Raw genomic sequence first — 72,089 nt, 5'->3', positions numbered from 1 at the left:
GGCCGAAATTTCAAAGGCCAAAGGATTATCCCTTGCAAAAATGTGGAACTTTTGTTGGGATTGATATGAAGTTTGGAGGCAGCAGCAAAAAGGTGAAGAGAATTTTTTTGGTTGATAACATTAAAAATTGAGGTAGCTCCAAGGACAAGAAGATCATCCGCATACATCAAATGATTAATTTAAACCCCTTTGCAGGTTATGCTTGAGAAATAAGGGGCTGGAGACAATAGGAGAGACTATCCATGGAAATATAGAACAACAGGGGGGAGAGGGGGCAACCTTGACGGAGACCAGAAGAAGACTTGAAAAAACCTTAGAGGGAGCCATTGATGCATATAAAAAAAACATCAGAAATGCAGCCATTGATCCATTTTATGAATAACTCAGGGAAACCTTTTTGCCTTAGTCTGTTTAAGATAAAAACTCTTGAAACAGAATCAAACGCCTTCCTGATATTCAATTTAGCACAAAACAAGTTTTCCCAACTTTAAATTCTTTAAGAATTTTTGAAGCCAGAAACATGTTATTCGTGGAACACCTTTTAGAGATAAACCCTGCTTAACTATCATGAATGATATAAGGCAAGGATAATTTTAACTTGTTTGCAAACAACTTAGCCACTATCTTATAAAAGACATTGCATAATGATATGAGTCTAAAATCAGGAATATCAAAAGCATGAGAGTTCTTAGGAATTTTGGTGATAGCAGTGACTTTAGCACCTCTAGGGATGTAACCAATAGAGAAGAAACTCTTAACAGCATTACAAGCTTGCAAGCCAATGAAATGCCAAGAGTGTTTATAGAAATCAAAAGAAAACCCATCAGGGCCGGGGGCCGAGGCGGCCTTACCAGTAAAAACAATTTTCTTAATCTCTTCATTAGTAACCGGAGCTAGAAGGGGGGAGTGAAGATTTAAAGGAACCAAATTTCCAACAAGTATAAATATATCATCTACAAGAATGGGTTTAGGAGCGTTGAAGATATCCTTGAAGTGGGCGATAATTGTTGAAGCAACCTCCGGAGGAGAGGAGAAGTGACTATGGGATGTGGTAATTTCTTTGATGACATTTTTGTTTTTTCTGGCTCTGTGTTTAGCATAAAGGAAGTCCATATCGTCTTCACCGTTAGAAAGCAAACTAGCTTTAGCTCTTTGGGAGATCCATGAAGACTAAGCTAATTGTAAGGAGGTCAGATGCTCATTAACTTTTGTAAGCAAGGAGTTTAAACCATGGTCTAAAGGCTGATTTTGAAGCTCAATGAGATATTTGTGTTGTAAGCTTTTTTAACTGAAGGATAGAATTTGAAAGGAAATTGGATGAAGCACATTTCATGCCTTTAAGAGATCTTTTGAGAAATTGAATATAGTGATAAAATGCAGCTACCAGACTATACGAAATAGGTCTAGCAAAAGTAGTGAATACAACATCCAAGAATTCATTCATATGCACCTAGAAGTTTTTTAACATTAATCTAGTAGCAGGATTCTTGATGGTTGATACCAAGAAGAGAAGGGAAGAGTGGTCAGAGCCAGAAGGGGGAACCACTTTATAAAAAGTCGATTGATAGTTATCAAGCAAAGTAAAGCAAAGTTAACCAAAATTCGGTCCAATTTAATGTGGATAGGAAGATTCACCCTTTAATTGAACCAAGTGTAGAATAGGCTATCAGAGCAAGGTCCTGAACACCATAGTCAAATATAATCTTGTTAAGTTCCTTTAGTATGACATAATGAAGCATGGTTTCTCCATATTTATCAAAATCATATTTGCAACCGTTGAAGTCCCTTAGAATGATCCACCGGTGATCTGAAGCAAGAATCGGATCTCTCAAATTATTCCAAATTTCCCTCCTATCATTACCTGTGTTGGCGGCATAAAAAAAAAGAAAGAAGAACAGGGGGTGATTATCCAGCCAAAAGAGTGTCATGAATGATTTGAGAGGAAGAGAAGGTAAGGGAGAAAGAGATGTGAGAAGCATCCCATTTAAGTCATATTCTACCGGGATAGAAAAACTAAAGCTCTTGAATCTAGCTTCATTATCGAAAAGCATATGTGTATTAATGAACCACATGTCTAAAGTGATCTGAAGTTGAACTTTAGCTTCAAGGATACAAAGAAGCTTTAAAGTATAAAACTTAAGAAGGTCTCTAAAGATACGAATTTTTTCGGGGCTGTTAAACCCTCTCACATTCCAGCTTGCAAAAGGTGGAAGGGACATTAATACCTTGAGGATTTTGCCTTCTTGGCGGTTTTGGGCATAGCTTTCTTAGATGTGAGGGGGGGACTTAGCTTTTTGGGTATCAAGTTTAGGGGATGAAGAAGGATCCTCATCTGAATAATTAGCTTCCTCAGTAGAAGATGAAACTGAATTGTTGTCACCAATATGATTTTTAGAAGAGGGAAGAGAATGTTCATCTATTTACAAGGAAGCAAACATATTAGAAAGAGGGACTTTAGGAGAGGGATTTAAAGATTGAAGAGAGGCTTGCTCCGAGGAGGAGGAAACCTCAGTTGGTAAATTAAGGTTAGGTCGAATGGGGTCTTTATCTAGGGTTTCATTATTAGGGGGAGTGGGGCCATCTTTGACATCAATAAGAGGGGATGAGGGGTTAACAGTGTCCTGAGGTTGGGATAATCTCAGATTGACATGAGGAGGTGGAGGTTTTGATGCATAAAAAGGAATTCTATTATTAGGGTTCCTACTAGTACTTCTCCCTCTGGGCAGAGAGGGAGGTGGGTAAATGATAGGCTTGGGATTTGAGTTGGAAGGGCATAAAGAGAAAGGATGAATAAACGACCCACAACCTTCACAGGGGAAAGGTTTCCAATCATAAACAACATTGAGCATCAAATCCTCCCCATCAATCTGAATCGAAATTTTTTTCGGAAGAACAAAATCCTTGGAAATTTGGACACATACCCGGGTGAAGGTAAGACGAGTTCTTTTGGCGGTAAGGGAGTTAATAGTTAAAGGAATTCCAATGTAACTGGCAATCCTAGAGATTTCGGTCGGAGTCCATAAAGCCAACGGAAGGTCAATGATTTTCACCCAATGGGGAATGGGGCTGATTCATCCCAGACCGGCTTAAACTTTGGAGACCACCATTGCAAGATGAAAGGTTTTCCCAAAAGGAATCAGGGACCACCCGTCCAAATCATCTCTAAATCTTCTGAAGACATAAACTTCAACAAGAAATAATCATCCGCAAGAGAAAGTAGAGAAAGCGAACCTTTAAGATTCCAAAGTTTTTTCATAGTAGCAAGTAGTCGTTCATAGTAAGGTCGTTGACCTATTGAGTAGCCCATAAGAGAAAGTGCCCAATGAGAGGTACCTTCCATTAGATCATCGGCCAAAAAGGAGAGCTTCTGGCTCGAAGAGACATAAGACATTGGAAAGTCTTGAGGTTTTGAAGCAGGAGCCGACAAATTATCGGCATAAAAGGGTTAATCTCCATCAGGGGAGGTGGGGACCCTCCCTGACGGGGGGAGCGAAGAAGAGAACAACGGCGGGAGAAAAAGTGCCATAGCAGAGCGGCTTCTATTACTTCTCTTTTTGTAAGTAGTGCTTCTTACCTCCTCGAGGGCTATTATGGTCGTGTTGGAGCTTTAATTTTGGATTGGTCTATTTTGCTGAGTATTTAGACGATGTAATCTTATTTCTAGAAAAGGGTTAATTCATTGCTTGACCTAAATATGGATAAAATTGAATTATCATCATTATTGATTTTAATCTTCACAAATAAATAAATAAATAAAACAATGAGATTTCTGTTTTGAATTGATTCAAATATTTAAATGTTTATATTTTTATGGTGATATAATTTGGCAGCTTAACATCATCACAACTCTTTAAACTCAACAAAAATAACTAAATTTATTTAAGATATATCAAACAATTTTAGTGGAACATGATAACCATAACTTCACTAAAGAATTGAAAAATGAGTAGCTTATGCTTATATGCTATTTTTTAATTATCTTATGAGATAATACTTGTTTTATCAAAACCAAAATGCATATATTAATCATTTGTTTAAACTAAAAAAACATGATCTTATATTGGGTTTAGTTACATATTAGGGTTGACTTGAGATGATTAAATATCAGGACGAGCATGCTTATTCTTTTATTTTAGATAATGAAAGTTTTTTAACTGGTCAAAATTTAGATGAAAATATTTTTTTAAAAGATTTACTTGTTTTTATTCAACCACATTGCCTAATCAAAACTAAGAATTTGAGCTATCTTTTAACCTAACCACCCGCCTAAAGCTTTGTGCAACCTTATGAAAGCTTATGAAAATCATAAGTATCCTCTTGAGTTCTGAATGTTCAAGGCATATTTGTTATATCAACTAATTCTGATAATTATATATGGTTTTTAAAATAAACCAATAATTGTTCAATTTTTTAAATGTAATTTGAAATAAATTCAAGTTGTTTTGAAGTTAACTTTTTTTTTTTTTTTTTTTTTATTTTTGAAGTGAACTTGATATATGATAGGAATATATCCCTATTATATATAAAGCAATGGGTAAATTTGAATTCACAGCCCTCATAATAGGGATATTCATAGCAATATACCTTTATATTTTTATTTGGCTAAATATCACCTAATTTAAGATCACATAAATTTTGCTTATAATGAAAACAAATTTTTTATTCAAATCTTCTTGACACACAATGTAACATTTCCTATCATTGACATTGCTGATTTTTTTATTGTTTTAAGATATTTTTTCTTAGAGCATCATAAAAAAGATGACGAAGCTATGGTTGAACGAAGTGGCTTAATAAGGCGTCAAGTAGCTATGAGTTAATATTTTAACGTTAAATAATGTTATGGCATATGATTAAAGTGATTTATTAATAAATGATAAAAATCACATTTTATAATGAGGAAGAAAATCTTTTAAAATTGTGTTCAATTTGGCAGATCTTGAATGCACAATAAAATAAAGCCTTTTAATAAGGTTTGAACAAAGTTTGATCAACCATGAAAAAAGATTTGAAACTTATTTGATTAGATTGGAATTTGATTTGAACAAGGTTCAAATAGGTTCCAATCATATTTGAATTATTTTTTTTATTGTTGCTTAAAAATGATCCAAACATTGTTCGAAAATGTTTGAACATGACATGAATTAGATTTTGATTTGAATAAGTGTTTGACCTTTACTTGAACATAATTTAAATCTTAATCTTTATTTTTATAGAAATTTTTCTCGTAGTGGATTGAATTATATAAATAAGACAACAAAGTTGGTTGGACTTTTAATGGACAATTTAATAGTTGTAATGATCCCAATGAGTATTATCCTAGTGGAACTTATTTATCTTCTATACATGGTAATAGAAAAGAATATGAATCAATGAAGCTTGAAGTTAGAGGTGATGTATTATTTTAGTGAAGCACTGTCCACCATATTAATTCCTTTGAAAGAAATAACAATGTAAGATAATCTTGCATTCTTCATCATGTAGCTACAACATGTCATTGAGATGTTTTTCGACATAGTAGACACAGATGATGAAGAATGCAATATTATCTTACATTACTATTTCAAACATAGGAGTTTGATGGTGGTGCTTGGACAAGTCTAAATTGAAGTCAATTAAAATCCTCAACATAAGCTATGTTTGCTTTAGCATATCAAAGAAATTTGTACATGCATGCTGCCACACAAAACAAAAGCAAACCAATCTGATTCATTCTCTCAAGCCATATTAACAGAAATGTTGGTCATTGATTCCAATATCAAACAGGCAATCGTGAAAATTTTCTCCACTAAAATGTCAAATACAAGAAAATATGCCGTGTGCCAGTAGCAATATTGAGAGAACTAAGATTGATGAATTCTGTCCCTCTCTGAACTCAATTGAATGGAAGTTGCAGGTGAAAATAATCCCTAATCAAGAGAAATGCGTCTTATTTTGCATACAAGGTGTGCTGTGGGGAGATCAAGTTGATTTGAACTATCAGGTTTAAGTAGATTTCGGATTTCATCCCTCGAAGTTGAGACAAAAGTGTGAAATGTAGAAAGAAATGGTGGAATCGGCATTGAGAGGGCAGAAAGCACATTGCTAAGGTACTCAATGTCAGCTGATAACTGCTGCGCCCCACGCTCTGTGATGTAATGGATTCCTCGCAGCTGTTCCATGAAGAGAGCAGTGGCACCCTCTGCAACCTATACACAATCACAACAAAAGATAAAATCAGCAAATAAACTTGATTTAATTGGCGAAGAAAAATGATTATGTTATCTGTCTTTTGACAAAAATTCTAAAGCTAGAGGGCTATTCTCATATTCTCTAAGAAAGGATTCTGCTAGCAGAGAAAGAATTCTATTAGCGGACATAAGGAATTATGTTGTTTATTTGTATATATTGGAAGTTGGAGCCTGAAGGTTGTTCTAATATTTATTTATATTTCAATTAGTTTCAGTACAATTTCAATAGTAATTTAAATATTTATTAAAAAATTCAGTATCCATATCTATTTCAATTTCAATTTTTCGTACATGACATCATAGATTTTACTCAGTAGGTCAAGAGGGCCAAAAGGACAGAGGTTGATCTGATAGTAGTTCAACGGCGATGAACTATGCTCAAGAAGAGAATTTACAATGAGATAGATAGCAGTAGTCATTCTGAGAAGAAGAACAAGTTTGAACTAGCTGAGTTTAGAAGAAGGGGATAGCCAATAATAGTTTCTTTTGGATCGAATAGAGGTAGTGTTGTCAGTTTTGGAGGTTCAGTCGATGGGGCATCGTTATGCCAACATTATGGAAAGAGACACAATGGTCAATGTTATAGATCATTGGGTTAGTGTTTTTACAGTGATCAATATGGACGCACGATTGCTGTGTCCATAAGGTGGCTCTTATAAACGCTCTGATTGGAGCACTGACAATTCTGGGCAGCCGATAGTAGGGAGATATAAGACAGTACAATCCCAATCATATTCTGAAGTTTCCGATGATAGGAGTGATGGTCCATCAACAGGTCAGTATTATGGAAATTTGTGATGTGTAGAGAGTTTTGTTGCTTTGACTCCAATACAACTATGAGTTTACAGTCTGACGCAGCAAAATGTCAGTGAGTTTTCAAATGTTGTGAAATGTATATTTCATATTTCTACATCTCCTTATTGTATTTTATTCGATTCTCGTACTAGACATTCTTTTACATTAGAGATATATTTTGATTCTCTCAGTTTGCTACTATTACCTAATTTTTTGTATGTAGTTTTGCTTACGAGATATAGAATGGTATCTAGTAGGATTTATTTTTATGCTTTGGAGTTTTTTTAAGAGAGTTTAGAGATCTGATTTGATTTATTGCTTATTTTTGTATTCACTGTTATTTTGGGTATGAACTTAATATGTCGGTATGAGGCTCAGATTGGTTGCCTGAAAAAAAGTGACATTATATTAGAATGGTGAGAGCTTTGTATTTCAAGGAATTAGAGGTATTCTCTATAATCTAATTTCTAATCTAAAAGTGCCTCAATTAGCATCTTTTCAATACCCATGATCCTATATTGAGGATTGAAATAGGAGAGTGAACATGATGAAGGACTGACGATGATCATATCAAATTCGCAGCTTTCAGTAACCATGATCCTATTTGAGATGCTTTGTATCAAACATGCCGAAAAGTTGGGTAAGGTTGATTGCATGGGAAGAATACTAGTACAACATCTCATACCATTCAGCAGCGAAGACCACTCCTTTCAGGATTCTCTATGGGAGAGGATCCACCCCATCAGATTCATTATGGGCAGAGCGCTACACCTATGTCCAGCATTGAGCAGTACTAGAGGAGAGAGACAACGTATGATCTGAGCTAAAGGTGCATTTGTTGAGAGTCCAATATATCATAAAAAGGAAGGCTGATGAGCATAGGAGAGAAGTAAACTTCGAGCCATGAGATATATTTTACTTAAATTTGTAAGGCTACTACCTTCATCAGCATTGCACCGTCTTTCATGTCTTACAGTTAAGGAAGGCGATAGGAGAGCATACACCATCATCTCTACCCCTCACTTTGACAGAAGACATGGAGGTCATTTTGGAACCTCTGGAAGTAGCAGTTGTGTGTAGAGGGGAAGCAAGGGCACAGGAGGTGCTAATCAAGTGGAAAGATATGCCAGAGCATAAGGCCACATGAAAGCCATACGAGACAATCAAGAGACAGTTCCCTAACTTCCAACTTGAGGACAAGGTGCATTTTTGGGAGGGGAGTATTGATATAGGAGAGGGCAGGTGGGACCAACAGGGGGCGAACAAGGCAAGGAATTCAGCCCCCCCCCCCCAGTGCGGCCCATTAAACCTATCATTACATATGTGAGAAGGGGAATTAAGGAAATGATTAATTACAAAGAATTTCCTAATTAAAATTTAAATTGGAATTGGAATTATATCATGAAAGGAGAGCTGGTTTAGGAAGGGATTAATTAGGAAGGATTCTTATTTGAAATTCAAATTAGAGAGGAAAGTATATTAGAAAAATGAGGATGATTTAGGAGGGAAATAGGAGAAGTTTTTTAAGGTGGAGTTTAGGATTTATTTTATTTTATGCAGAATTTGATTTGAGAGTGCGATAGTTTTCTTTTTGTGGAAGATCCTAACAACGTCTAAGGTTTGGGAGAGATTCTCCACTCGAAAGAGGATCATTGTATCTTGCTTTGTTCGTTTTTGATTTTCTATCAATAAAAATCTATTTTTGTGTTGAATCTCTTGGAGTTTTTTGCTGTTTTTGATACTAAGGCGCATCAGATGCCCTCATGATCAATATGATAACTTGCAATGACAATGTTATTGTTGAAACCAGGAATTTGAGAGGGATAAGCTTGGATTTTATTATGCAATCTACTCCCTATTTATAGATCTATACAAGGTGTATTGATAAGGAAACAAATAACTCTAGAATAATGAGAATACAAACATTCCTAAATCAACTATGGAAGGAATTAATGTGATCCAGGTGGTCTTCCCATGGATTACTGTTCACAGCCGTGGATTCTCTTTGGATCGTGAGGTTGAGATTTAGCACTCCCCCTCAAGCTGGGAAATATGGATCTGTCATCTCCAGCTTGTCAATCATTCGGAGAAAGACAGAATTGTCCAATCCTTTAGTAAGGATATCTGCAAGTTGATCCTTTGATGATACATGGTTGACAATTACTAGACCGTTGTCTAGTTTTTCTTTAATAAAATGTCTGTCCACTTCTATGTGCTTGGTTCTATCGTGCTGGAAGGGATTGTGGGCTATGCTGATTGCTGATTTGTTGTCACAATGTAGCTTCATGGGCTCATCCCACTTAACCATTAAGTCTTCTAGGATTATTTTGATCCATATTAGCTCACATATTCCCAAGGCCATAGTTCAATATTATGCTTCTGCACTGGATCTTGCCACCACATTCTGTTTCTTGCGTCTTCATGTAACTAAGTTACATCCAAGAAATGTGCAATACCCAGAGGTAGATCTTTTCTATCAACCGGTGATCCTGCGTAGTCAGCATCCGTGTATACTTCTAGGGTTAGTCCACGATCTCTCTTAAAAAGAATTTCTTTTCCCGGTCTTCCTTTAAGGTAGTGCAATATCCTGTCTACCGCTTGCATGTGAATCTGCTTTGGATTCTGCATAAATTGACTGACCATGCTTACAGCAAATGCTATGTCTGATCTAATGTGGGAGAGATAGATCAATTTCCCTACAAGTCTCTGGTAGGCCCCTTTATCTACATCTGGATCTTCTTTAGCTTCCCCCAGTTTAAGATTAGATTGTACTAGTGTAAGTGCTGGTTTACAAGCTAGTTTACCTGTTTCTTTTAGAAAATCTTTGATGTATTTTTGTTATGAAATGAAGACTCCTTTGCTGGAGTGAGCTACTTCAATTTCGAGAAAGTATTTTAGTCTACCAAGTTCTTTGATGTCAAATTCCTTAGTAAGACTTTTCCTTAAACTGGCTTTCTCCTTTTCATTATCTCCAGTCAAGATAATATCATCAACATACACTAATAATATTGTGACTCCCCCTGAGTCTGAGTGTTTGAAGAATAATGTATGATCCCCTTGACTCTGTCGATACCCATTCTGGAGCATGAATTTAGAGAACCTTCCGAACCAGGCCTTTGGTGATTGTTTGAGCCCATATATAGCTTTTTTCAGTTTGCACACCTTGTTACCTTCAGAATTTTCTTTAAACCCTGGTAGTATTTCTATAAATATCTCTTCTTCTAAATCCCCATGCAGGAATGCATTTTTCACATCCAATTGTTCCAGATGCCAGTTGTACTTGGCTGCTAGTGAGAGTAGTATTCGGACAGTATTCATTTTGGCTACAGGCGCAAACATTTCTTGGTAGTCAATGCCATATGTTTGAGTGAGAACCCTTTTGCCATAGTCTTGCCTTATATCTCTCTAAGTGTGCCATCATCTTTGTATTTTACTGAGAACACCCATTTGCAGCCGATCGATTTTTTCCTTATCGGTAGATTGATGATCTCCCATGTTTTGTTCTTCTCCAGAGCCTACACTTCATCCTTCAAGGCATTTTTTCAATTTTTATCAGATAAGGCCTCATAAACTTCTTTAGGAATATGGATATCTTCTAATGTAACAAGGAAATTTTTGTGTGACAATGAGAAGTTGTTGAAGGATATAGAGTTGTTTATAGGGTATAAGGGAGTTGGTGAGCTTACCTTATTTCAAAGAGATGGTTCAAATTCTTGGATCTACTTTGGAGCACAGCTTGAGCTTGTACGTCTGGAGTAAACCTTTCAAATCTAATGATAGCTTTGTCTTTTGTTTCCCTATCTTAGGTTTCAGGTGGATTGTTTTGAGGTGGTGGAGGAAGGTTAAGAGGTGCTAGTTCATTTTTCTCATCTTCTTCAAGTTCAGTCTCCCCCTGAAGATGAGTTTTTGAAAAATAGGAATTTTGTTCAGCAAAGGTAACATCAATAGAGACAAAGGTTTTTCTTGTGGGTGGATGATAACACTTATACCCTTTTTGAGTAGCTGAATAGCCAACAAAGATGCATTTGAGTGCTCTTGGATCTAATTTTCCTCGCTCCTGGCTGTGAATATGAACATAGGCTGTGCATCCAAAGATTTTGGGTGCAAGATTATGATGGGTTCGAAACTCTGGGTAAAAAGAGGACAAGGTCTCCATTGGAGTTTTTAGGCCTAAGGTTGTTGAAGGTAATCGGTTTATGAGATACGCTGCAGTTAAAAGAGCTTCCCCCTAATAGAATTTGGGTGTATTGTAGTGCAATAGGAAAGCTCGGGTGGAGGCTAGAAGGTGACCATTTTTCCTCTCTGCAACCCCATTTTGTTGTGGGGTGTAAACACAGGAGGACTCATGGATGATCCCTTCACTCTAGAAATAGGAGGAAAGGGTTTGGTTGAAATAATATTTGGCATTATCGGAGCGGAAACTCCTTATTTTTATCCCGAATTGATTTTTGATCATGGAATGAAAGATGGGAATAATGGTGCTTGTAAAACCCCTCCGAAGCTGATTTTTTTTAGTGCTGTTCGTCCGAACAAACTGACTTTAGTCCCGGACGAACTGAAGAAAATTGTGAAGAATCTGTCAATTTCGTCTGGACGATCCTGTAAGGGTCGGGACGAACCGTCGGGACGAACCGAACAGAGAGCATCGTCAAGGGACGAAACAAATTGGAATTAATTTTCGTGTGTATGATCCGTGTCAAGAGGAGTTCGTCCCAGGACGATATGGGCATCGTCCTGGACGATCCTGCTTGATAAATTGAGGATTTGAGATATTTTGAGATATTTTTGAAGAGAGAGAAAAAGGCAGGAGAGAGAAAGAGAAGGAAAGAGAAGAAGAAGCTTGATTTCGAAAGCCGCGGAGCGCTTTTCGTCTGACGACGCAGTTGGAAGATTTGTTTGTCTCGCAGTAAGGACTCCGAATCCTATTTCTGATTTTGAAGATTTCGAATTTTGATATTTCTGTGCTCAGTTTTGTGTTTCTGTTACTGAAAAATGCACATAATTTTGTATTGACGAAAGTTTTACCGCACAACTTTTGATATGTTTCTGATATGATATTTCTGCACAATTTGTGTATTTTCTGTAAAGTTTCTACCGATTATTTTGAGTTATGTGCTATTTTTATCGAATATAAAATTATCTGGTTATTGAAAAATGTTGCTTTAGTACAAGTAAAGCTTTGTAAAGTTGTTTTATTCGATTTCTGGTAATTTGGTAAATTTCCGAATTTGTGATTTCTATGTACATTTCGTGTACTGCCGTTATGCCGCCGATTTCCCGTACGACTTCTGATTTTCTGAATTGATGATTTGAATGATTGAATATGCATACGAATGTGAAAATATGATTGAATCTATTACTTTTATACTACTGAAAAATAAGTGAAGACTGGTTGAACCATTGGTTGGAGATTGACTTGACCTGTACATGATGGTGGGCCGACGGGCTTTCCTTTAAAAAGGATTTGGTGTTATCCTCTATTGATCATTGATATAACGATTGAGAGTCATAAAGAGATTATTATGCCGACGGGCGGCCGACGGGCAAAGAGTGACGACTCTATTATCGAGCCAACGGATATATGGATATTTCTACAACAGCACAATGGATATACAACGATACATCGACTTGAAAAACGCCTTAATAGCCAGTGATTGTACTTGTTCAGTAAGACTACTGTATTGAATTGCATGTGTACGGTATTGACCTATTGATCTCATTATGGATTCATGGATTTATTGATATTGTCGGATTTGTATTGAAATTTATTTATTAACGGATTTACTGTTACTGTACAATTTCATTGATATTCGCATTATTTCACTGAGCATTGATACTGATACTGATATGGATATTTGATGCATAAAAAGGAATTCTATTATTAGGGTTCCTACTAGTACTTCTCCCTCTGGGCAGAGAGGGAGGTGGGTAAATGATAGGCTTGGGATTTGAGTTGGAAGGGCATAAAGAGAAAGGATGAATAAACGACCCACAACCTTCACAGGGGAAAGGTTTCCAATCATAAACAACATTGAGCATCAAATCCTCCCCATCAATCTGAATCGAAATTTTTTTCGGAAGAACAAAATCCTTGGAAATTTGGACACATACCCGGGTGAAGGTAAGACGAGTTCTTTTGGCGGTAAGGGAGTTAATAGTTAAAGGAATTCCAATGTAACTGGCAATCCTAGAGATTTCGGTCGGAGTCCATAAAGCCAACGGAAGGTCAATGATTTTCACCCAATGGGGAATGGGGCTGATTCATCCCAGACCGGCTTAAACTTTGGAGACCACCATTGCAAGATGAAAGGTTTTCCCAAAAGGAATCAGGGACCACCCGTCCAAATCATCTCTAAATCTTCTGAAGACATAAACTTCAACAAGAAATAATCATCCGCAAGAGAAAGTAGAGAAAGCGAACCTTTAAGATTCCAAAGTTTTTTCATAGTAGCAAGTAGTCGTTCATAGTAAGGTCGTTGACCTATTGAGTAGCCCATAAGAGAAAGTGCCCAATGAGAGGTACCTTCCATTAGATCATCGGCCAAAAAGGAGAGCTTCTGGCTCGAAGAGACATAAGACATTGGAAAGTCTTGAGGTTTTGAAGCAGGAGCCGACAAATTATCGGCATAAAAGGGTTAATCTCCATCAGGGGAGGTGGGGACCCTCCCTGACGGGGGGAGCGAAGAAGAGAACAACGGCGGGAGAAAAAGTGCCATAGCAGAGCGGCTTCTATTACTTCTCTTTTTGTAAGTAGTGCTTCTTACCTCCTCGAGGGCTATTATGGTCGTGTTGGAGCTTTAATTTTGGATTGGTCTATTTTGCTGAGTATTTAGACGATGTAATCTTATTTCTAGAAAAGGGTTAATTCATTGCTTGACCTAAATATGGATAAAATTGAATTATCATCATTATTGATTTTAATCTTCACAAATAAATAAATAAATAAAACAATGAGATTTCTGTTTTGAATTGATTCAAATATTTAAATGTTTATATTTTTATGGTGATATAATTTGGCAGCTTAACATCATCACAACTCTTTAAACTCAACAAAAATAACTAAATTTATTTAAGATATATCAAACAATTTTAGTGGAACATGATAACCATAACTTCACTAAAGAATTGAAAAATGAGTAGCTTATGCTTATATGCTATTTTTTAATTATCTTATGAGATAATACTTGTTTTATCAAAACCAAAATGCATATATTAATCATTTGTTTAAACTAAAAAAACATGATCTTATATTGGGTTTAGTTACATATTAGGGTTGACTTGAGATGATTAAATATCAGGACGAGCATGCTTATTCTTTTATTTTAGATAATGAAAGTTTTTTAACTGGTCAAAATTTAGATGAAAATATTTTTTTAAAAGATTTACTTGTTTTTATTCAACCACATTGCCTAATCAAAACTAAGAATTTGAGCTATCTTTTAACCTAACCACCCGCCTAAAGCTTTGTGCAACCTTATGAAAGCTTATGAAAATCATAAGTATCCTCTTGAGTTCTGAATGTTCAAGGCATATTTGTTATATCAACTAATTCTGATAATTATATATGGTTTTTAAAATAAACCAATAATTGTTCAATTTTTTAAATGTAATTTGAAATAAATTCAAGTTGTTTTGAAGTTAACTTTTTTTTTTTTTTTTTTTTAATTTTTGAAGTGAACTTGATATATGATAGGAATATATCCCTATTATATATAAAGCAATGGGTAAATTTGAATTCACAGCCCTCATAATAGGGATATTCATAGCAATATACCTTTATATTTTTATTTGGCTAAATATCACCTAATTTAAGATCACATAAATTTTGCTTATAATGAAAACAAATTTTTTATTCAAATCTTCTTGACACACAATGTAACATTTCCTATCATTGACATTGCTGATTTTTTTATTGTTTTAAGATATTTTTTCTTAGAGCATCATAAAAAAGATGACGAAGCTATGGTTGAACGAAGTGGCTTAATAAGGCGTCAAGTAGCTATGAGTTAATATTTTAACGTTAAATAATGTTATGGCATATGATTAAAGTGATTTATTAATAAATGATAAAAATCACATTTTATAATGAGGAAGAAAATCTTTTAAAATTGTGTTCAATTTGGCAGATCTTGAATGCACAATAAAATAAAGCCTTTTAATAAGGTTTGAACAAAGTTTGATCAACCATGAAAAAAGATTTGAAACTTATTTGATTAGATTGGAATTTGATTTGAACAAGGTTCAAATAGGTTCCAATCATATTTGAATTATTTTTTTTATTGTTGCTTAAAAATGATCCAAACATTGTTCGAAAATGTTTGAACATGACATGAATTAAATTTTGATTTGAATAAGTGTTTGACCTTTATTTGAACATAATTTAAATCTTAATCTTTATTTTTATAGAAATTTTTCTCGTAGTGGATTGAATTATAGAAATAAGACAACAAAGTTGGTTGGACTTTTAATGGACAATTTAATAGTTGTAATGATCCCAATGAGTATTATCCTAGTGGTACTTATTTATCTTCTATACATGGTAATAGAAAAGAATATGAATCAATGAAGCTTGAAGTTAGAGGTGATGTATTATTTTAGTGAAGCACTGTCCACCATATTAATTCCTTTGAAAGAAATAACAATGTAAGATAATCTTGCATTCTTCATCATGTAGCTACAACATGTCATTGAGATGTTTTTCGACATAGTAGACACAGATGATGAAGAATGGAATATTATCTTACATTACTATTTCAAACATAGGAGTTTGATGGTGGTGCTTGGACAAGTCTAAATTGAAGTCAATTAAAATCCTCAACATAAGCTATGTTTGCTTTAGCATATCAAAGAAATTTGTACATGCATGCTGCCACACAAAACAAAAGCAAACCAATCTGATTCATTCTCTCAAGCCATATTAACAGAAATGTTGGTCATTGATTCCAATATCAAACAGGCAATCGTGAAAATTTTCTCCACTAAAATGTCAAATACAAGAAAATATGCCGTGTGCCAGTAGCAATATTGAGAGAACTAAGATTGATGAATTCTGTCCCTCTCTGAACTCAATTGAATGGAAGTTGCAGGTGAAAATAATCCCTAATCAAGAGAAATGCGTCTTATTTTGCATACAAGGTGTGCTGTGGGGAGATCAAGTTGATTTGAACTATCAGGTTTAAGTAGATTTCGGATTTCATCCCTCGAAGTTGAGACAAAAGTGTGAAATGTAGAAAGAAATGGTGGAATCGGCATTGAGAGGGCAGAAAGCACATTGCTAAGGTACTCAATGTCAGCTGATAACTGCTGCGCCCCACGCTCTGTGATGTAATGGATTCCTCGCAGCTGTTCCATGAAGAGAGCAGTGGCACCCTCTGCAACCTATACACAATCACAACAAAAGATAAAATCAGCAAATAAACTTGATTTAATTGGCGAAGAAAAATGATTATGTTATCTGTCTTTTGACAAAAATTCTAAAGCTAGAGGGCTATTCTCATATTCTCTAAGAAAGGATTCTGCTAGCAGAGAAAGAATTCTATTAGCGGACATAAGGAATTATGTTGTTTATTTGTATATATTGGAAGTTGGAGCCTGAAGGTTGTTCTAATATTTATTTATATTTCAATTAGTTTCAGTACAATTTCAATAGTAATTTAAATATTTATTAAAAAATTCAGTATCCATATCTATTTCAATTTCAATTTTTCGTACATGACATCATAGATTTTACTCAGTAGGTCGAGAGGGCCAAAAGGACAGAGGTTGATCTGATAGTAGTTCAACGGTGATGAACTGTGCTCAAGAAGAGAATTTACAATGAGATAGATAACAGTAGTCATTCTGAGAAGAAGAACAAGTTTGAACTAGCTGAGTTTAGAAGAAGGGGATAGCCAATAACAGTTTCTTTTGGATCGAATAGAGGTAGTGTTGCCAGTTTTGGAGGTTCAGTCGATGGGGCATCGTTATGCCAACATTATGGAAGGAGACACAATGGTCAATGTTATAGAGCATTGGGTTAGTGTTTTTACAGTAAACAATATTGATGTATGATTGCTGTGTCCATAAGGTGGCTCTTATAAATGCTTTGATTGGAGCACTGACAATTCTGGGCAGCCGATAGTAGGGAGGCATAAGACAGTACCATCCCAATCATATTCTGAAGTTTCCGATGATAGGAGTGATGGACCATCAACAGGTCAGTATTATGGAAATTTGTGATGTGTAGAGAGTTTTGTTGCTTTGACTCCAATAAAACCATGAGTTTACAGTCTGATGCAGCAAAATGTCAGTGAGTTTTCAAATGTTGTGAAATGTATATTTCATATTTCTACATCTCCTTATCGTATTTTATTCGATTCTCGTACTAGACATTCTTTTACATTAGAGATATATTTTGATTCTCTCAGTTTGCTACTATTACCTAATTTTTTGTATGTAGTTTTGCCTACGGGATATAGAATGGTATCTAGTAGGATTTATTTTTATGCTTTGGAGTTTTTTAAGAGAGTTTAGAGATCTAGTTTGATTTATTGCTTATTTTTGTATTCATTGTTATTATGGGTATGCACTTAATAAGTCGGTATGAGGCTCAGATTGATTACCTGAAAAAAGTGACATTATATTAGAATGGTGAGAGCTTTGTATTTCAGGGAATTAGAGGTATTCTCTATTATCTAATTTCTAATCTAAAAGTGAATAGACTTTGGAGGAAATGTTGTCCAGTATTTTTAGCACTGTTAGAGATGTGAGGATTTCTTCTGCATTTATGAGTAATATCCTTGTAGTTCAGGAGTTTCCTAATCTCTTCCCTGAGAAGTTAGTGACTTTACCGCCGCACAGAGAGAGAGAGAGAGAGAGAGAGAGAGAGAGAGTTTTATACAGATATTTTTCAGGTACATCTCCGATCTCTAAGGCCCCATATCGGATGTAACTTAAGAAACTTTAAGAGTTGAAGGTGCAAACTTCATGAGTTGGTGTATAGAGGTTTTATCTGTTCCAGTGTGTCTCCTGGGGAGCACCTGCATGGGAAGCACTTGTATTATTTGTAAAGAAAAAGGGTGATAACTTACGGATGTGTATCAAGTATAGAGATCTGAACAAGGTAACTATAAAAAATAAGTATCTCTTACCTAGGATTGATCACATATTTGATCAATTAGTTGGATGTTTAGTATTTTTTAAGATTGATATGTGATTTAGTTATCATCAACTAAAAGTCAAAAAGGATGTGGGGAAGACTGCATTTAGCATGAGGTACGACCATTATAAGTTTTTAGTCATGTCGTTTGGGATAACTAATGCCCTAGCGGTCTTCATGGCTTTAATGAATAGGATTTTCAATAAGAATCTGCACCAGTTTGTGATAATTTTTATAGATGATATTATGATTTATTCCAAATCTTAGGATAAGCATGCAACATACTTAAGGACTGCTCTAAAAATTCTGAGGTAGCATCAGTTATATGCTAAAGTTCTCAAAATGCAAGTTCTGATTAACTAGCACTTCATTTTTTGGGAGCGTAGTGAGTAGTGCACGCATTTAAGTCGATCTCCAGAAGGTTCAAACTATTTCTGATTGGCTAAGGCTTACAACAGTTCAAAAGTTCATAGTTTTTTATGCTTGGCTGATTACTATCAGAAGTTTGTTAAGGGGTTTTCTTGGATTTTTGTGCTATTGATGAGACTGACTCAGAAGTCAGTAGCTTTTGTATGGATTATGGACTATGAGGGCATTGCTTATACGGAGTTAGATGCGAGATCTTCACTGATCATCAGAATTTGAAGTATATATTCACTAAAAAAAAATTGAATTTGAGACAAAGAAGATGACTAGAGTTGATCAAAGATTATGATCTGTCTATTTAGTATCAGACTGGTAAAGCGAATGTAGTGTCAAACACTTTGAGTTGGAAGTCTTTAAGTACTTCTCTTTCATTGCTCACTATTGTAGACTTTTTTATTCGAGATTTAGAAAAGCTGGAGATAGAGTTGATATCCGCTGATACATATTCCAATTAAACCAACTCTTCAAGAAAGAATTCATGTAGCTCAAAAGTCAATACAAAGTATCTAAAATTAAGTGGTCAGATTAAGTTTGGTAAGAGACCTCAACTTTCTCTATTTGATCATAATATCATTTTCTACAAATATTGATTATGTATTCCTTTCATTAGTGGTATGGGAGCTGAAATTTTATATGAGACACACTATTCATCAAGGAAGTAATAAGATATATGCAGATTTGAAAAGTATGTTTCTAATTGTCTGGCTTCAGAAAGGACGTAGCAGAGTCTATTTCAAAGTGTGAGATATGTCAGTTAGTAAAGGCAGAACATTAGCGACCGATTTAGAGACTGGAGGAGATTTTAATATTGTGTTTTGAATTTTGAGGATAGTTGAAAGGATCATATCCCGCTGATAGAATTTACTTATAACAACAATTATTAGCCCAACATAAGTATGACTTCTTATGAAAATCTGTACGGTATAAAGTGCAGGATCCCTCTGTCTTTGACAGAGGTGGGTGTTAGGCATATGATAGGGTCAACTTTTATAGATGACACTACAATAAAGATTCGTCTGATAAGAGAAACATTAAAGTCTGCATCGAATAGGCAGAAGAAATATTGAGAGGCACAAAATCGTTGAGTTTCAAGTTGGTGATTTTATTTATATCAAAGTCAACCCTATGAAATGTGTTAGCAGATATGAAAGAATCTGAGCTATAGGTACATTGGACTTTTAAGGTTACTGAGAAGATTGGTGGCCCAACGTATAGGTTATTATTACCTAACCATATGTCAGATACATGGTGTATTTCATGTATCTTCTTTGAGGAAGTAAGTATCTGATTTTGGAAAAAAATTTCTACTAATGATGCTGAGATTCATTCGAATCTGCACTATAAGGAAGAGCCCAATAGAAGTCTAGCATATGATATCAGGAAATTGAGAAGCAACCAGATTCTGATGCTCAAGGAGCAGTGGAAGCAGGCTACTTGGGAGAAGGAATCTGAGATGATATAATTATATCTAAATTTATTCTGATTTGTTTTGACTTGGAAATATCGAAGATGATATTTTTCTAAGAATAGGAGAGTTATAGTACATCCAAATTCAATATTTAGTTCAACCTATTATGACCCAACTCGAAAGAGGTAATTTATTGAATAAACTATTTTTTATATGTTTGAAAATAATTTGTATGAAAAATGTTTGAATGTGTTCTAGAGTGGCATATAGGGTTCAAATGCATATTGGTGAAATCTAATTTTTTTTTTCATTTAGAGCTCCTAGGTGTTGTGTTGTCTATCACCCTAGCGTTGGTCCTAGCACCTCGGCATTGGAATAGTGGCATCCCGACATTGTGGGCTCGGGAAAATAAAAAATGAACTAGTGCCTCAACACTAAGCCAAATTTCGCACTTAAAAATATCCAAGTCCACTATTCATTCCATTATGTTCCATTAGAGTAGTACCTAGAGAGAGAGAGAGAGAGATTCCAAGTGAGGGAGAGTTTCAAGCAGCTTATGATCGTTTTTAACTGTCAACCCAATTAAAAAAGTTGCTTGGATCGAGTTAAATTACATTTTACCTATCTCAATATTCAATAATTCGGTGGGTTTGAAATATTTTCAATCAAATTTATAATTTGATTTTACAAAAATACAATTTTATCAGATCATGATAACTTTTATCCTTTTAACTTTCAATATGTTATCGACACAACTGTTCTGATCGTTTTGAGTATTTATTTGAAATTTTTCGCCACATGATTCTAAAAAACAACATTTTTTATCAATTTAAAATTTTGCTTTGACATCTAAAAATAATGCTTTAGTGTTAATTAAAGCTTCAGAATGTTGTTATATAAGATTTTAGTAATTTGAATAGTTTCTGAAAATATGAATTATGCTTAACAAGATTTTTTTGTTGACCATTAAGGCATTTTGGTAAGTTCTAAATTTAGTTCAATTATACTTTATTTAATATAATGCATTGAAATATGTATATATTGATTGAAATGTGAAATTATGTTGGCAGAGAGAAGCGATTTTGTTATATATTATGATAAAAACTCTAAAGCCTTAGAGCAATTCTGATATTCCCTAAGAAGGGATTCTATTAGTGGAGAGAAGGGATTCTATTAGTGGAGAGAAGGGATTCTATTAACAAAGAGAAAGTATTTTATTGTTTATTTGTATATGCTAGAAGTTGGAGTTTAAAGGCTATTATGATATTTACTATAAGATATTTGTTTATATTTCAATTAGTTTCCACAATTTTAGTGTTATTTAAATGCATATTAAAAAATTCAGTATCAGTATTTGTTTCAATTTCATCTTTCCCTACAATACTTAGATTTATTATTATAGCACAATATTTTTAGTCCATTTGGTTTAAGCTATTGATTTCTATTGTTGGCTACAATAGCCTACTGAGCCATGTTAGCTTATATTTATTTTTGCTCCCACTTTTAGGTCAGTGAAAGGGTAAAGAGCAAGCTGAGTAGTTTGATAGCAGGATCTAATCTTAGCTGTAGATATACTTTTTGGCTAGTTTCATTTATGCAGGCTTGACTTCATTTTATACTTGCAAATACCAAACATTGTTATAGATATATCTTCTGATTATACATGTATTTTTAGATGATATATAAAAAAATTATTTTTTATATTTAGTCTTTCACTTTATATTGTATTTAGTAGTGGTCATGTGTTGTATAAATTAGAAGTTAATTTTTCTTAGCACTTCTCCAACTGGATCTTAGGGCCAGTTTTTGGTTCTTGTCACGATCGAGTACGGTATGACCTGTGTGGTATCAAGTTCGTGACAGGAAATGCCATAAGTTTTTGGTGATCAATGGCCAAAGACAATGCTACAGGAGGTAGTTGTTATTCACTAGGGAAAATGGTTTTAAGGTAAGAATAGCTGAGAAGGCTTTTCCTTATCATATGAGGGCTTATCACTGCCCTACAAATTGATGATCCAAGTCTTATTGTGCTAACTTTGACTTAGTTATTGGAATTGGGTGAAGGAGAGAGCATTGGTGAACATACAAGCTGGTTGATCACGAGAGTGAAGCATAATAATTTCATTAGAGTGGATGCGATACTGAATGAAATGACAATCAATCTCTGTATATTTAATGTGAGCATTGAATACGTAATTATTAGCCAAAGATATGATTGAGGTGTTATCACCATGGAGAAGCAGGGAAAAGAATGGGAATATAAAAGTCATGCAAGGGACGATGATGCCACACTATGTTGAAGGCAACAGAGGCAAGAACTTGATATTTGGCCTCTGTGGTTGATTTGGCAATGGTTGGCTACTTTTTAACACTTCAAGAAAGAAGAGTAGTTTCTAAGGTGCAATAACTACTACTGGATTTATGATCTATAGGATCATAGGCCTAATAGAAGACCAAATAGGAATGAAGAGCAAGATCTCCTTTGGTAATTAACATGCCAAGATTAGCAGTCCCTTTGATATAGTGGAGGCGTTTAAGTTGCTGAAAATATTTGTTGAGTGGTTGATGCATGAATTGACAAAAAATTGATTAGTAGTGAAAGTAACATCTACACGAGAGATGGCAAAATTCTACGAAAGAAGGTTGGGTTGGTGAAGAGCTAATATGTATCATATTTAACAAGAGACTTAAGAGAAATTGGAGTAAGGGTTGATTTCCAATAAACCAATCCAAATTTTTGCGGGAGGTCCTAAACATATTTGCAATGGCATACCCTTGGTGTAGAAAATATCCGGAAGATGTTTTGGCGAATTGAATACCAAGCCAAAAGGAAACTAAATTTGTAAGTCTTTGATAATAGCCACGATTGTGCAAGGGTGACTACCGATTATGAGAATGTCATGTAAATAAGGAGGTAAATGCATTTGGAGTTGTTGGCGTAGAGCAATAAGAGTTAGATTTACTGATTTTGAAACTACAGCTAGGAAGGAAGTTGTTGAAGGTTAGAAACTATTGTTTTGGGGCCTACTTTAAGCCATGAACGGATTTGAGAAGTTTGTAAACTTTTGTAGGGTGTTGGGGGTCCACAAAGCTATGTGGTTGGGATATGTAAACAACCTTGTCAAGTGAGTCATGGAGAAAGGTGTTTGAGATTTCCAACCAAAGAACAAGCCACTGATGGTAGAGGACAACTGCATGAAGGGTTCTAATAGTTTGGCATCTTGGCAATGGGATTGAATGTTTCAGAGTAGTCAATATCATATTCTTGTTTAGTGAGCAATTAGACAAACTCTCGAATGATCAACGGTTCCATCATACTTAAGTTTGGTTTTGAAAGTTTAACAACAATCAAAGATTTTTTGATTTGAAGGTTGCGGAATGAGGGACCAGGTACCCTGGCATTAGAGTGTAGTAAATTTGGCCGACATGGCACTATGCCATTTAGGAAATTTGGAGGCTTAGGTATAAGAAGTGGGGGTAATGTTTGGGCGGAGAGTGGCGTTAAGGGTGAATAGCCGTTAGGGTTTTAGATGGCCCATTTTGAGACAAGTTTGCATCGGATGAATTTTGAGTGGAGCTGAAGAGATAGTGGGAGACAAAGAATGAAGATCTGAAATTGCAACAGATGTTGAGGGGAATTCGATGAATGTAATGAGGAACTTGAGAATGAAGTTGAGGTAGCTGTTTGATAGGGCTGAGAAGAGTTGGATGGAGGAATTTCCACAGAAGTGGTGATCGTCAGAATGTGGAAGGAGGATAAGAGGAGATATGTGTGATGGAGAGGAAGTGGTGTGCGTAGCAGGTGGAGTTGTAAAATAAGGATAGATATTTTCATGAAATACAAAATGGCGTGAGATGATTATTTTGCTGCTAAAAGGGTTAAAACAACTATATCCATTATTTAACCAATAAAGATGCAAACGGCAGAGCATGGAGAAGTTTTGTTTGGGGAGAAGGGCTAAAGACAACTCAGTTGAGGTGTGATTACGTGATCTGAGAGGAATTTAGGTGATTACATGTGTATTTTCCACCACCATCAAATCATAAAGTTTTCATGAGTATTGAAGAAATTTTAAGCCATTTGAGTGACATGATGAATTTCTATGAAGTTTATGTTTTGTTCTGCATTGGGAGCAATCAATAAAATCTAGAAAAATCATCAATAAAGAGTACATAATATTTAAACCCAGAGGGAGGGGACTAGAGAGCGCCCTTAGACATCTGAGTGTATAAGTTCTAGGGCTGTGAACTTTGTATTCTAATTTAGGATATAAAAATCTATGGTTTTTTTACCACATTACAGGAAATGCAGAGAAAGGGACAAAACATGAGTACAAGAAAGTTGTTGCTATTTGGGTAGAAGAGAAAGCATGAAGTGGTAAGGATGTCCAAGTTGAGCATGCTAAAGGGTGGAAGATTTGGAGCTGGCTAAGAGTGCTGTAGAGGAAAATCTATGGGTGGAAGATGGCATGGGATAGACACCATCACGACTGCATCTGCGAAGGACCTAATTAATCGATAAATCCTTCTTGATAAAGCCAATAGCATCAAAGAAAACAGAACAATGAATATCAAATATTAGTTTGTTGATAAAGAAAAGATTGTGATGGATAGATGGGACGTGTAAAAGATTATGAAGTAGAAGCTTGCAAGTTGAAGGTGGAGTGGGCAGTAGACCTTGGTCGGTGTTGGTGATTGAAAAGGAAGCTCCATTTCCAAGTATAATAGTGGCCGACCCTGTGTAAGATGATGCCTGGTGAATGCTTTGAAGGTCTGCTGTTAGATGGGCTGAAGCACATGAATCATAATAATAATCTCAAATTGAAGGTTGTTGTTGGGTGAGAAGTCCATTAGCGGTATATGTAGAGATATTATTGTATTGCAGGTCACATCTATGCCAACAAATGTTGTATTGCCGATTTTCTCATAGATTTGGCAAGTAGAACGGGTGGTTGATATAGTTTGGCTACTGCAATAAGGCGAACTGATACTGTGTTGGTTTGAAGATGATGGTGATTGAAAACATCCTCTGTTATGGCCACAAGTAGCTGCGAGAGTAATCGAGGTGTTTACAACTACAAAGTATTTTGAATTCTCAATATTGATATGGACTTCTTCACTGAATAATACAGAATATAGATCCTTAGGCCGATGGAAGTAAGAGTAGTTCGCATAATGTTTTTTTACTGCATGATAAGTGGGAGGTAGGCCATTAAGGATATGAAGTATGATGTTGATACAGAAGAGGGAAGATGGGATCGGAAGAGGGCAGGCGGGACGAGAAGATTGTAAAGAGAATTATATTAGGAACCCCTGTGAGATCCATTAAACCTATCATTACATATGTGAGAAGAGGAATTAAGGAATGAATTAATTAGGATCTAATTGAAATTAAAATTGGAGAGGGAACTATATTAGGAAAGGGAGGTTGATTTAGGAAGGGATTAATTAGAAAAGAATTTTTAATTAAAATTCAAATTAGAGAGGGAAATATATTAGAAAAGTGAGGGGGTTGTTTAAAGATCGTAATAATTGATTTTTGATATTTTTTGCAATTTGAAACTTAGATCCATGAATCAAAGCAAAGAAGGATGATGTGTTAGAAGGGGAAGTGGAGCAAATCGAATCCATGGAGGAAAGATTTTCAACTCTAGAAAATTGGCTAGCGGGTACGGTCACATTCAGGCTGGCAGGCGAGCTATCTATCGCGTGCAGTGTTCATGACTGGTAGGGTGTAGGCGAGTGTTCGGGAGCCGGCCATGGGCTGGCCTGCCGGGCAGGGCGACAGGCTGGCGGGCAGCTTGTGCGGGTGGGTGAGGGCAGATGTCGCAGGCAGGTCAGCTTGCTGTTATTATTTTTTTTTTAATTATTTTTGCAAAGTTTCTCCGCCGTACAACCACCAAAAATTTTTTCGACGGCCAGATTCCGCCGAAAAAATTTTCTAGCTGATTCTTTTCATCTAAATTTTTTTCCGACGCTAATTTTACTGGAAAAAAATAGTTTCGCCGGAAATTCGCTAGAAAATCTGCCAGTAATACGTGATTTTCCTATAGTGTGGGAGGGTATACCAGGTGGAGAGGTATTTTGTGGTGAATTGGTTAAGACAGGAGGAGAAGCTTACAGTCACAGGGTTATGTCTGGAGGAGAAAGCTCTCGCTTGGCTCCAGTGGAGAGAGGCTAGATACCTGATCCGTTCATGGGAGCAGTTTAAGGATTGCTTGTTGGAATGTTTCTGAGCCATTCAGAAAGGAGAGTTACACGAGCAATGCCTTAGCTTGACACAAGAGGGAACTGTCATGGAGTATAGGGAGATGTTTGAGTTATTGTCAGGGAAGTTGAGGGGAATTTTGAAAGAAGTATTGGGGGAAATTTCATGAAGGGCCTCAAGCCTGACATACGAGCGGACTTCCAATTGCTGAGGCCGAGGGGATTAAAGGAAACATGGAGCTAGCACAAATAGAAGGGGATCGAAGGAAGATGGAGAGAAGTGGTAAGAGCAGGGTTGTGGGAGGCTCTTACAGAAGTACCGCAACTTCATTGGCACTAAAGACCAAGACAGTATCATTTCAGCGGGAGGCACCAAAGGAGAAAAGTGGGGGAGTTCACCGGGGGGCCAATTTCAAGCGCCTCATAGAGGCAGAGGTGCAAGACAAGAGAGTTCTTTGGTCTCATCGAGTACTACAGAAAGTTTGCGTGAGGGCATTGCACGAGAGTATGGCCATTTACTAAGCAGCTAAAGAAGAACGGTTTCAAATTGGGGGAGGCAGCTACAAAGGCTTTCAAGCAATTGAAGAAGGCGATGACCAGTGTACCAGTGTTAGCACTTCCCGACTTCAGCAAGCCAATTGTGGTGGAGATAGATGCGACATGATATGGATTAGAAGTAGTGCTCATGCAGGATCAGCGACCTATCGCCTATTTCAGTCAAGTGCTCATAGCTAGCGCGAGACTCAAGTCTGCGTATAAGAGTGAGCTGATGGCTATTTCCTTGGCTATTCAAAAATAGCAACTCTATTTATTGGGGAGGCATTTCCTATTCAGACCATATCAGAGCTTGAAGTATTTGTTGGAATAACAGATGCTCACAGAGGAGCATCAACGGTGATTATTCAAGTTGTTTGGATATGACTTTGAGATACACTACTAACCAGGCTTAGAAAACAAACAACTTATCCCATAAAGACAAAGAGCCTCAATTAGCATCTTTTCAATACCCATGATCCTATATTGAGAAGGATTGAAATAGGAGAGTGAACATGATGAAGGACTGAGGATGATCATATCAAATTAGCAGCTTTTAGTAACCATGATCCTATTTGAGATGCTTTGTATCAAACATGCCGAAAAGTTGGGTAAGGTTGATTGCATGGGAAGAATACTAGTACAATATCTCATACCATTCAGCAGCGAAGACCACTCCTTTCAGGATTCTCTATGGGAGAGGATCCACCCTATCAGATTCATTATGGGCAGAGCGCTACACCTATGTCCAGCATCGAGCAGTACTAGAGGAGAGAGACAACGTATGATCTAAGCTAAAGGTGCATTTGTTGAGAGTCCAACATATCATAAAAAGGAAGGCTGATGAGCATAGGAGAGAAGTAAACTTCGAGCCATGAGGTATATTTTACTTAAATTTGAGGCTCTACAGACAGAAAACACTAGCCAAAAGGAGGAATGAGAAATTATCCACGTGATACTTTGGGCCTTATGAGGTTGTGGAGTGTATTGGAGCAAAAGTCTATCAACTAAGGCTACTACCTTCATCAGCATTGCACCGTCTTTCATGTCTTACAGTTAAGAAGGCGATAGGAGAGCATACACCATCATCTCTACCCCTGACTTTGACAAAAGACATGGAGGTCATTTTGGAACCTCTGGAAGTAGCAGTTGTGCGTAGAGGGGAAACAAGGGCACAGGAGGTGCTAATCAAGTGGAAATATATGCCAGAGCATAAGGCCACATGAAAGCCATACGAGACAATCAAGAGACAGTTCCCTACCTTCCAACTTGAGGACAATGTGCATTTTTGGGAGGGGAGTATTAATACAGGAGAGGGCAGGTGGGACCAACAGGGGGCGAACAAGGCAAGGAATTCAGCCCCCCCCTAGTGCGGCCCATTAAACCTATCATTACATATGTGAGAAGGGGAATTAAGGAAATGATTAATTACAAAGGATTTCCTAATTAAAATTTAAATTGGAATTGGAATTATATCATGAAAGAAGAGCTGGTTTAGGAAGAGATTAATTAGGAAGGATTCTTAATTGAAATTCAAATTAGAGAGGAAAGTATATTAGAAAAATGAGGATGATTTAGGAGGGAAATAGGAGAAGTTTTTTAAGGTGGAGTTTAGGATTTATTTTATTTTATGCAGAATTTGATTTGAGAGTGCGATAGTTTTCTTTTTGTCGAAGATCCTAACAACGTCTAAGGTTTGGGAGAGATTCTCAACTCGAAAGAGGACCATTGTATCTTTGCTTTGTTCGTTTTTGATTTTCTATCAATAAAAATCTAATTTTGTGTTGAATCTCTTGGAGTTTTTTGCTGTTTTTGATACTAAGGCGCATCAGATGCCCTCATGATCAATATGATAACTTGCAATGACAATGTTATTGTTGAAACCGGGAATTTGAGAGGTATAAGCTTGAATTTTATTATGCAATCTACTCCCTATTTATAGATCTATACAAGGTGTATTGATAAGGAAACAAATAACTCTAGAATAATGAGAATACAATCATTCCTAAATCAACTATGGAAGGAATTAATATGATCCAGGTGGTCTTCCCATGGATTACTGTTCACAGTCGTGGATTCTCTTTGGATCGTGATGTTGAGATTTAGCACTCCTCCTCAAGCTGGGAAATATGGATCTGTCATCCCAGCTTGTCAATCATTTGGAGAAAGGCAGAATTGTCCAATCCTTTAGTAAGGATATCTGCAAGTTGATCCTTTGATGATACATGGTTGACAATTACTAGACAGTTGTCTAGTTTTTCTTTAATAAAATGTCTGTCCACTTCTATGTGCTTGGTCCTGTCGTGCTGGACGGGATTGTGGGCTATGTTGATTGCTGATTTGTTGTCACAATGTAGCTTCATGGGCTCATCCCACTTAACCATTAAGTCTTCTAAGATTATTTTGATCCATATTAGCTCACATATTCCCAAGGCCATAGTTCGATATTATGCTTCTGCACTGGATCTTTCCACAACATTATGTTTCTTGTTTCTTCATGTAACTAAGTTACATCCAAGAAATGTGCAATACCTAGAGGTAGATCTTCTATCAACCGGTGATCTTGCGTAGTCAGCATCCGTATATACTTCTAGGGTTAGTCCACGATCTCTCTTAAAGAGAATTTCTTTTCCTGGTCTTCCTTTAAGGTAGTGCAATATCCTGTCTACCGCTTGCATGTGAATCTGCTTTGGATTCTGCATAAATTGACTGACCATGCTTACAGCAAATGCTATGTCTGATCTAGTGTGGGAGAGGTAGATCAATTTCCCTACAAGTCTCTGGTAGGCCCCTTTATCTACATCTGGATCTTCTTTAGCTTCCCCCAGTTTAAGATTAGATTCTACTGGTGTCAGTGCTGGTTTACAAGCTAGTTTACTTGTTTCTTTTAGAAGATCTTTGATGTATTTTTGTTGTGAAATGAAGATTCCTTTGCTGGAGTGAGCTACTTCAATTCCGAGAAAGTATTTTAGTCTACCAAGTTCTTTGATATCAAATTCCTTAGTAAGACTTTTCCTTAAACTGGCTTTCTCCTTTTTATTATCTCCAGTCAAGATAATATCATCAATATACACTAATAATATTGTGACTCCCCCTGAGTCTGAGTGTTTGAAGAATAATGTATGATCCCCTTGACTCTGTCGATACCCATTCTGGAGCATGAATTTAGAGAACCTTCCAAACCAGGCCCTTGGTGATTGTTTGAGCTCATATAGAGTTTTTTTCAGTTTGCACACCTTGTTACATTTAGAATTTTCTTTAAACCCTGGTGGTATTTCCATAAATATCTCTTCTTCTAAATCCCCGTGCAGGAATGCATTTTTCACATCCAATTGTTCCAGATGCCAATTGTACTTGGCTGCTAGTGAGAGTAGTATTCGGACAGTATTCATTTTGGCTACAGGCGCAAACATTTATTGGTAGTCAATGCCATATGTTTGAGTGAACCCTTTTGCCATAGTCTTACATTATATCTCTCTAAGTGTGCCATCAGCTTTGTATTTTACTGAGAACACCCATTTGCAGCCGACCGATTTTTTCCTTATCGGTAGATTGATGATCTCCCATGTTTTGTTCTTCTCCAGGGCCTACATTTCATCCTTCAAGGTATTTTTCCAATTTTTATCAGATAAGGCCTCAAAAACTTCTTTAGGAATATGGATATCTTCTAATGTAACAAGAAATTTTTGTGTGACAATGAGAAGTTGTTGAAGGATATAGAGTTGTTTATAGGGTATAAGGGAGTTGGTGAGCTTACCTTATTTCCAGGAGATGGTTCAAATTCTTGGATCTACTTTGGAGCATAGCTTGAGCTTATACGTTTGGAGTAAACCTTTCCAAATCTAATGATAGCTTTGTCTTTTGTTTCCCTATCTTGGGTTTCAGGTGGATTGTTTTGAGGTGGTGGAGGAAGGTTAAGAGGTGCTAGTTCATTTTTCTCATCTTCCTCAAGTTCAGTCTCCCCCTAAAGATGAGTTTTTGAAAAATAGGAATTTTGTTCAGCAAAGGTAACATCAATAGAGACAAAGGTTTTTCTTGTGGGTGGATGATAACACTTATACCCTTTTTGAGTAGTTGAATAGCCAACAAAGATGCATTTGAGTGCTCTTGGATCTAATTTTCCTCGCTTCTGACTGTGAATATGAACATAGGCAGTGCATCCAAAGATTTTGGGTGCAAGATTATGATGAGTTCGAAACTCTGGGTAAAAAGAGGACAAGGTCTCCATTGGAGTTTTTAGGCCTAAGGCTGTTGAAGGTAATCGATTTATGAGATACGCTGCAGTTAAAAGAGCTTCCCCCCAATAGAATTTGGGTGTATTGTAGTGAAATAGGAAAGCTCGGGTGGAGGCTAGAAGGTGACCATTTTTCCTCTCTGCAATCCCATTTTGTTATGGGGTGTAAACACAGGAGGACTCATGGATGATCCCTTCACTCTGGAAATAGGAGGAAAGGGTTTGGTTGAAATAATATTTGGCATTATCTGAGCGGAAACTCCTTATTTTTACCCCGAATTGATTTTTTATCATAGAATGAAAGATGGGAATAATGGTGCTAACATCATATTTATGTTTAAGGAGATAGATCCAAGAGACTCTAGTGCAATCATCAATGAATGACACAAACCAGCGTGTTCCAGAGATATTGGGAATTTTAGAGGGTCCCCATATATCACTATGAATAAGGTAGAAATGAGTAGCATATCTCTCACTTTTGTTTGGGAATGGAGTTCTTTTATGTTTATCCAACTCACAGGTTTCACAATAAAAAATTTTATTGTCTAATTTCTGGAAAAGTTGCAAATACATATGTTTTAGGACATCAAAAGATGGGTGTCTGATAGGAAATACTTGAGTTCGCAAGTAAACCTAGTCAAAATTAGTCCAAAACAGTGAGGAAAACTGCTGTCCCAGCAGTTTAACAGCAATCACGCAGCAGGAAACACGTCCAAACAGAGAGAATTTAGGAAAAGAAATAAGGTTTTCACTAGTAGATGCAAGAAAACAAAGAAGATATAATGTTCTTCGATTCAAGAGGAAGAACCACTCTCCACAAGTCTCTAGCAAACCCTAGAGCCCAAGCACACCAAGAGATCTCAAATTTCTCATTCAAATTCAAGATGATCCAATCTCCCCCCAAATCCCCTAATTAAAGCAAAACGACTAATTAAAATGCCCTAAATACCCCTTTAATTTAAAATTTCCCTCCTAATGGTTAAAACAATCAATGCTTGGGCCCACAAGAGCTGCCGCCCCCCTCTTTTTCTCCTTGGATTTCGCCTGGAATAGACCTGGACCGGTTCAGGCCGGACCGGTCCAGCCGGCTGGGCCGGCGGCATATCAATACTCCCCTCCCAAAAACTCACCTTGTCCTCAAGGTGAAAGGAAGGGAATTGCTCCTTCATTCTCTCTATTGGCTCCCAAGTAGCGTCGAAATCTGGAAGACCCCTCCACTTGATTAGCACTTCTTTGTTGCCGTCTTTATCTGTTCTCACTCCTACTAGCTCAAGAGGCTCTAATATCACTTCCAATTCCTTAGTCAGTGTTACTGGTAGTTCTGTACTAACTGCATGTTCTCCAACCGCTCTCTTCAACTGGAACACATGGAACACTGGATGTATGGAGGCTGATAGGGGTAACTTCAACCGATAGGCCACTGCTCTAATCTTGTCCAACACTTCGTAGGGGCCAAAGTACCTTGGCGCCAATTTCTCATTCCTTCTTCTTGCTACTGTCCTTTGCCTGTAGGGTCGTAGTTTTAGGAATACCTTCTCCCCTACTTCAAACTGCAAGTCTCTCCTGTGTGAATCCGCTTGCTTCTTCATGATCTGTTGGGCCCTCATCAGATGCTTCTTTAATTCTTCCAGCACCTTGTCCCTTTCCTCTAGTTATTGCTCAACTGAAGAGACCGGTGTACTTCCTTTCCCATAGTGCACTAAGTGTGGGGGGTCCCTTCCACAAAGCACTCTAAGTGGGGTCATCTGAGAGGCAGAATGGTACGATGTATTGTACCAATATTCAGCCCAAGGCAGCCACTTTGCCCACATTCGCGGTGTTTCTGAATAAAAACACCTCAAGTAGGTCTCCAAACTTCGGTTCACCACCTCCGTTTGCCCATCAGTCTGTGGATGGTAGGCGATGCTTCTTTTTAGGACCGTGCCTTGCATCCTGAATAATTCTCTCCAAAACTGGCTGAGGAACATTTTGTCTCGATCAGACACAACAGATTCAGGAATCCCATGCAGTCTAACCACCTCTCTGATAAATGCCGCCGCCACTGTCACCGTCGTGTAAGGATGTCGTAAGAGAATGAAATGTGCATATTTGCTGAGCCTGTCCACCACCACCATGATGACCGTGAATCCTTCTGACTTGGGTAAGCCGTCGATGAAAACCATGGACACTTCCTCCCAAACTCTGTTTGGAAGTGCCAATGGTTGTAGTAAACCTCCTGGAGCCAAGGACATGTATTTGTTTCTTTGGCAGACCTCACACCCTGCCACCATCTCCTCCACATCTTTATGCATTCCTTTCCAATAGAGTTCCGCGGCCAGCCTCCTGTATGTCTTTTGGACTCCTGAGTGACCTCCAACTGCGCTGCCATGAAATTCCTGTAATAGGTGGGGAATGTGTATGGAAGTTCGTGGCATCACGAACCTCCCCTGATACAATAGTCTCCCCCCTTCAATGTAATAACCAGGATGACTATTCTTGTCTTTCTCCAAGTCCTCTCTGATCTTCCTCAGTTCCTCGTTCAGCATACTTTCTTTTTTGATGGCCCCCCAATCTACCATCAATGGCGCAAACACAACCAACTCCAGAAACTCCCCAACACATATGGATAAAGCATCAGCTGCCTTATTCTCCAAACCAGGCTTGTATTGAATCTCAAAATCATAGCCCAAAAGTTTGGATAACCACCTCTTATGCTCTTCAGTCACCATCCTTTGCTCTAACAAATACTTCAAGCTCTTCTGATCAGTCCTTACGATAAAGTGTCTTCCCAAGAGATACGGCCGCCACTTTTGTATAGCCAAGACAATGGCCATCAATTCTCTTTCATAGACTGACTTCAATCTAGCTCTGGCTGAAAGCACTTGACTGAAGTATGCTACTGGCCTGTGATTCTGCATCAACACTTCCCCTAGCCCATATCCTGATGCATCTGTCTCTACTATAAATATTTGACCAAAATCTGGAAGGGCTTGAACAAGAACAGTCGTCATAGCTTCCTTTAACCTCTCGAACGCCTGCGTGGCTGCCTCTCCCCAGCAAAAATTGTCCTTCTTCAGCTGCTCAGTCAAAGGCCAGGCAATGGTACTATATCCCTTCACAAACTTCCTGTAGTATCCGGTCAGTCTTAGAAATCCCCTCAATTCCCTGAGGTTCCTAGGTAACGGCCATTTCTGCATTGCCTCTATTTTAGTTTGATCCGCTGCCACTCCCTCCTGAGATACCACGTGTCCCAAGTATTCCACGCTTGCCTGAGCAAAACTGCACTTCTTCAGGTTGGCCTTCAATTGGTGTTCCTGAAGCACTTCCAATACCACTCTCAAATGTTCCAAGTGCTCCTCCATAGTGTTGCTGTACACCATGATTTCATCAAAAAATACCAGGACAAACTTCCTGAGGTGTTGCTTGAATACCCTATTCATCAAGTAATGAAAAGTTGCAGGAGCGTTAGTCAATCCAAAGGGCATTACCATAAATTCATAATGTCTCTCATGTGTCCTGAAGGTTGTCTTTGGGACATCAACCTCTCTCATCCTGATCTGGTGGTATCACGATTTTAAATCTAGCTTGGAAAACACCACTGACCCATGTAGCTCGTCCAACAATTCGTCAATCACTGGAATTGGGAACTTGTTTGGTACAACGCCCTTATTCAGAGCCTTATAATCCACACAGAATCTCCAATTCCCATCCTTCTTCTTGACCAGGAGTACTGGACTAGAAAATGGGCAAACACTGGGCCTGATGAACCCCGCCTCCAGCATTTCCCGGATCAGCTTCTCAATCTCATCTTTCTGGATCTGTGGGTAACGGTAGGGCCGGACGCTGATCGGAGTTTCTCCTTTTTTCAAGGTGATGGTGTGTTCCAGCTCTCTTTGAGGAGGTAAACCCTGGGGTGTTTGAAATACCTCGTTGAAATGATGTACGAGAGGCTGCACTGACGATGGAACACTGCCTTCATCCTTAGGGTCCCCCAATTGATTTTGGTCTCCCCCAAAGTCTGCAGCCACTTCATCCCCAATATGACGTCAGTGCTCCCCAATTCCAAGGGAAGGAAGTCCTTCTCCTGGATCCCCTGAATTTTCAGCACCACTCCTCTATAAACTCCTCTACCCATCTCCACCTTGCACGTGCCCATCATCACCCCGTACCCTCCAGTATCCACTAACTCCATCCCCAGCAGCTCAACAATCTGGGTGGAAATGAAGTTGTGGGTTGCCCCACTATCTATCAGTACCACCACCTCCTGGTCAGCTATCTCCCCTTTCACTTTCATAGTGTGACTCGGAGTGAATCCCACTACGGAGTTCAGAGAGACTTCTGCCACATCCAAGTGCAGCTTCTCTTCCTCCTCCTCCACTATCCCGCTCACACCTCCCTCAGTTTCCTCGTCATCATAGACGGTGAGAACCTAAAGAGTTCGGTCCTTACACCTATGCCCTGGCATGTACTTCTCGTCGCACCTGAAGCACAACCCCCTTGGCTCGCTTCTCCTGTATTTCCTTCTCTGTCAGCTTCTTGAAGTTTCCTCCAGGCCCCCCTCCTCCTATCCTCTCATTAGTTGCCTCACGTGGTACTCCCTGTGCAGTTCCTTTTGGGGTTAGGAAGGTAGTCGTAATCCTATAGGATCCCCTGGTGCTGCTGCTTCGAGCCCCCCTCTCCAGGTGCCTCTGATCCTCCACCAATTGGGCCAAGTCGCGTGGCCTCATATCCCTGATGGCTGCCCTGATCTCCGGTTTGAGTCCCTTCATGAAGTTCCCCTCTAGCACTGTCTCAGAAAGTCGATCCAACCTGCTCGCGAGGTACTCAAACCTGTCGCGATAATCGGCTACAGTCCCCTCCTGTGTCAGGGCGAAGAACTGCTCGTAGAATTCTCCTCCCCTACTGGTTCGGAAACGCTCTAGCAGACAGTCCTTGAACTCCCTCCAGCTTCGAATGGGCCTCCTCATGTCCCGCCACTGGTACCACACTAAAGCCTTGCCTTCCAAACACAATCCTGCAGCTGTAAGTTTTTCCTCCTCTGTCAACCCATTGACTGCAAAGTACCGCTCCACCTTGTAGATCCAGCCATGTGCGTCCTCGCCCTCGAAGATGGGCATCTTTAATTTTCTCACCCTTGGGTCTCCTCCATTCCTCCGGTACCCTCCATAACCTCCCATCCCTCGAAGTGGAAGAGCTCCCCAAGTGTCCCGATCGTCCCTCCGACGATTATACTCGAACCCCTCGTCATATTCCCCATTCTTCCTTCGAAATCATCACCTCAACGCTGAATTTCTTCAAATTCAGCACCTCGATGATGAAATTCCTCCTTTCTTCCTTCAAATTCAGCCCCTCGACGCTAAATTCTTTCGAATTCAGCACCTCGGCGATGAAATTCCTCCCTCCCCCCTTCAAAATCAGCACCTCGACGCTGGATTCTTTCAAATTCAGCACATCGGCGATGGAAATCTTCCCGTCTGCCGATAAAATCAGCCTCCCATTTGTCATATCCCCTACTCAACTCCTCAAAAGTGGTTCTAGCGGAGGCATCCCGTCATCTCCCTCTAGAACTTCCACTTCCGGATTTTCCTTACCCCCAAACGGGTTAGGATTTCCTCCCCTTCCATGGCCGCCCACGGTCTCGGATGACGCTGGTACCCTCCGTAACCTCCCATCCCTCGAAGGGGAAGAGCTCCCCAGGTGTCCCGATCGTCCCTCCGACGATTATACTCGAACCCCTTGTCATATTCCCCCCTTCTTCCTTCGAAATCATCACCTCGACGCTGAATTTCTTCAAATTCAGCACCTCGACGATGAAATTCCTCCATTCTTCCTTCAAATTCAGCCCCTCGAAGCTTTCGAATTCAGCACCTCGGCGCTGAAATTCCTCCCTCCCCCTTCAAAATCAGCACCTCGACGCTGGATTCTTTCGAATTCAGCACATCGGCGATGGAAATCTTCCCGTCTGCCGATAAAATCAGCCTCCCGTTTGTCATATCCCCTACTCAACTCCTCCCTCAAAAGTGGTTCTAGTGGAGGCATCCCGTCATCTCCCTCTAGAACTTCCACTTCCGGATTTTCCTTACCCCCAAACGGGTTAGGATTTCCTCCCCTTCCATGGCCGCCCACGGTCTCGGATGACGCCGGTTTTTGTTTTTCTTCCATCATTTTCTTCATTAATTCTTCTAATGCGGCAAATCTTCCGTCCATCTTCTCATGGATTGATGAGAATTGATTTTGAAATTCTGAGATCTTGTCTTCGAAATCCGTCTTTAATTGCCCTAGCTCTCCTTCCAAGACCTCAACCTTTCTTCCGGCCATAGTGCCTTCTCTGTCCTTGAGAATTCCTCTTCCAATAGAGATGATCTACCGCTGGAATTTCAGAGATCCAGCAGCCAAGGGTCCCAAATCGACGCTCTGATACCAATTTGATAGGAAATACTTGAGTTCGCAAGTAAACCTAGTCAAAATTAGTCCAAAACAGTGAGGAAAACTGCTGTCCCAGCAGTTTAACAGCGATCACGCAGCAGGAAACACGTCCAAACAAAGAGAATTTAGGAAAAGAAATAAGGTTTTCACTAGTAGATGCAAGAAAACAAAGAAAGATACAATGTTCTTCGATTCGAGAGGAAGAACCACTCTCCACAAGTCTCTAGCAAACCCTAGAGCCCAAGCACACCAACAGATCTCAAATTTCTCATTCAAATTCAAGATGATCCCATCTCCCCCCAAATCCCCTAATTAAAGCAAAACGACTAATTAAAATACCCTAAATACCCCTTTAATTCAAAATTTCCCTCCTAATGGTTAATACAATCAATGCTTGGGCCCACAAGAGCTGACGCCCCCCCCTCTTTTTCTCCCTTGATTCCGCCGGAATAGACCTGGACCGGACCGATCCAGCCGGCTGGGCCGGCGGCATATCAGTGTCCTAGTCTATAATGATGAAGCCAAATAGTGGAATTCCTATCGATTAGGGATAACAAAGAGCAACTTTTTTTAGATTGGTTTGGTTCTTCCCGGTAGTAAAATCCTCCTCTCTCCTTAGCAAGTCCAATCTTCTTCCCCGATCTCTGGTCCTGAAATAAGCAATAAGTAGGGTTAAACAAGGCTTGACAATTATGGTCATTGGTAAGTTTTTGTATTGATATCAGTTTGTGGATAATTGTGGTACGTGGAGCACATTTTTTAGGGTGAGGGATGGGGATAATATGATGTCTCATTGGCCAGCTACGGTGGCAAGAGAACCATCAGTAGTGATAATTTTTTTATTGTTTGGGCAAGGAGTATAGTTTATGAGGTGTGTGGGTGAGTGGGTCATATGATATGTGGCTCCTAAATCAATGATCCATTATTCATTCAAATGATTTCTGGAAGTACTTAAACTAATAGAAATTGGAGTCTTACCTAATAGTGCAAGTGAAAAAGAAGCATTTGATTTCTCAAGAAATACCAGGAGACGTTTCAATTTATCAATATCTTCTTTATTGAATTCTCCAATGATGAACTGTGCTTCAGGCTTACTTGTAGTGTTGTTGGCATGTGATATGCTCCTTGTTTCATCCTTTTGGTTTCACTCCTTGCTGGGGGGTTTTCCATGTATCTTCCAGCATGTTTTTTTTGTATGTCTTGACCTTTTACAATAGCTGCACCAAAGTGAGTCTTTATCTTTAAATTTTAAAGAATCTTTACCTTTCTCCTTCCATGATGATTCTTTGTTCATCACCATTGCTAAGCTTTCAACGACATTTGGTTCTAACATCACTCGTCGACTTTCTTCTACACGGATGACAGAAATGGTTTCGTTGAGTGATGTCGTCTCCTCTTTGCCGAGGATCTGAACTCTAACTTGGTCAAATTCTGCATTTAGTCCTGCAAGAAAATCATAAACTCTATCTTTTTCAATAAAGTTCTTTAGGATCGCAGCATCTTCCGGACATCTGGTTTCTATGCACCTATAGTGATCAAGTTCCTACCACAGATTTTGTAGAATGGTGGCATACTCCGTCACGGTCTTATTCCCCTGCTTCGTGCTTCCAACTTTGACTTTAACTTCAAAGATTTGAGCCGCATCATGAGCTTTGAAGAAGGTTTGTCTGGCAGCATCCCATATGTCTTTTGCAGTCGAAAGAAACATAAATGTATCACTAATTTCTGGAGTCATGGAATTCCACAACCATGACATAATCAGGGAGTCTGCTTCATCCCATGCCCCAAATTTTGAATCTCCTTCTTTTGATCCTCCTCCAAGGAGGTGATGTATTTTACCTTTCCCCTTCAAGTAGGTCTTCACAAATTGAGACCACTTCAGGTAGTTCTTCCCATTTAGACGATAGGATGGTTGCATGCGTTGAAGGTCACCTCGTCCTTGGTGCACCATTGACTCCTCAGTTTGATCAACGCTTTGAGAGGAGTTAATTTCTGACATTGAAAAGCAATTAATGCTTCATAGAATTTTCTTTGTTCGACAATAAAGGTTGAAAGATAAAGGTTTTTTTTTCTCTCTTTTCTCTTTTTTTTTCGGCAATAAAGGTTTAAAAATAAAGGTTTTTTTTTCTCTCTTTTCTCTTTTTTTTTTTTTTCTCTTCTCTTTTTTTTTTTTTTTTCTTTTCTCTGGTTTATTAAACCAAACCATCCGAGCTCTTTAAAAAGCTCAGATCGGGACTAGGCACGGGGTCGAGCTCTAGAGAAGTCCCGTTCGGCTTCACGGTCACTCCTTTCGCTTACAGGGCGCCGCTCGGTTAGGGTACGCACACACGCAGGGAGCCGCTCGGCTTCCTTGGTTCGCAAGAGGCTTCTCTTCAGGTTGGATCGGGACGCCTTCAACCGTCTTTCCTTCTTGTCGGATCGGGATGCTCGCTCCTGTCGGGAAGATGTTCTGGATACAATGCAACAACTATAGAGAGAAAGAAAACAGAGAAAACCGTAGAAGAGAAATCCCGTTCGGCTTCACGGTCGCTCCTTTCGCTTACAGGGCGCCGCTCGGTTAGGGTACGCACACACGCAGGGAGCCGCTCGCTTCCTTGGTTCGCAAGAAGCTTCTCTTCCGGTCGGATCGGGACGCCTTCGACCGTCTTTCCTTCCTGTCGGATCGGGATGCTCGCTCCTGTCGGGAAGATGTTCTGGATACAATGCAACAACTATAGAGAGAAAGAAAACAGAGAAAACCGTAGAGTATTGTATATATTTTCAGCTATTACATGTGGTGTATTGAAAGTGTATATAAAAGAAAAACAGAACAATTTCTATCCAGTAACAGATGCTTCAGAAATTGCACGGTTGAGATGCCATGAGCTGTTAGTGATCAATGGCCAGAGAGAGTGCTACAAGAGGTATTTGTGATACTGCAGGGAAAGTGGCTTTGAGGTAAGAAAAGCTGTGAAGGCTGCTTACTTAGCTTATCATGTGAGGGCTTATCAAGAGGAACCAACTTTTGGTGGATAATCTGACTTTAAAAATACAGGAAGTGAATCAGTAAATGCCGATTTACAAGCAATTTCACTCACAATGTTGATCTGGGTAGCTTTACAGAATAACCTTTAGAGTCAAAATTCAAAGAAAGCTAGACTGTTGGAACTTAGAAGAGTCGAATGCAGAAAGTGTAAGGGCGGAAAGAACCATGGTTTTGGAGAACCGACGCCTTACATATATTCCAACATTGAACGGTGATAAAATCTGACCAAGCTGTGCCTCAAGGAGGCTTTCATCAAATGGATGCGGCCAAGCTCATATGGATGCCCCCAAACAGGGTAACGTGCTGTAGGCGATGGAGTGTTTAGTTTCTTGGCGTGAAAAAATCATGCCTATGCAGAATGGAAAAGTAACTTCGTTGCTTCTTTAATAAGAGAAGTGAGACTAGGCTTCATATTAACATTCCAATTAACCTTGACCAACTTTGAGGTATCATAAAAAACTAGTGTTTGGCACTCGCATCAGTACTGATTTTATTTTGCCTTTTTTTCCCCTGCAAATCGTAAAACTGATCGACATTAGATTGTTAAATAAATATTTTATTTTCTAGTAGCAACGCATCATATTTGTTCTGTTTTTTCTCCAATAAAGTGCACGTCTTCCAAGCCCCTCAGCTTCTCAATACCAAAACCACCCAAGCACTTTTCTCGGTAAAAACAAAATGCAAATCAAAGTGCAGCGGTTTATTATTATGTTATCAAAGCAAAGTCAAAAGAACCAAACTGGCGTTTTCAAATCTGATATATTCCTCCATCACACCAACAAAAAAAATACCCTTCAGATTTTTCATCACTGCTAGGTTTTTCAATTAATATTGTTACATTTTTCACATAGCAAAACAAGTTTTTAAACAATCTGAATGCCAGTCTCAATGATCGAGGATTTCTTTTTGTGTCCTAGACTAACGTTCAAGATCTTATATTCTTATCACTGATGTTAAACTTAATAAACCTGGAAAGAATGTCCCACTAATAAACCATAACAAGGAGCTTTAACTTCCCATATGATTTTTATCATCAACCAAGTCTTCTGTTTTCAGAACAATAATTAGGAACATAAAAGCAATTTCAAAATAATGATGGTTTATAGAAAACTAGAAATTGATAATGAGTACTAACCTTGAACATCCACTCAGTAGCAAAAAATTGGGCCTCTTCATTGCTAGCTTCATTGTTGGCGATGCCCTCAGCAAGGGGTTCCAACTGCTGGGGCAAAGTAAGGAGATATTCCCCAATACTCGTTACATAGGCCTGAGGATAGGCATTAAAGCTTGGGAGCGGATGAAGACTTGGCTCTTCTACAGATGACCATATTGGCAGCCTAGATACATCATTTAATCGCTGCCTAACTTTTGATATTAGAACATCATAAACAAGTTCATTCACTGTGTCTGCAAATGCTGCCACTCTTTGTGCTGTGAGCGGAAGTGCATGGAAGCGTGGATCTTTTGACTGCATGGATTAAAAGAAGAAACTATTCAAAAAATCAGAAAGCTTAAGATCAATAAATTAAGAACATAAAGAGAATGTTTCACAATGGATAGAAAGTAAAAAGGTCGCAGGAGCCAAATGCTTGCTATGAGAAGATAGATATTTCCTTCACGCTCTTCTTAGGTCGTCTAATTTTTACAAGGGGAAATGTCAGCTAAGCAACTACAGAAAATAAATAAAGCTTTCTAAGGCCAGAGTAATCTGCAAAATTAGTCAAATGAACGCCTAGAAAAGGAAAAAATAAAATCGATCATAAGTCCTAAAGACAAGATGAACTCTGCCTAAATCAGCACAGCATGGCATTCAATCCCATTGTTTATCAGACTTTTCGTATGAAAAATAGATTGCATGGACCTAATATATTACTAACTAAAGCAAGGCTAACTTAACGTAGCTATCCCAATTTAATATCATGAATAAGAAGTAATGTCTACATTGAAATATATATTAAATATAAAAGTACAGATTAATACAAAATTTTAGCAATTCCTGGAAAAAAACAAGTAGCAACAAAGAGACCGACATTATTTGTCCAAGAATTTTTGGTGGTCACATGACGTAGTTAACTAAAAAAAGATTGCTCCTAGGAGTAGCCCATATCAAATCAGCGCTAGTAATATTGCATTATCTAACAACGAGCTTGCCTAAAATCCTAAAAAATCAAAATACTACAAAAAATAACAAAAAACGTAATAAATTTCATGTTTCTTGTTTGGAAATATCTATGTACCATAAAAACTGTAACAAGAATATACTAAACAAAACATATAGTTAGATGTCCCAGAAATGATGGCAGGGCCTGGAAGGACTTGCATGAAATTCTTAAATATATGTCCAATATTACCTGTTCTAGGAGATTAAAAAGCTTTCTAGCCTTCTCCGGCATGTTGATAAGCCTCAAAGATGCAACATCCAGTGCTGCTCTACCTGCAAGAGGCAATTCCACATTTGCATTGCCGCTTACTAAATAAGACTGGTCAATGTTCGAACCAAAAACAGAAATGGATAAGCTTGTGCCAATCCTCGCGAGTGTGGCTCGTAAAGAAGCTTCAAAAACAGATGCTCTGCTAGTTAAGCAATCAGCAACAGTAAGGATCTGCAGTGCACCCTGGACTATGGACCACTCCTCTTCTTCAGATACGACATTCATGATCTTTCTGTCAATACCAGCATCCTTCTTTGAATTATCACTTTGTATAGCATTGTCCACTCCACAAACTGATCTCAAGGATTTTAAGGTTTCTTGCAGGTTTGAGAGATATTGCAACATCAACTCATCAAGGTTACCAAGAAGCTCATCCATCTCAGAACCACCTGTAAAGCTTATGCATCTCTCTACAGCTGCTTCAAGAAGTACAATTACTTGAGGGATTGATTCTTCCATCCTTCGAACAGTTTCACTAAGTTCAATGCCTTGAGCACCAACACCACGGGCAACAGCTCCTCGAATATTTATTTCTGAAATTGCTGAGGATAGAATAGCACGCTCCATTTGCCCATATCTAGGTGAAGGAAAAAACTGTTTTATTCAGAAAATTACATGACTGGATCTAGTCTAGTTAAAAAAAGTAGGGTGGGTAGCACTAATAAAACAACAGAATCTGTTGAGAAACAGCAACAATAAGCTTAGCTACAGGTCTACCTATATCAAGCCACAGACAGGCATAATAAGGTTTAAGTGTGAACCTTTGTTTGTATACTTCGTATGAAGAATAAACAGACTTCAATGTGCGTAGGAGAACCTGAACGTCAGATTCTGCAAACAAGTGCTGGATGTTCCTTGCAAAAGCACCAGTCATGTTATGAAGTTCAATTAGCGCTTCAAGATGCTTATTATGAATTTTAGTGCCATTTGGTATGTCTCCAGATAGGATATCCATTACACCTGAAATTAGCAAATGAAGGAACATGATATAATCACTGTATTAATGTGGAATGCATCTTAGATAGCAGATGAGCTGATGACTAGCAGAAAGAAAATACTATCAAGTGATGGCAGATTAAAATTTATAACTGCTCCGTTCTACTTCCATATCAAGAACAACAGCAAAAATGATAAGAAGTTTGAAAATTCTAAAAAAAAATGTTACTAATTCAGAATCAATCTATAAATTGCCTGAAATTCCTTTCCTTTCATATTGAGGCCTAATTTGTCAATTTCCTGTCATTTTCCTTGCTTATAAAGCCAATTTAAAGCTTTTTTATGTAATCTGAGAGGGTAAAATAATTTTTTAAGCATACGCATAACAAAATCAGGCCGAATTTCCTCTTGTCGATAGATAATTACATCTATGTTAGTCAAACAAAAACAGTCAAAACACAAGGCAATCATAACAGTTTTTCTCAGTTATACCATTAATAACATTATTTTCCTAGAATAGAACTTTGATGGCTAAGTGGAATAAGGCATTTCCTTTTCTTTATTGCTTAATCTTAAAAGAAAAAATTAAAAAGCTTGCTGTACTTTTGAATGAATCCAACCTGGAGATTCTCAGAATGAAGAGAGGTGCAGGAAACATTATAGCAGATAAAGTCACAGATTGCATTCATCCATAATGAAAGAGGAAATGCATTCCTTGAACTTTAAAAGCCTGTTTGGTTGTGAATTTAAGCTAGTTTGACAAAGGTCTAAACCTACACTACTCTACTGATATTACCAAACAGGTTTAAAGCCTTGCATGTAATCTCAGTGAACTTAATCGCAAGAATGCAAATTAATTCAGCTAACCTAGGATTAAGCAAAGCCATTACCTCCGAGATAACTTTATCCAAGGGAAAAAGGACAACAATACATGTATCATTCAATAAAAAATGAAACACAATGAGGCACACTAACTTTTTTGCTGTTAAATGAAGCAGTATATTGAGCAAGTTTATATGGGTAAAAGCGTTTTTCTAATACCAACAAGAAGAAGACGAACAAATCACATAGAAAAAATATGTAACCTTTTCCTCCAAGTAAGGTTATTTACAAAAGCTCAATCAAACTCCCAAAATGCACTGAACCCCTACGTAATTAAAAACCTTACAATCAACACAACCTATACTAGTACTTAAACCTAACAAAACAAAAATTATAGGGAAAATAATCCTAATAGTCTGCACATAAATTAAAAATTACAGCAATCATCATGCATTTTAAGTCTCAAGATCCAATACTTTAAAGTCTAGGAAAGGGAAGTTCAAGATGCATATATAATACAAAATATAATTTGCTATAGAGAATGTATTCACATCACATTCATTCACCTCATTGAGAAATATAAACAAAAAAGCTGCATAAGGCTTGAAAGCTCAGGAGGACACATTCTAATTTTTTAGATAAATCATTCTAATTTTTTAAGCACCTGTACCCACCTGCTTGAAAATAAGTGAAGCATAAATTAGGTTATATGCCAACGAATTTAAGAATTTAACTGAATAAGCTTCATGAAATCAAACCTTTAATCAATGTTTTGGTTTCAGGAACGACATCCCCAGTTGCGAGGTTGATACGTTGAACAAAACTTGAATACAACTCAGACATGGTCTCATCCAGTAACTTCGGCACCAAAGAGATGTAATCCTCAGGTAAAGCATTCATGCACCTACAAGCATCATGCTGGTCAGCGTTGAGCTCAGTTCTTAAACTATTACATGCACACAAGTTAAGTCATGAAAAACTTCTTCCTATGTCAAATCACTAGAAATAATGAGAAAATATTGGTGAAAAGTATTAACATACCACTTCCATTCATGTTCAAGGTAAAGCAAAAGCTCATCATAGAAACTAGGAAGCCAGCTGCTGAAAGAAAGAGAGGATGCATTTGTAGCATCTACAATGTTTGGGCGACTTTCACCGTGCTTATCGATCTCAAGCTTGTTAATTCGCTGCTTAGATTCAAAGTCTTCCCAGAGCTTTTTTAATGGCTTTACATGCATTTTAGTGTAATGTACCTCTAATGACTTGTATCTTCCAATTCGAACAAGGATTTGTCTTAAATCTTGTACAGCTTCAACCTAGTCAATCCTTTTTAAAACGTTAAATGCTTAAAGTCCCAAAATTATTTTCTATCAAATTATTAGAAATCCAAATTTATAACAGAAACACAAACACAAGTCAAGTTAGGATTAAAAGATGTTAACCTTACGATGTGCAAAAGCGTCTGATAAGCGAGGCTGAACCATTTCCTCCAACCGGTCTTCCAAGACTTCCAACTGCTTTCTCACATTGGCAAACTCCGCAACCTAGGGACAAAAATCTTTCAGGTAAATAAACTCGTCCAAAATTGTGTGGTTCATTGCATAAACTATAAATAATTAATTCAAAGATGTAGAAGGAGAGATAAAGAGATATACCTCGCCAACAGCAGACAAACAATGTCTCATGTTAGCCAAAGTATCTGCAGCCCGTGGAAGATCTCCACTGGCAAAGACATCTTCAACACTTGCACTCAACTGTGTCAAGCCTGCAGCGTCCTTTTTTTTCAGGATTTCAGGAATGCTGATTAATCAGATTGGAAAGCTAAAAGACACGGCTAAAGAGATAAAAACTATCACCTAAACAGTTAATGAAATATGCCGCTAGATTGAAGAAATTACCTGCAATATTTCATAAGTTGCTTCCATACGTTGCTTTACCGTATCTATTTTTGCAAGAGCAGCCACAGACTCAGCTGATGTACCTTCTGCCTGCCAAACAAAGTCATCTGACTTTCATTAAACTAAAAAAAAAAAAACATAAATTTTTATTATAATGTTTCCCAGTTACATATTAAAAACAGTATGCAGCAAATATCAGATCAAGGCTGATACAGCAACTGGAAATCCATTTGCAGAGCTGCCCTTTATTCTACTGACAGAAACTGGAAATCCATATGCAGAGCTGCTTCTTATTCTACTAGCTTGGGACCCACACCTCATTTGCAGAATTCATCTCACCATCCATTGATAACCGCCCTATTAACCTCTACCTTTGGATGATAACAAGCTTTGTAGCTACTAACGATTACACATTATGCTTTGAGTATAAATATAGTGACTGTAGCCAATTTGGTGTGGGAAAAATGAATGCAAACTTAAAGTTCTGCTTCAATGTATTTCACTCTTTCTATTTTACATTCCCATTACTTCAATATTGGTGGTTTGTATTTTTATATGATAGTTGTATACTTATATATAAATAGGTACCCAAAATAGTGAGATAAAGGCTTGATGTTATTGTTGTTATAATTGTATATGTATATGTGCCCATGTAAGTAATTAGCAATTAGCTAATAGGTTTCCATCAAAGAGCTCGATCGAGAGGGTTACGTGATCAAGGTGGCACTCGTTCGAAAGGATTGTGCCACAAAGAAGTAGCTAGTACCAGCCAATAGTAAAGCAACCACTCTGCCCTATAGAGATTGCAACTTGAAAAATTGTTCTGAGATAATAAATCAATGATGCAATCTTCTCAACAAACTACCCCAAAGGACTCACCCAAACCAGTACACCTTAACTGAACTTGTTCACCCGCAACAACTATCCGCGATCAAGGTCATTCGCTTGATGTTGGCATCCCAGATAAAGCCATGAAAAGTGCACACCTCTAAAGCATATGACCATGAACTTCACTAGCTAGGCTCATCCCTAGCATGTAGCTAACCTTATCTAGGGAACTTGCAATTTCGCTTTTGGGAACTCGACACTCGTTCCACGGGACTAGCCCCCATAGCGTTGTCTCACAAGCCAAATTTCGAAGACTCATCAAATACACTCGCCCAGAAAGCTTGCCTTAGGCACTTGCTTGAGAGATAGTGTGCATGTTAAAGACATGAATTCATATGTACCTCTCCTAGCTAGTCCACATTTTGTGTCAGTCTATAACGGTCACATCATGTACTATTTTATTTTTTATTATTGTAGATGTAGCATTTCATGCAATCCTCTTGCAGATGTAGCAATACAGGATAAAGAGGCATAATTGGGAGCTCTTTTTGAGAGACCTTTTCTATGTTATTGAGATATTTCTTAATATCAAATAACTTTGATTTAACTCTCCATACTCACTAATCTTACTCGCCCATTTTTTCTAGATCTTGCATGCTACTACGGTAAGGTGTAATCCACAAATAAATTTGGATCTCACATTCTCTAAGGTGTAATTAACGTGGATTGATTCTAGTGACTAGAAGATTAGCACAACCTTTTGAATCAACATTTCATCTATATTTATTTCACCTCTTTGAATCGAAGATATAGCAATTTCCTTTGAATGCGAAGAGCGACAAAACCAAGTGTCGTCCATGAGCAAATATAACCAAAGCTACACTACCCACCATGACTTAAAGAGAGAGAAAAAAGGATCACTAAGATTATCCAAAATGCACTAGGGTGAGAGATCACACAAGGGAGAGCACCCAGAAGGATCGTCCAACTTGACAGCTAGTCGAAGGAGACCCAACACAGATATCAATGCCCAACAAACCACAATCACACCAGTGATGAGGAATATAACTCTCTGCCCAAGTGAGGAGGGAGTCAGAGTTGATTAACATGTTCTCTAGAGAGTCACAGAAGCAAGATCACTAATCAAGTTCAAAATGCCTAACCTAAACTCATAACAAGGAAGATCAAACCACATTGACCGTGTGGTCTATTTTAAGTCGGTGATGTCGCTAATGTAAGCCACCAATGTTGCAATCCGGAAGTCCAACCTTGTGTTTTGATGATTACAAACATTATTGAATGATCATTTACTTATTCCTTCATTGTATATTGCAAATTTTCTTGCATCACTAACTATTTCAAGTACAACATAAGCATCGGGGTCTAAGTGAGTTTGTGTTTGATAAAATATGTATTTTTTATTTTCTTGAGTCATTTTATGCGATAGGTGTATGTTGGCAAAGTAACCTAGCATGCACTCATAAGGTGGGTAAAAATTAATAGTTAATTATTTTTTGTTAATCACAATGTACGATCTATTTAATAGAAATTAATTCAAAATTTTAATTAAATCAAATTAATAAAAATTAATATATAACTAATCTTACTGTATGACAACTAAATCGTACAAGATAATCAGCTATTTTGCTAAAACCCTCCAACGAATTTTTGTTACAAAAATTAGACAATTTTGAAATTTGAACTAATCATACTATATAAACATCAATTAAAATAGCCTAATTAAATCCCAAGAATTAATTAATTTAATCAGAATCAAATCTCCATTAATGATCGTACTATATGATCACCATCGTATAGTACGATCAACAAAGAGCTTGATGGATGATCTGTGATTCGATATAACTAATCATATTGTACGATTGTACAACTCAGTAGATGATCTGTGGATGACCTAAATGAGCATCACTTAGTGCAGTACCCAAAGAAGACTATTGGGGAGTAAGCATAGGTCGATTTCAACCAAACCAATATAAATCTGGTTCGCATATTATTTACTTTCTTGCAATTTATTTTTCTACACTTTGATTTGCTTTTGTGTAATCTTTGTGAAATATTTTTTGGGTGATAAATCTCTGATTAAAGTTTTGTTTTGAAATTAAAAAATATATATTTATTTTCTAAAAGTTTAAGATATTTAAAAAAATTATTTGATTTTATTTTTTTATATTTTATCCTTGTAAATGCTTCCCATATCTCATTTTGATCTTAAACAAAATATTATTTAAAAGACCAATTCACCCTCTCTTTGTGTCCCATAAGCACTTTCAACCAATGTCTTGAAGTACTGATTGTTCTTCATCACCTTAAAGGAGTTCACCCTATGGTGATTTTCTTACTTATCATTGAGCATGATTACTTCATTCTAGGAGTTCAAGAGAATGTTCATTAAATAGTTTGTGAGTGCTCAAAGGCTATTTAAGAGCACCCATAATCTATTGAAGGTTAGGCAAGAGCCAACCAAGTCATTACAAAAGCTTCATCATTGGGTTCCAAAAGGAGATACTGGAGGTTAATGTTCTAGAGCTAGTAATCAAATAGGCTACACTAATGCAAGGCCGGCAAGAATGGCAATTTAGGAATACCCTTGAACTTCAACAACTACGAATGTTGGTCGAGCCGTTGTAACTTGCCAATAACCACATCAATGCAGAAGGGGGGTACAACAATGTGGTTGAGGCATCTTACACTACTCGCCCCAAATCACAACCTTTAGGCATGGCACGACTGAAATTGCCCAAGAGATAAAAAAATAGATAAAAGGCCACACATGCCACAATACCAATGCGATTTTGGCTAGCAAAGAGCACCGCAACTAATGAGAGCTCTTAGAATCACTGGACTGCCCACTCCGTGAGTGGAGGTATGCCACGACCCACTCGCCCATACAGGCAGAAAGTCATACACCTTGGTTACTAATACCCAACCATCACTCCTTTACTCATATCCATAATCGAGTTCATGGATGCCATCCAAAATAAGGAGCTCTTCAAGCACCAGATGCCCACGAAGGCAAGTGGCCATACAAGGGATACCTTAAAATATAGTACCTTCCATAATAACCGCAGACACGACACAAAGTAATGCAAGCACCTCTAAAGACTAGTAAAAGACCACATGAAGGCAAGGAAACTAAAGGAGTTCATCCTCTCCATTCCAAGTAGGTGGCTTGGGAAGACACCCATAGAAGATCAAGAGTCCAAGCACGTTTCCACCCATGCCATCCACATCGCTTGGGTAGTACTCTCCATTCTTGGAGGAGACAAAGTCGAAACTTGAAGGGAGGCAAATTTTGAGAGGCCTCACTCAAGATAAGTCAGCTTGACCACCACCTCACGAGTACCTGTTATTGATGCCGCCCTTATCACCTTCTGTGAGGCACAAAGTCTAGCTAGTAGAAACCCTTTCAATGATGCCGTGTTAGTCATGAAATTAGTCATAAACTACTAGATTGGCAACATCCTCATCGACACAACTTTTGTTTATATTATTTTTAAACATGTTTTTGATAAAATGTACTTGCATGCTTCCCAACTCACCCCAAACATAGGTCCTCTTTACAATTTCGCCAGCAAGACACAAAAAAACTAAAGGTATGATAACTCTACCAGTCATCTAGGGAGAGGGTGAGTATGAGTGCATTGCAATGGATGGCTTCATTATCCTAGACACTCCAGCCACATACAATGCAATCTTTAGGTGACCCCCCTCCCCCTCTAAATACCTTTAGGTTGGTTGTATCAACATACCACATAACACTCCAAGTTCCTAGCAAAAGGCTAGGAAATCATAGTGAAAAGCGACCTCACCCAATAACGGAGATGCTAACCTACTACTTTAAGGTTATAGGGAAGGTGGAAACTTCCCCTGATGAGCTACTGCAACTAGACGTGGAAAGAGGATCAGGGTCGGAGACTATAGTAGCTATGGAGGAAGTCCAAGCGGCAGAGGGTGAATCAGAGAGAACCCTACAGATAAATTCAACATTCAATCATGCGCATGAAAATGAACTCATCAAAGCACTGAAAAACAACCTTGATGTCTTTGCTTGGTTAATAATGGAGATGTCAGAGATTGATAATGAAGTTATCTTCCTCCAGTTGAATGCAAAAATGCTACTCATTCATGTGATCACCAACTAGCAATGACCTCTCCTTAAGATCAAATGAAAGAGCTTCCTACTTGTTCAGCTTAGACACCACCACCTTGTCCCTTGCGAAGAGCATTGGGTGAGTTGGCATGGCCCATCCCACCAAGGACTTCATGAAAACAAACTTCGCCTTTAAATCCCTGACCTTGTTCACCAAGTCACCCACTCTCATGCAAACTAAGGAGAATTGGGTGCTGCCATCTTTGAAAGCTTTGACAGCAAATACATAGTAGAAGAAACTAAAACTCCACATAATATTCTCCTGCCACAAATGCAAGAAGAGGATGACCATGCTTGCAATTTTGTTTGGTAGGAGTGTCAATATTTAACCCAATCCGAGACCCGACCCAAAAAATTCCATGTTTGGGCCAACTCGTTTTTCATATAGTTCAGATTCGGGTTCAAAAATGTGACCCTTTTCTAAAATCGGGTTGGGTTCAGGTTGACCTGGAAACCCGAAATCAACCTGAAGTTGACCCGGGTTTGGGTCCGCTAGCCTTCCGTGCAACAGGTCTCGACTAGACTAGCCTGTTAGCACACGGGAGTTGGGACGCTTAGCCAGTGAGCCCAATCCGCAATCGGTGCCGCTCCTCAAACCTAGCCCTAGCCCGCCTCGGGCTGGTCGCCTTCACCTCTCACGATGTCACGCGTACAGCCACCCACATGGCACGCGACAGTCAGCACGCCCGCATGAGGCACCGCCTCGGCCTGACCGCCTCGCCTAACTATGCAGCATGACCGTTGCGGCGCACGAGGCATGGGGACGAGCGAAATTTGAAAAAGAGTGAGTTGGCAAGTTTTGTCGAGTCAACCTGGTAACCCGCGTGGATTTCACTAATCTTACTCAACCATTTTTTTCTAGCTCTTACTTAGTAACAACCTAAAAGAAAGATAGCAAATGGTAGAAAGTTGTCTTTAGAATTTCAAGACTTGCAAGCACGATATACCTAATTACTTGTCCCTCCCTCACTGATCAAAACATTGCTTGAAACAAATGGATCTTTAAAATGAACATCAATTTGGATGGTATATTTGCTAGACATAAAACTTGATTGGTCGCTTAGGCTACAAACAAAAACTACACAGAATTTACTGAAATATCTAGTCCAATGACAAAGATGCCTACTATATGAGTTTTGCTTACTACTACCTTAAACCACAATTAGACTGTCAAGAAGTTAGATGCCTCTAATACTAAATAAGACTGCATACATAGAGCAACCACAGGTGTTCATGATCATCAATACCCTGATATATGTGTATTCATAAAAAGGTTATCTATAACCAAAAACAAATACATAGTGGTTTGTACCATTCACTTCTTACCTACAATAATTAGGATTCTCTTTCAGTACAGCTAATCCTTCTTTGTTAATTTATGAAGATGTTTCCATCACTATTGATTTTAATGATATTAATCGCTAGAAATTATGCAACTGCCATTAACATTTTGATTAAGAAATTAGAGGCTTGCTTTAACATGTGCAACCTTGGAAACATTTCACTCCCTTGGTATGCAAGCACTTCCTACAACTTAAGGCCTTATTATCACTCAATCGACATATGCCGAGGAGATCCTTCAACGTCCTAAGATGGTTGACTACGAGCAACTGCAAAATCCCATTGTTGTCAAACGGCTCCAACCTGATTTCAAATAGTAGAAATTTGATAATTATATACATTATCAACACATAGTGGGATTCTAGCAATATCTTACTATGACTAGACAAATTTATCCCTTACTGTTAATTAGTTGTGTCAATGTATACATGCCCAACTAATTAGCCATTATCAATAGCTCAAGCATATGAGATACATCAAGAGAACCATTCACTATGGTCTACCTATATATAAAGGGTAACTAAAGCTTAAGATTTATTTTAACTTTGATTGGGCTGGAGATCCTCAAGATCAACCGTCCACTATGGGATTTTGCGCTTGGTTAGGAAACACACTTATCTCTTGGTTTGTCCAGAAGCAGACCACTCTTGCTCATTCATCCAATGAGATAGAGAATCATGCACTTGCCACTAAAGACATGGATACTATATGGTTTCGTAGATTGTTAAAGAGATTGGCATTCTTCAAACTTCTGCAACACTTATTTATTGTGACAACATTTCAGTTATGGCATTAACTAACAATCCAATTTTTCATGCTTAAATGAAACACATTGTAATTGATATCATTTTATTAGAGATTGTAACAAAAAACACTCTCTACCATTTGGTTTCACCGTGTCATAAACAAGTTGTGCATCTAGGCTTGGACTACCAAGTTGAGGGGAGGTAAAAATGTTATGCAACAACCATTCATTAAGGTTGATACAAAAATTGGAAATCAAAACTCTCATTTTTCTGCTGGCACAGAACCACTACCGCATTTGCATAATTCATCTCACCGTCCATTAATAATTGACAAGTTAATCTCTACCTTTTGTTGATAACAAATTATGTAGCTGCTTATGATTACACATGTTTTGATTATAAATATAGTGATTGTAGTCGTATTTAGTGTAACAAAAAAATGAATGCAAACTAAAAGTTCTACTTCTATGCATTTTACTCTCTGTTTCACTTTCTTATAATTACTATGCTGAAGGTTTAATTTTCTATACAGATGACATTAAAAACCAACTCAGCTACCAATACAAGAATTGTATGTCATAACTATGGAGTTTTGCAAGAACAGGGTTGCAAACATATCGAGAACAATAATCAGCCAACTCAACAAGTGAGCATGAATATCTATGGACATAATTTTAAAATAAATAATCAAACTTAAAGAAAGAAACAAGGAAGCAAGGCACATTTAATCATGCAATAAAATTTTTAAAGCAAAGAAATTTCATATTGTTAAAAACAGAAGATATGGTGGGTATCCAATAAACCTTCAGAAGAAATAATGAGATCTACATTGAGAATTTAAATATAATGGTGAATTAAAAAAACTTCTCTGACCTAATTTTCCAACAAAAGGGTCCTAATTCTCGCAGACCCATTCAACTTAAAAAACAACACATACAAATCAAAGCTTATTGGAATCCCGTAACCGTTCTACTGAAAATGAAAAAAAAAGAGTGACAGCAACTGATTGGTGGAGAACTTGATAAATAGAGAAACCTAATAATTTGGGCAAGCTCAGTGACAACATGAGAACAGTTTCCATATTATGCCATACAACTATCTTCTAAGGGCTCCTTTGACTGTAAAAAAAAAAAAAAAAATTCATTAGAAAATGATGACTCCCATTTAACTCTTTTTTGTGTGTGAAAAATGGTGAAGTCATGACATTTAATAGAGTTTAAGGAGGCTTATGGAGTTTGAAATCAATGTCCCTAAATGGTCATTGCAAAAAAAAAAAAAAACATAAAGAAAACAACATCCATTATAAAAATGAACTCAGTTGGACTTTAATTCAACCTTCCACCAATTTCACTACAAAATCAACCAGATCATGCGTCACCAACCACGATCGATGAGGGAAAAGTAGAAAGGGCAAAACCTTCTTAAGTTTAAGAAGGATGGAGGAGACGACGGATCGGAGGGCCTGAGCATCGTCGCGAATGTGGACAGCCTCGCGGCAAGCATAGGGGACGCGGCGCAGAGCATCACCTCCTTCGCGCTCGAGGGCGTCGACGATCTTCTCCGAAGACGAACGGAGGCTTTCTTCCACATCCGAGAGGAAGCGATCGATGGGATCCTGAGGGTGCCGTGAATCAAGCGCAGCATTAATCCAACGCTTGGGGTCGAAGCCCTCGTCCGAGAATTCTCCCAAATCCAGCACCACCATTGCAGATTTGCAATTGTGATTTGCTCTCCTGGATTCGAGATTTGGAGTTCACTATCATAAATTGGCATGAAAATTAGATGAAATTTTAAGAGAGGGCATTATTAATCTTTAAATTAGTTAGAGTATCATCATATAAAAATAATTTAAAAAGAAGTAAATTAGTCAAATAATTTGGTAAATTTAATAAAATGCATCAAAAAATTTGTCATTCTCAGAATGCACTAAACAGTTTGGTGCATTCAACACCAAATTATTTGGCATTTTCAGAATACACCAAATTATTTGATGCATTCTATAAAATTCATCAAACAGTTTGGTGCATTCTAAATATGCTACAGTTGCAAATTTTCATTAGAGTTCGAGCAAAATTTTACACTAAGCATCATTAACATAATAATCAACACGTGCAATAAAAGTATTTCAAATTAGGCAAAATCGTTCGTTTAGGGGAATGAGCGAGTTGCTCATTAATCAAAATTTGTTCAAAAAAAGCATATATATTCTTAATCTGTAAATTCATATATATTTATAGATTTGAAGAATTTTTTTTGACAATCAAAATGTCATTGTCTTTTTTTATTTTGAGATATTTATAAGTTTGACATAAATTAGTAATTTAAATAGATGTAAGATTTTTAAACTTATATTTTGACATAAATTTTGAAATTCCTTATTTACTATGTTTTTATTATTTCTGAAATATTATAAAATTACGCATTCAATTTAAAAAAAAATGAAAATGAAACGATTTAAAAGTGTCTACATTAAATTGAATGTAAGTATTAATTTATTTAGAAATTATTGATTACAAATTATTAATTATTTTAATATAATTAGTATTATATTAAGATTTACTTTATGTGTCAACATTTGATTTTTTTCAAAATAATGCTATCATTTATCTAATTTAAATTTTTTTGTAATATTATTTTCTTGGATTTGAAAAAGCACTAAAAATTTAAATATAAGAAAAAGAAGTAAATTTAAGAAAAACCAACATTCCAACAATAATACGAATATTATATTAAAAACCACATTCACATAGACGCAAACATACAAATCCATAAAACTTAATAACTTGGACGATAACAGACACAAACCACATTCAGAATTAACTTTACTAATATACTTAAGAAGGTTCTAAAACAAAGCCTAAAACAATTCTTGATCACGATGCACATGCGAGCTTGGACTTGGGATTTAGTTGGACTGCAATTGAATTTTTGTTGAAACCAATGTTGGACACATTGCCAGTTCAATGCATTGAGAAATTCCTTCCTCTTTCTGCCTCGCAAAAATATCAGATTCTTATATATTTTAACGAGGAATTACTACAGAAAACAATTCATTTCAGGTGGAATTTCCTGTGAAAATAAATTCGTTACAAATTTTGGTGATTTTTCCAGTGGATTACCGTAAGAAAATTTCCGACATATTTTCTAACGGATTTTTGACGGATTTTTTTATTGTCTTTCCGACGGATTTATTTCCAACAAAATTTTTGAACAAAAATTAATTTTTCCTGAATATTTATAATCAATTATTTTATTAAATTAAGTAAATAATTTAATAACTTATTATCAAATAAAATCATTTAAATTAAATTAATTAAATTAATAATTAATAGTTCTTTGTTAAATTAAATAAAATTAAATATTATTAAATTAAAAAAATAAATTAATTATTAATTATTAAATTAAATTGATATATTAATCAATTATGATTTAAATTTTAAAAAAGAAAAAGCATATTTGTTGCAAATCTGTTTTTCATGGATTATGATTTTGATGTTAGCAAACACTCTTGTTTCTCTACGACTGCTTTTTCTACTGACATTTCAGGGCCACAAGATCGGACGACAATCGAAACCAACTCAAGTTTGAGTAAACTAGGTCTTAGTCAGTCTGTAATTTTCTTTCTCCCTTTCTTGAGTCAATTGTAATCTTTGAAGTGTCTGATGCTAAGTAACCCTACACACACACTTGAGAGATTTTTCTGACTGATTTAGAATTTCTGTTTTTTACTCACATATTCTCGGACGATATTATTATCGTCCTGGATGATCGGGTTCAAAATAGAAACCCTAATCAGGACATCTAGTTAAGGCAGCTGTCATTAGCCGATCGGTCTGGACGATACATGTATCGGCCAGGACGATAAGCTTAAAACATAAAGAATTAGCCGCCATGATCTATTTAGGCATTCTTTATTTTTGGCAATCAGCAAGGACGATCTTGTATCGTCCTCGACGATTTGGTACAATTATGCCTAAATTAATCTGGTAATTAAGGAAAGTAATTAAGGATGATTGATACGATCACATCGTCCTGGACGATCGCAAGATCGACCGGGACGATCAGTTAAAAAAACCTTAATTACTCCTGGATGATCGATATCGGACAACTCAAATTTCGGGCAAAGGTCTGGCCGATCAATATCAGCCAGCTCAGATTCTGGGCGATGCTCTGGACGATTTTCTTCTGATTTAAACTAATCATCCGGGATGATCGTGAGATCGGCCTATACGATCAAGCTATTTTGGAGTCGTCCAGACCTCATTTCAGAGCGATTGTCTGGCCGATATTCTGTGATTTGAACTAATCGTACAGGACGATATAGTATCGTCTTGTATGATATAAACAACTTTCCTTTATTCGCCCCAGATCTTCCCGGCTGATTAGACTTAAATTGCACTAATCGTACAAGACGATATACTTATCATCATGGACGATAATGTTGGCAACTTGCAATTAATGAGCTATTTTGAAGCTCTTCTATTTAAGAGCTATTGTTCAATGTTTTGAACAATCTTTTGCTACTATCTTGACCTGAGAAAGCCTAGAGGAGAGAGAGAGAGAGAGAGAGAGAGAGAGAGGGAGAGAGAGGGAAATAGAGAGAGGATCTTGTGAGGGGGAGCTTGTGAGAGAGATTCACAAGGGTTGCTCCAAGTATTGTTCCACTTCTTCTTCCACTAGAGTCTCTTGTCCTTGGAAGGGTTGGGAGAGGTAAGCTTCAGTGATCGATCGAGGTTCTCTGCCTGCTTCAGGAGGAAGCAAAAGGAGTTGGATTCTCTGCCTTGTCAGGGGTGGCAAAAAGGAGGTGTTTGTAAGGGCTTCTCCACCTAGCTGTGGGAGCTGAAGGAGAGTCACGATTGTAGTGCAATACTCGGAGGGCGCCTCTGGGGAGTGGACGTAGGTCGAGTTGACCGAACCACTATAAACCCTTGTATTCCTTTTACTGCTTTCGCATTTAATTTTTTGCTCTCTATTTCTCTGTGGTGATTTTGGTTTGAGCTTTATTGTGCTTTGATTAAATGATTTAAAAAAAAATACTAATTCACCGCCCTCTTTGTTAGCCTTTGGCTAGTTCTTAAGGGCTTAACATTCATAACGAACTTTCAAGTGGTATCAGAGCGGGATTCATAAAAACTTAGTTTAATTTTTTTTTAATTTTGATCTATGGCTAACTTTGGGAATCGTAACACAACTGAAGGATATTCTATTACACGACCACCCTTGTTTGACAATCTTCCTTTTGATTTTTAGAAAACTCGCATGTATACTTTTTTATAATCATCTGACTATCGCATGTTGATGCTTATTAAAGAAGGATATTCTTCACCTTCTTGTGAACTTAATGGAATTAAAACTGAAGTGCCTTTTATTGAATGGACTTTTAATGAAAGAGATTTAGCTCAACTTAATGCAAAGTGTTTAAACTATTTTTTCTGTGCTTTAAAGTCTGAAGATTACATGCGTGTTTTTACTTGCTCTACTGGAAAAGAGATTTGGGATAGGTTGTGCATTACTTATGAAGGAACCAATAAAGTTAAGCAATCTCGTTTGAATATTCTCTTGTATGATTATAAACTTTTTCGTATGAAATTTTCTGAATCAATTTCTGATATGTATATAAGGTTTACTCAAATTGTAACTTCTTTGTATGCCTTAGGAAGAGAACTTTCAAATTATAAAAAAGTGAACAAAATTTTGAGATGATTACCTTCATCTTTTGATGCTAAAATCATCGCCATTATTGAATCTAAAGATTTGAATACTTATTCAATTGACAACTTACTTGGCTCACTCATTGCTTATGAGTAATGAGTGAATCAAAGAAATTTGGATGCATGTGAGAAAAGAAAGGAGAAAACTGTGGTATTGAAGGCCAATAAAATGGACTATGATTCTTTCGGGTCTGAAAGCGACGACATTGCCTTAATCATAAGGCAATTCAAAAACTTTCTAAGGAAGATTCATAAACATCATCAAAATTGGAGAAAAGGTAAGGATAATAAATATTATAAAGGATCTTTTGATGTTATTTTCTTTGAATGCAGGAAGCCTGGATATGTCAGAGCTGATTGTCCTACACTCTAGGATCAATCAAGCAAAGAAAGGCGTGAGAAAAAACCTAAGTTTAGGAAGGATAAGAAGCGAGTTCAAAAAGCGTTCTGGGAGGAATCTGCATCAGATTCATCTGAGACTGAACCTGAGGAAGAAACAATAAACTTGTGTTTAATGGCAGAAGATCATCTTGATCAAAGTGATGAAGAAGAGGTATGTAAACCAACCTATGATCAATTGTTTGAAATTTGTGAGAAAATTCATGCATCATATAAAAAACATAAGAAAACCCATGCTAGTTTAAAATTGGAGCTTTTGAATTTACAAAAAGAGCATAAAATTATTCTCAAATATCATTCAACGATTGATTCAAATCACATGAATTTACTTGATGAATTTGATGAATTAAATAAAAAACATTTAGAATTGATTGATGAGCATGATTCATTAAAATCTTCACACACCTCACTTGAATCTGATTTTAAGAAATCTAAAGATATTGAGCAAAATTTGAGGATTAAGAATGCTGCTTTAGAAAGTACTAACTTGAGGTTTAAAACTGAATTGGAAACAATTAAGAGAAATTGGATGACACCCACTTTTGATCTAAAGCTAAGACCTAGGAAGAGCCATTATAACCCAAACCATTTAAAAAATCTTTTTCGTGGTGTTAAATGCTTTCATGTGATATGCTAGGACACATCTCAGACACTTGCATTGTTCACCATAGTACACATTGGGTGTGGAGACCAAAATTGCATGATTCACAGCATAGCACACATGCATTGTACTCTACTTTTCATAAAAAGGAATCCAAACTTGTTTGGGTTCCTAAATCTGACAATTGTTGATTTTTTCAGGATTGCTCTCACCAAAGACCTCGTAAGAAGCATACGATTCTTGGACAAACGGAGGCTCGCAGCTCATAATTACTTAAACTTGCTGCTTAATAAATTTTTGAAATGCATGTGTTGATCATCGTTGTTTTCTGTCTTTTGTGTTTGTTTCTTTTTAAGTTATTTTAGTTGTTTTTGTTTTCTTTTTCTTTATGATGATTTTTTTTAGTTCTTAAATTTTAGAGATTTATAGCCAATGATTAGCATCTCTAAATTGGTTAAAGAGAGAAACACTGTTGATGGTTTCCCTCCCTCTAACCTCTTTTAGTGGTATAATTTTCTTCTCTAAACTAAAGTCTATCCCATATTAACAATTGGTTTTTGAAATTAAGATCCTTTTCATCCTGCTACAATAATCTACCTTATATTTATAAAATTCAAAACTTTTATATATCTTTCAAGTTAAATGAAATCTTTTCATCGCACTTATCATATAATTGATAAAGTCTGTTTTATGGTCTATTCTTCCTTATATTAGAGAGTGAGTTTTTCTTCTCTAATATCTGGAAGATCTACTCACAACTAATTATATTTTAAGAGTTGTTGAAAAAGGGATCTAGCTTGCAAAAACAAAAAATAAAAAGATCAATAATGCCAAAAATAAAAAGATATGCAATGATGCCAAATTGAAAAATTTATATACAAAAGTGTATCAAAAATTAAAAGATGTGCAAAGAGCGCCATTCAAATTGACAAGAGGCATAAAATGAGCCCACATAAAACAAGCTTACCCCTCTTTCAAACTTTTAAAATTTTAGAAGAATTTATAGGTTATTTGATATTTTCAAAGGCTTGACTTCAAGTACCATGATTGAGACAAATTGCTTTGGTATATTATTCTATAAGTTATTTTTCCTTGGAGCAAGTTTTAAACGAATCTTCTTTCTTTCCAATTAGTTTATTCTGAGTTTGGTCTTTTATTTTCAAAAGATAATTTTTGCCTTGGAAGAAGTCCGACCTAGGGTTAACAGGATTGGTTGTTCTACCATTTTTCAGATTTTGACATTATTAACTCATTGATATTTCGAATCTTTAAAATTTAATTATTTGGAAAATTTATCATATCTTGCTTTTTAAAAACTAAAAAAAATAGAAAATTTAAAAAACAAAAATTCTTTGTTTTTTTTTTATCTTTTTTTTTTTATTTTTTCGTTGTTATTTTTAGATTGGTCTTATTGTCTGTGGGCTCTCTCTGATCATCTCCATCTTTCCCTAGTTTTTCAAATTTTATCATATCGTCCCGGTCGATATATTTATCATCCTGGATGATTTGACTATCTTTGCTCTAAATCCATATGCTGGACTTTTTTGACTTTGCTGAAATTCATCGTCCTGGACGATTCCATATTGTCCTGGACGATTTGATCAAACTCAGTTATAATTATCTTGATCGTCTTGGCCAATAAAATTTTCGTCCTGGCCGATGCATTTATGGACATCGTCATGGCCGATATACCTGATCGTCATGGATGATACACGTGTCAGCATGTTTAAAATCTTTAAAATTGCCTGGGACGATTCATTATTGGACAATCGTCCTGGCCGATCCACTGTTCATCCTAGACGATACACGTGGCACATACTTAAAATGTTTTAAATTCTACCGGTACAATCAATAATTGAGCATCGTCCTAGGCGATACACCTAATCGGACTAGACGATTTACTTTTTCAACGGTCGTCCGACCTGACTCCTCGGGATGATCGTCTGTGTCTAACTGTCCCGGCCGATATCTGATCGGCCTAGACGATCAGACCACCTTTTTGACCAATCAGCCTGTACGCAATTATTGAACCAGATTGTCCTGGACGATTCTATGATTGTCCTGGACAATGTGGCCGTTTCTTTAAATTCATAGCATTTCAACCATATTTCTCACTTCAATCTTTTTCTCATCTCTTGTCTACTTCCTTATTTCTTTCTATGGTTGGAGGAAAGCGCGTTCGTTAGACCTTTAGAAGCTCCTCGAGGGCCACACTGGACCCTTGATTTAGGAAAGCAGAAGATTAGGCTGCCTACCATCGATACAAAGAATGCGGAATCACTCTCTCCAGAATAATCAATCCTGTCCACCTCTCATATCCAATATTAGACCTCTTCACTCACACTTCTCTGTGCTTTATTCTTACCCTCGCTGTCCCCTTCTCTTCTAAACTTCTTTTCAAATTTTTTGCAAACCTCAGCATAAACTCCTCCTATACTGTCCTCACCTTTTATATGAATCGACGCCCTCTCGAGATCACATACTAGGACTGTGCTGAACTGTTACAGCTATCCACCACTGGGATAAGTTGCATACCACTATCTCTGATCCTAATTTTAACTTGTCCTCTGCAAACCACTTTCTTTGCCACACCAACGCACCTTTTTATGTTGGAGAGACTAGCTCTTTACTCAAAGATGCTAGGAAAATCCAACGTGTCCTTCGCACTTCCATTATTCCAAAAGCCGGGGATCGAGTCCACATCACTCCACTTCTTTCACTTACTACCTTTTACATCATGGCCCATAGAGAGTTTAATACTACTGACCTGATCTTTCGATACATTGATCATTTAACAACAATCTGCGATTCAGGTCATAAGAGGAAACCCAACATTGCTTTAGGACACCTCATAGTTTATGTTCTTGAAACTAAATACCAACTTCAATATCCTGCTCGTCCCGTCCTTCAGCCTCCCTGCTACTCAAACAGTTCCTTCAATATCCTTCACAGTACTCGTCTCCACCCAGGAGATGGGGAAGCTCAAGGGGCCGAGGAGGAGGAGGCTCCCGCTCCCATTCCTGAACCTGTTCCTCTCCGCCAGCACTCACAGCTGGATCAGTTGGTGGAGATATTTGATCAGTTGGAGGCCCAGTTCGACACTTTCATAGCTCACCAGTAGAAACAGCACGATGAGGACATAGCCCGCCAGCAGCAGCAGCACGACTAGGACATGGCCTGGTTTAGGCCACAGTTTACTTTACTCTCATGTTACTTTCAGTAGCAACCACCTTCACCCCCGTCTGATGATCAGGGTCCATCATTTCTTTAGTTTTAGTTCCTATTTTCTGTAGTTTGTTTTCTCTGCATTGTGTTTTTCTTTTAGTTTTTTTTAGCTGCTTTAGTTTGTTTTAGTTTCCTTCTCCTTTTTGAGATGTCAAAAGAGGGACTAGTATGTTTGTACTTGTACTATTCTTTTTTGAAATTTGAAAGCTTTTTTATGTTTTGGACTGTTGTTTTAGAATAAATCGTTAAAGTGTTTGCCATCATAAAAAAGGGGGAGATTGTTGTAAATCTGTTTTTCATGGATTATGATTTTGATGTTAGCAAACACTTTTGTTTCTCTACGACTACCTTTTCTACTAACATTTTAGGGCCACAAGATCGGACGGCAATCGAAACCAGCTGAAGTTTGAGTAGACTAGGTCTGAGTCAATCTGTAATTTTCTTTTTCCCTTTCTTGAGTCAATTGTAATCTTTGAAGTGTTTGATGCTAAGTAACTCTACACACACACACACACTTGAGAGATTTTTCTGACTGATTTAGAATTTCTGTTTTTAACTCACATCATCCCAGACGATATTATTATCATCCTAGACGATCAGTTCAAAACAGAAACCCTAATCAGGACATCTAGTTAAGGCAGCCATCATTAGCCGATTGGCTTGGACGATACATGTATCAGCTAGGATGATAAGCTTAAAACAGAAAGAATCAGCCGCCATGATCTATTTAGGCATTCTTTATTTTTTGCAATCGGCCAGGACGATCTTATATCATCCTGGATGATTTGGTACAATTATGTCTAAATTAATCTGGTAATTAAGGAAAGCAATTAAAGATGATTGATACGATCACATCATCCTGGACGATCAGTTCAAAAAACCTTAGTTACGACTAGACGATCAATATCGGACAACTCAAATTTCGGGCGATGGTCTGGCCGATCAAGATCGTCCAGCTCAGATTCCGGGCGATGCTCTGGATGATTTTTCTCTGATTTGAACTAATCATCCGGGACGATCGTGAGATCGGCCTGGAAGATCAAGCTATTTTGGAGTCGTCCATACCTCATTTCAAAGTGATTATCTGGCCGATATTCTATGATTTGAACTAATCATACAAGACGATATAGTATCATCCTGGACGATATGAATAACTTTCCTATGTTCATCCCAGATCGTCCTGGCTGATTAGGCTTAAATTGCACTGATCATACAGGATGATATACTTATCGTCCTGGACGATAATGTCGGCAACTTATAATTAATGAGCTATTTTGAAGCTCTTCTATTTAAGAGCTATTGTTCAATATTTTGAACAATCTTTTGCTACTGTCTTGACCTGAGAAAGCCTAGAGGAGAGAGAGAGGATCTTGTGAGGGGGAGCTTGTAAGGGAGATTCATAAGGGTTGCTCCAAGCATTGTTCCACTTCTTCTTTCACTAGAGTCTCTTATCCTTGGAAGGGTTGGGAGAGGTAAGCTTCAGCGATCGATTGAGATTCTCTGCCTGCTTCAGGAGGATACAAAAGGAGTTGGGTTCTCTGCCTTGCCGAGGTGGTGGCAAAAAGGAGGTGTTTGTAATGGCTTCTCCGCCTAGCTGTGGGGGCTGAAGGAGAGTGACGATTGTAGTGTAATACTCAGAGGGCGCCTCCGGGGAGTGGACGTAGGTCGAGTTGACTGAACTACTATAAACCCTTGTGTTCCTTTTACTGCTTCCGCATTTAATTTTCCCCACTCTATTTCGCTGTGGTGATTTTGGTTTGAGCTTTGTTATGCTTTGGTTAAAAGATTTTAAAAAAATACCAATTCACCCCCCTCTTGGTTAGCCTTGGGCTAGTTCTTAAGGGCCTAACATCCCTAACAAACTTTCAATATTTACCTTAGTGGCACGATGGCAGGTGACTTGATGGCGGCATAGTTTGGGTTCAAATCCCGCCTATGATGGGCAGCATTGCATGTCGATAGGCCCACAGGATGGGTTGGTTGGGGATTGGGTGTTTGGTTGATAGGCAGGCTTGTGTGGGTGCGCTTGGGCGTGATGGGCAGGTGGGCTCAATGGATTGGCAGGTCCAGTAGGCTGGGGCAATGCAGGTTGGTTTGGTTGTCATATTTTTATATTTTTCTTTTTTTTTTCCAACACAAAATAGTCTTCCAAAATTTTTATTAGCGGATTAAGTCCGCTAGAAATAATTCTCCTGAAATATTTTCAATGGACTATTTTGTTCTGAAAAAGCTTTTTAGACATGCATTTTACCATTGAAAAAAAAATATGTCATAAATGCTAATTTTCAACAAATTTTAGGCATTTTCTGATAAATTTTGGTCTCCAGTAACATGTGATTTTCCTGTAGTGAATGTATCAGCCGCTGGATGCCAATTAAGTAAAGAATATAATGATTTGTATCAGCTATTGGGTTGTCCGCAATCACCTCAAATGACTCATCTTCACGACATCCATTTTAGCAATTCTAGCTTTCATAATGTTAATCAGGGCTATATGTCCCTCTTGTTGCATAAACCTCCTTTGCAAAAATCTGCAACCTGGCCTCATTCAAATCGGCTCCATCCCTGTAAGATGGAATCATCATAACTTCATTGTACTTGTCCAATAATATGCAGTCTTCCATATCTGACTAGGAATGCTTACAACACTGATAAATTTCATTTGATCTGGCCATCTCCTCTAACCACCTATCATCAGTGAAATGCACTAAATATTCCCTCAATCAACTGCTATCCTCCACAATCAACTGCTTCAAAGATATTTTTGGTGTCATATATATTGCACAAGAAGATAGAATAAGCAGAACAAAATTTGCATAGGAGGTGGAGAATGCAAGTTACTAGTTACATGCATCCAAAGAAATAAAATATGCTCAATTTATAGAAGTAGTACATTAGATTATAAGAGCATTAATTAGTTGGTAAGAATTAAATGAATACTCTGATTTGTCATTACTGTCAGATCTGATAATACAAATTGATTTGAAAATACAAGATGATTTGGTCATACATACTGATTTGTGAACACAAACTAACATGATAATATATAATGACATTACAGCTTAGATTTCTTGAATGTGACAACACAAACTGTTTTGATAATACATGTTGATTTGACAACAAAATCTTTTTGCTTGTATTTATAATTTTAATTTTTGTTGGAATATTGGTTATGAGTTAAGATATTTAGTAATATAAATGTTAAGTCAAAGTCGCATTAATATATAAATATTTAGTCAAATCAGTTTGTATTGTCAATTAAATTTTATAGTCTTTTATTATCATGCCATTGTGATCCTACTAAGTTTATATTATTCATCATTGATGGGAGTTCACATTGCAGCAAACCATCATATCAGTTGAACTGTAAAGTTGATATATCCAATCAAATAATATTGAAATTATAAGCAATATTTGATTCTAAGTTTAAGAAAAAATTAAGTGATTATATCTGACTTTTATTCTATTATATTCTCTAAATTTATAAAATTTTCTTTGTTTTTTAAATCAATTTGTAAAAAAATATAATATTAACTATTCTATGAATATGTTTTTCATTACTTAATAAGAATATTTGAGAGACTAATGACTGTTAACATTTGTAGCTCAAATTGTCAAAAAATAACCCTACATATTAATTATTTAATATGTTAGAACATATTCTATTATCATAGTGCCTATCATAATTATTTTTAACATATACTTTCATTTAGAATAAATATAATATAAAGATTTCATTGGTATGAAATTTTTAATAGATAATATAATTTCTAAATTATAAATCTTTATTTTAAAAATTAAATTTTACTTAAATATGTTACAACTTAGAATTCATAATTAAGTTTTATGTAATGTGATTTTTTTATGATAACAAAATATTATTGTTATGATTTCTATTTCTCTTAACATACATTGGATATATTTCTGTTTGTTTTGTGTATACTAATATTTTAGAGAAATCATACTCCAGATTACTGAAGACTTCAAGACAGAGTAGAATATGATTTCATGTAATGAAGATAATAATTTTTTTTATGAGTCTGAGTGAGTGTAATTGTAATTGAGTAACTATGCATACACACATATGGGGAGAGAGTTTAAATTGAAATTTGAAATTTTCTTTTTTGAACCCTTTTCATACTGTATGATGTTAGTTCATACAAACGACTAATAGTGTACGAGATTAGCTTTGTACCATATCATCTAGATGAATTTTAACTATTCGTGAAAATAATCTCAATATCGTATAGACGACTGACAGTGTATGAGATTAGCTTCATTCCAGATTATCCAGAATAATTTTAACTGTTCGTATAGACAATCTCAATATCATATATATAACTTATAGTGTACTAGATTAGCTTCAAACTAGATCGTCCAGATGAATTTTAACTATTCGTATAGATGATCTCAATATCATACAGATGATTGACAGTGTAAAAAATTAGCTTCGTACCATATCATCCATATGAATTTTAACTATTCATACTGACGATCTCAATATATTATAGATGATTGATAGTGTATAAAACAGTGTTCATACCATATCATCCCATAATTTTTTAATTATTCATACGAATGATCCACGATCGTATTGTATGATCTAACTCATTTTCACTTTGGAAAATTTCATTTGTGGATGATTTTTTTTGTCTTTCATATATAAGGGTCCTAAAAATGGCACTAAAAAAATATCTTGCTGTGAATTTCTCTTAAGAGTGGATAAGGAGAGTGTTTAAAATAGTGTCTTTGGGAGTGAAGAGTGGGAGATCTTGTAAGAGGAAATAATAAGAGGATTCACAAGATTTTGCAAAGGTAAGGATCTCTTGTTTATTCTTCAAAATTCTTCCATACTTTTTTAAAGAGTCTTGAGAGAATATTTTTAAAGAAGATCATGATACTTTTCCATCACCAGAAGGGTAAAGGATATTGGTAATCTTCTATCACTAGGAGAGTGAAAAAGGATGGTTATACCTTGCTATCATGAGGAGGGTGAGAAAGGACTTCGGTACTCTGCCATCACAAGAAAGGTGAGAAAGGATGTCGGTACTCTGCCACATCGGGTTGGAAGAAGATAGGTTTTATAAGGGATTCTTCGCTTGTTGTGGGAGAAAAATTAGAGTCACTTGTGTTTAGTGCAATACTTGGAGGAGTCTCCAAGGAGTGGACGTAGGTCTAGTTTGACTGAACCACTATAAAATTTAGTGTTCTTATATTCTTTTACTTTTTATTGCTTTTTTATTTTTCATACTTTATATTATGGTTGAAAAATATTTTGTGAAAATCTATTTCTACAAAGAACTGCATACTTAAGGGTCATTGAATAAAATTTCTTAAAACAATTTTCTAAAATCTAAGAGATTTTTTAAATTACCAATTCACCACCTCCTCTTAGTTAGCCTTAGGATAGTTCTATTTGGTCTAAAAACCTTCACAAACTTATAAGTGGTTTCAAAGCATATTTCAAAAATTAAAGTTTAGATTACTTTTTGAAAAATAATTATGGCTACTTTTAGAAAATGAAACACTCATGAAGGATATTTGATCATTAGACCACCACCATTTGCTAACATTCCTTTCGACTTTTAGAAAACTTACATGTCTACTTTTCATCTATCACTTGACTATCGCATGTGAATTTTAGTACAAGAAGGTTACACTAGACCCACTAGACTTATTGATGGCATTAGGATTAAAACACCATTTACTAATTAGACATTAGGGAAAAAAGACTTAGCTTTATTAAACATAAAATATTTAAATAATTTTTTTAGTGTATTGAAATATGAGGACTAATGGGTGTTTCAACCTGTAAAATTTGAAAAGAAATTTGGGATAGACTTTGCATAATGAATGAAGGAGCTAATGAGGTGAAATAATCCAGATTGAACATTATATTACACGACTTTGAACTTTTTTGCATGAAATCAAATGAGTCAACCACTAATATATATACATGTTTTATACAAATAGTTATCTCATTGCATGATCTAGGTAGAGAACTAATGAATTCAGAAAAAAGTTAATAAAATCCTATATTATTTACCTACCGCTTATGTTACAAAGATAGTTGTCATAACAGAGTCAAAAGACCTAAATATTTAATTTATTGACAATCTACTTGGATCACTAATTACTTACAAAGTAAGGAGTGACTTAAAGATAGATTGATGTAGGTGACAAGAAGAAGGAGAAGAATATCATATTAAAAGTGGATGATTTAGAAAGTGATCAATCACTGCCTGAGGATAAAGAAGATATTACATTCATAATGAGTCAATTTAAAAGTTTCATAAGAAGAAAGCAACGGAGACGTCATCAGTGGAACAAAGGTAAGTTCCACAAGAATGTAAAAAATTCTAATGTTATGAATGTAGGAAGTCTGAATATATTAAAATTGATTGTTCAAATCTCAAAACTAATCCTGATAAGGAGAAGATTGTGGAGAAACCCAATTTTAGGAAGGGAAAGAAAAGATTGCGGAGAGTTTTCTAGGCTTTAGATTCCTCAGAAATAGAAGCAAAAGAGGATGTCACAAACTTGTGCTTAATGGTAGACAAAATTAATCATTTAGATCAAGAGGAGATATGTGATTTATCCTATAATGAATTATTTGAAGTTTCTAAGAAATACATACTGCATATATGAAACTAAAAAAAGTACATGCTAAACTGAACATAAAATATTTAAATTTATAAAAAAAGCATGAAATCCTTAGGAATAATCATGCATTTATAGATAGCAACTACATGATATTGTTGGATGAATTTAATGATTTGAATAAGAAACATGATTAATTGAAGGTATCCTATACTGATCTTGAGAATGAATAGAATGTGTTTATAGATGAAGCAAATTAAAAAAACATGAGTTGAGAGTTAATAATGCTGTTTTAGAAAGTATAAACTCATATCTTAAAGAAAAATTGAAAGCTCTTAAGGAAAATAAGACACCCACTACACTTGAAAATTTTCCAATCCTAATTAGAAGAGTACAATGTCAAAACCTAGGAAAAGACATTATAACTCACATAAATTCGTAAATCCATTTTTTGATGTTAAATGTTTTTCATGTAGAATGATAGGACATATCTTCCACACTTGCATAATTCATAGTAGAATACATTTAGTGTGGAGATATAAGATGCATAAATCATAATATATTAAATATGCATCTAGATTATCATTGTTAAGAGGTGAACCCAAATTCATTTGGGTTCCCAAGACTAATGTTTGATTATTTTGTAGAAATGCTCTCATAAAAATTCTTGAGAGAGCATTTGGTACCTGGATAGTGGATGTTTGAAATATATGACTGGAGATACAAATTAATTCATATCAGTAGAAGCCAATAATGGAGGCAAAGTGACACTGAGAGATAATACCACTAGGAGAGTGGTAGGTACATGTATGATTGATAATAAGAATAATTTCTTTATTAAGAATATTTTATTAGTTGAAGGCTTCAAATTTTTACCTACAAGCTATATTATAAGCTAAAATGGAATTGACATGTTGTATGAAAATAGGGTAAATAATATTTACATTCTTGATTTAAATTTTGTTAAATCTTCTAATATTTTTTATGTCAAATCTATCACTGATAAATCATGATTATGAGATAGAAGACTCTGTCAGGCAAGCATGAAAAAACTTAGAAAGATTACCCATAAAAAAATGGTTAGAAGAATACCCAAATTAGACTTCACTAAAGGTCATCAGTGTGATGCATGTCAATTAAGAAAACATGTTAAGTACCCCTTTCATTCAATTAAGGATATTAGAACTAGCAAACCATTAGAAATCATATACATGGATCTTTTTGGACAAGTTAGCACTGTAAGTCTAAGAGAAAAAGTTTTTGGATATATAATTATTGATGATTATTTAAGATTCACTTAAATTAGATTTTTATCATATAAGAGTGAATCATTTGATGAATTTAAAAATTTTATTTACTTAGATTCAGAGGAAACTAGATGTAAAATTCTTATAATTCAAAGTATTCATCGAAGAGAATTTAAAAATAAAAAATTTGAAATGTTTAATAAAAAACGAGGAATATATCACAATTTTTTAGCTCCTAAGACCCCTCAATAGAATGGGGTTATTGAAAGAAAGAATATAACTTTGATAGAAGTGTTAAGAGAGTTGCTATTTGCATATGTTATATTCTTGCAACTTGTATAGTTTTGATGATTTCAAATATTATTGTTTTATGTGTAGTTATCTCCTAACATTTTTTGGAAGATTTATTTTTTCTCTTGTGTGTACTAACATTTCAGGAAAATTGAACTCCAAACTATGAAGAATTCAAATCAAATTCAGCATATAATTCTTTGCAAATTGAAGCTTTATATTATTTTTTGAATTAAGAGGGAGTGATTGTAATTGAGTGAATAAAAACACACACACACACACACACTTAAGGAGATCTTACAAAATTTGTACTGATCATACGGGACAAACCTAGTTTGTACGGGACGATCAAGTCAGTTATCTCCTCGTAGGAGCAATGGAACGAATAGGAGGTGATGAAATTTTTCTAAGTCCTGATCATCCAGGATGAAGATTCACTTAAA

The 72,089-nt window shown here is 36.8% G+C and overlaps 1 protein-coding gene across 2 annotated transcripts; it reads right to left on the bottom strand.

Moving 5' to 3' along the window:
- Positions 1 to 15,901: 15,901 nt before the first annotated feature.
- LOC110093491 (conserved oligomeric Golgi complex subunit 7) lies at positions 15,902 to 55,345 on the bottom strand. 2 transcript variants are annotated; one of them, XM_020818397.2, is made up of 10 exons: positions 54,990 to 55,345; positions 46,490 to 46,579; positions 46,247 to 46,366; positions 46,034 to 46,135; positions 45,633 to 45,907; positions 45,350 to 45,495; positions 43,595 to 43,793; positions 42,753 to 43,410; positions 41,537 to 41,869; positions 15,902 to 16,403 (listed from the first exon to the last, which is right to left on the bottom strand). In XM_020818397.2, the coding sequence occupies exons 1-10, from the start codon at positions 55,275 to 55,277 to the stop codon at positions 16,125 to 16,127; spliced, it is 2,490 nt and encodes an 829-aa protein (XP_020674056.1). In that variant the 5' UTR covers positions 55,278 to 55,345; the 3' UTR covers positions 15,902 to 16,124. The 2 variants fall into 2 exon arrangements, with proteins under 2 accessions (XP_020674056.1, XP_028550465.1); XM_028694632.1 differs by lacking the exon at positions 54,990 to 55,345 and having other exon boundaries at positions 46,247 to 46,356.
- Positions 55,346 to 72,089: the final 16,744 nt, after the last annotated feature.

The sequence above is a fragment of the Dendrobium catenatum genome, unplaced genomic scaffold (assembly GCF_001605985.2).
Source record: "Dendrobium catenatum unplaced genomic scaffold, ASM160598v2 fragScaff_scaffold_525, whole genome shotgun sequence".
Lineage (NCBI taxonomy): Eukaryota > Viridiplantae > Streptophyta > Magnoliopsida > Asparagales > Orchidaceae > Dendrobium > Dendrobium catenatum.
The sequence above is the reverse complement of the archived record's forward strand: the minus strand, read 5'-3'. Positions and strand labels throughout refer to the sequence as shown.

Coding starts and splice junctions, on each gene's coding strand:
- LOC110093491 (XM_020818397.2), bottom strand. CDS start 55,277: ATGGTGGTGCTGGATTTGGGAGAATTCTCGGACGAGGGCTTCGACCCC. Junction 45,496..45,632: donor CTTGAACATGAATGGAAGTG/GTATGTTAATAC, acceptor TGATGCTTGTAG/GTGCATGAATGCTTTACCTG. Junction 41,870..42,752: donor TTTTTAATCTCCTAGAACAG/GTAATATTGGAC, acceptor TAATCCATGCAG/TCAAAAGATCCACGCTTCCA.